This window comes from Pistacia vera, unplaced genomic scaffold (genome assembly GCF_008641045.1).
Source record: "Pistacia vera cultivar Batoury unplaced genomic scaffold, PisVer_v2 Contig160, whole genome shotgun sequence".
Lineage (NCBI taxonomy): Eukaryota > Viridiplantae > Streptophyta > Magnoliopsida > Sapindales > Anacardiaceae > Pistacia > Pistacia vera.
The window spans coordinates 20,013-92,101 of record NW_022195685.1 but is presented as its reverse complement, the minus strand read 5'-3'; the positions used below and the strand labels follow the sequence as shown (position 1 = coordinate 92,101).

The window sequence follows — 72,089 nt, the reverse complement described above, 5'->3', positions numbered from 1 at the left end:
GCCCACTGCAAGGGTATTCCTGGATATGAGGATCCACGTTATCCTCGGCTGGGTCAGGCTGTGGCTTGATCTTGCTAATCGAAATTGCTTGTTCAGGGATGCCAATTAGAGTTCCTTTTCCCTTGCACACCATCTGCACTGCCCTTACATAGCAGTCGCAAGATACGCGTTGAGATCCGCTTACTTCCCCTATCCCCGTCAGGGTGGGGAACTTCATCTTTAGATGGCAGATTGAGGTCACTACTTTGAAGCTTCGTAGTAGAGGTCATCCCAAGATGTCATTGAAAGCAGATGGACAGTCCACTACTAGGAACTTAGTCATTTTGGTCATTTCATCGGTATCACCCAATGTGATCGGGAGCGAGATCATCCCCTTGGGAATCAGATGATCCTCGGTGAAACCATACAGAGGGTGGAGGTAGGCTTCAGATCAGCCTTATCCAGTTTCATCCTTTCGAAAGCTCACTGAAATAAGATGTTCAAGGCGCTTCCATTGTCCACCAACATTTTGTGGACCTCACACTGCCCTATTTCGGGCGTGATGACGAGAGCATCGTCATGGGGATGATGCAATTATACCGCGTCTTTCTCAGAGAAGGTGATTTCCTCTTCTCTGTGAACCTTCGCTAGTCGTGGTGTCATGCTCATCACACCTATGGGGTCATGATGGGCTACATGAGCATACCTTTCATGGGCACCTTGTGAATTCCCTACGAGATGTGGTCCCCCAAAGATGATCCCTACACTGTATAAACATTTGCGACCACGACGCTTCTTTCCTGGTTCCTCTTGATTTTTCTCCCGAACAAGAGCAGAGTCATCGACGTATTCTTTGAAGTGCCCTTGCTTAATGAGGTCCTCAATTGCTTGCTTGAGGGCCCAACACTCATTGGTGTGGTGCCCATTATCCCGATGATAGCGATAGTACTTTTTATTATTTCTAACTGAAGAGGGATTTTTCATGGGCTCGGGCTCTCCAAGCAAATCGGCCTCCTCTGACTTATCCAAAATAGCCGATACTGAGGCATTCAGAAGGGTGTATTGACTCTTGTCATGATCGCGACAAGGAACTAGGGCGTAGGATTTCTTGGGCTTGTATCACTGCTTCTTTCCTTTTCACTGATCGTCATTAGCCCATCTACGATCAGCCCTTCTGTTCTCCCCCCAGTCGGGAGCACCGCCCGAAGGACCGGGGTCATGGCGGTTAAGTGCAGCCACAGAGTTTTCAATACGGAGGTACTTTTCCGTAACGTTATAGAAGCGGGTGAGGCAAACATCGTCCTCAGATTACAGCTCCTTCCACAAGTCTGTTTGTGGGCGAACTCCCACAATAATGAGAGTCTGAACAAACTCTTCGAGAGTGTAAGCTACTTTGTAGAGCTCTATGTGGAAACTGTCAATATAAGATTTGAGGGGCCCATCCCTCTCTTACCTTATGTTGCTCAGGTAGCTTAGCGGCATTGAGAACTTCATGTTCGCCTTGAAGTGTCTCAAAAATGTCGAGCTCATTTGAGGCCACGAGCTGACTGATCCTGTTGGAAGCAACCTAAACCATCGTTTAGCATGGGAGGTAAAGGTTACCGCCAAGCAACAGCATTTTGCCAAGTCGGAAACTTGATGGAGTTCCATTAGGTCGTTGAACTCATAAAGATGATCCTGCGGATCGGAATTCCCATCAAATGCTTGCATATCAGGCATTCTGAATCTTGACGAGAGGGGAGCAGCTAACACTGCCACAGAAAAGAGAAACACCTCTGCGACCTTCTCTTGCTCATTTCGCTAACCCTTAAGCTGATCCAGAGCTCGCTGTAACTCTTCAATCGAAGGCAGCGGAGCTAACTGGGGATCACTTTCCATAACGTGGGTTCGACCCTCACGAACCGCAAGTCGGATTCCTCCTCGCCTCAGTCGACAATTTCGGCCAATCTTAACACATACTGGCTGGAGTCGTGTGATGGCGTTGAGTGATTTGGGGAATCTTCCAGACCTCCGCGGTGGTGTGAACCGACCTGCAGACGGTGGGAATCCCCTACACGACGACAATCAAAGCCATCATTTTGATGATAATGAGAATCTCCCCACCTTGCACTTTTGTGGGAGTGCTCATGCGACGTGGTATGGGATAGCTCAGGCCACGACATGTTACCGAGTCGCGACACCACAGGTATTCTATTCGGGGTACAATCGGTGTTCGCTAGTCCCTCGAAACCTTTGGGTCTGCTATGTGCCACTTGTTTTCCCTTTCTTTGATGCGCTACAGTACGCGCGATATGGGCTTTTGCCCTTTTCTATGCTCTCACATGACCTGCAGGTGTTTTCGGTGGTGGCACCGTCTCATTTAATTCGGGTGGCACGACCCAATCCAATCGGTCTAGCCTTTGGCTGACCGTTTGAAAAGTATTGTTGAACCTCTCCAAGTAACTCATGACGTCTAGATCAAGCCGTGAGCTTGAAGGGATATCCCCCAAGATATTTTGCTAAGCTGGGGGCACTTCGGGAGAAGTGTCCTCCTGTACCTTGGGGATCTCTTCATTGCCATAATTGGTTCGCTCAGATTCAAAACTGCAAGCCATTTGCTATAGTGGGACTGATTAGTCAAAGATTCTCCTGATGAAGAACAGGTACTAAATCAGGCCCTCCTTCTAGTGCCAAACTGTTGATGCTTGATTTTGACACCAACTATTCACACGTGAGAAATGCTAAGCAGGCTTAGAAGTCACAGGTGATTATGGAAGTATTTAATTTGGTAAGGGTGAAGAACAATGTTTAAAGTGGTTCGGATGCTTAAAAGCGAATCCTACATCCACTGATATTGTATTAATGAAAGTAAGGTCAGGTCGCATTCAGCGAGCTGAGTTACAGCTTAGAGAATACAAGAGAGGGAGAGAGAGTATGTTATTCCAAAGTGAAATTAGTCAATCCAGCGAATGGGAGAGAAGGCCTCTATTTATAGTGGGATGAATCAAGGTAATGATTACTAAATCTGCAAGTGGGGTGGATATCGTGCAAATCCTTCTCTGCGTCCCATTGCTCACCTGCCTGAGTGATTTCCTCCACTTGTGCAGGGATCGGACACGTGGGTGGTTTCCAGCCATTCGCCAACCTGGCGTTCACCCACTGCAGTGGCAGGAGCATGCCACTCACATCATCACGCGACGTGGCCACATCTAAGCGGTCGTGGAACCTTTTTAAGTTCTGACCACCCCATGCTGACAAGACTCTGTGTTAGCCCTACCTTTTCAGGCATAATAGGAGGCAACGATTACTTTAGGTATAACATGCAATACTCCAATTCCACTAAATCTGAAAGAGTAGCATTCATGATGACGATGGTAGCCAACTGTTCAAAGTGATTACAATTATTCTCTTGACAAATCATATTGAATTTTTTTTTTTTTTTTTTCAAAAGATTAATGTGAAATTGATGTTGTATATATATATGTAGGAAATGTATGCACTAGGAGGAAGGAAATTTGCGATTCAAAATGTTGGATCATTAGGTTGCTTGCCATCCACAAAAGCAAATTGAATGGTACTTGTGTTGAAAATTTCTTGACACACCCAAAACTACACAACAGAGCTCTAGCTAATGGACTTAACAAGATGGCGAAGGCATTACCTGGATTTAAATAGATCATGAAATACTACTACACTCTCAGTGACAGAATAAATAACGCCACAAAATAAGGTAAGTTACTGTTAAACTTACACATGCGTAACTATATAACAATGAAAACTATTACGTTTACAAATCAATCTTACAACATTCTCTTACAATCCTAACGTGGCAACAGATTGGTATTGTCACGTTAGCTCCCACTACACCCAAGGCACCGAGGCACTACTAGAAATGAACGGTCGTTCCTTCATAAGGAGCGATTATTCTTTATGAATGATCATACTTTCATAAATCATAAGGAACAACCGTTCCGTAAGCAAGGAATGGCCGTTCCTTATAGAGGAACGAATATTCCTTCCATGAGGAATGGTCATTCCTTCAATAAGGAATGGCTATTCCTTATGAAGGAACGGCTGATCATTTTATGTCTTGGGTATGGTGGAGTTGATGTGACAATACCAAGTCAACCGCCACATCGGGATTATAAAAGAAGTTTGTGAGAATAAGTTGTGGGGATAGTATTACTCTATAACAATATATGTGATGAATTTATTGTATTTCTAATCCTTTGTGTTTATGTTTCGAAGGTTTCAAGGAAGGGAAAGTGGCATGTTGCGGTAGTGGGTTATATAATGGACGAAATTGTGGAGTGGGTTCATACAATTAATGCAAGAATCGAAGTGAGTATACGTTCTTTGATGGTGGCTATACGACTCAGAACACAAATCGGCAACTAGCAGAGCTATTATGGAGTGGAGAACCAACTGTTACTGGACCTTATAATTTGAAGCAACTATTTAAGTTTCCTTGATATTACTTTATTATATAGTATGTAACCATCTGGATTCGATTATTTTATTATTATGTATCCATCTTGATAGTGATAGATAGTGAATAAACTATCATCTCTTTTCGTTTGTTTTATCTTTCACAATAGATGTATGTAAAGGTGGAAAAGTAACCTGCGGCGGGTTACATTATTTGGCTGGTCGGGCCTAACCCGCCTGCCAACAAAGGAGGGCCGGGTTAGCCCCAGCAATTTGGGGGAGATGGCTGGCCCAGCCCGGCCCGCCAACCCTAACCCGCCGAGTTAGGCGCGGTCCGGGCCGGGTTAGCCTGATTTTTTTTTTTTTTTAATTTAACTTTTCAAATAAATAATTATAAATATAATTGTTTTTAGTTAAATTTTCAAATATCAATAATTCAATTCAATTCAATTTTTTTTTTTTTTTTTGTTAACATTTCAAATATTAATTCAATTTTAATACAATAAAATTGTAGTATAAGAAAAATTAGACTTATTCATTTATCAAAAAATAAAATAAGAAATTACAACAATTATTGCCTCGTTAAAAACCTCACCAAGAAAAACCCAATGGGAGAAAAACTTGGTAAAGAAAAAAGAGTGCAATAATTGACAATTAATTTACAAATTACATTTTACATAAACAACTAATTGGGGATGGTTTACTAGGATATCCCTCATCTGGATCATCTATATTACAAAATTGAAATGATTCACTAAAGTATTGTCGATAACCTCGTATTGATCTTGATGGCGCGATCGTTCCCAATCTCGAAGACATGTGGGACTTCAAATCATTTTGGAGACAAGTTTAGTCCTCCTTTCATTTAAAATCCTTCCACTTGCACTAAATGTTTGTTCGGATGAGACGGTTGAGACAGGAACAGCGAAAACATCCAAGGCAATTCTTGATAATACCGGAAAAATACATTTTCTGGCTCTCCAATACTCTAAGATATCAAAGTGACCTGTTGAAAATATTCGAGGGTTGCCAAATATTGTTGAAGTTCATTACTCTGCGACTCCATGGAGAACAGCATATAGTTGTTGTTGTGGTGGTGGTGGTGGTGCTTCTGAAGAGGCTGTACTTCGGATTCGGGTCCTCTTCGGCCTATTCAGTGCATTCCAAGAGTATAAGTCTTCATTGTGTTGTTTCTTCTGCTACAGCTTCTCTGGATATTCGCCTCTTGTGACTGCGGGTTCCCATACCTGTTTTCATATTGGAAATATACTTCGAAAAGACTATTTTTTACCTCTCCTTTGATTGACATATGATTCGGATGTAAATTTTCACTTAAATTGTCAAACCATTTTCTAAACGTGCTAATTTAATTCTAGGATCAATATAGCACCTAAACATAAAGAAAGGAATGTTTCCAATATTTCAAAAAAAAATTCCATTGCATTTATTGGTGCATGTAAAATTTCATTGTCTGTTTTTTGTAAATAACTCAGAAATTTTTATAATTGCATGTATTACCAAGGGACTAGTAGGATACACACCAGAAAGTTGTAAAGTGGATTGGTAAAAACATTTGAGAAAATAATGAAATACTTTAACTATCTTCCAATCATTTTCTACCAAATGATGAGGACCTCTTATTATTTGCTACAAAATAATTAATTATATTAGCATAAGGTAAACATGAATCAAGCATTAAATAAGTACTATTCCATCTAACAGGCATATCTAATGCAAAAGTTCTAGGAGACATATTTGATTTTATACAAGCTTCTTGAATTCAGCATTTCTTTTATTACTACCAGTAATCCAAGCTAAAGATTCCCTAATTCTATCAATATTTTGTTTAATTGTTTTCATACCACTTTTCACAATTAATTAATAACATGACATGCACAACGTTGGTGAAAAAACTTCAAATTGTTATATAAAGATAATTATTTTGAAAAAAATTTATAACTTTACTATTAGAACTTGCATTATCTAAAGTTAAACTTATCACTTTATCAATAATATCATAATCTTCTAAAACTTCACAATTTTATTATAGATTTCTAACCACTATGATCACATCCATTAATCTAAATCCTAATAAAGATTTATTTAATTTAATTCATTATCAAAATATGACTAGTCACACAAATATAATCTTGTTTAGCTCTACCACTCCAAATATCGGCAGTTAAAGCTACACTAATATGACAAGTATGAAATTTATTTTTTAATTCTAATTTCTTTTTTTAAACAATTTTATTAAATCATTTCTAGTTGCAGTTTTAAAATAACTTTTAAATCCTGGAAAAATGAATTTGAACAATCTTTCAAAATATTTATCTTCTGCCATATTAATAGGTTATCAGATGCAGCAATATATAAAGTTAATTGTTCCCTATATATATCAGAATTTAATGCCAAGTAGTACCCATATTAGTTATTTGAGTTTGATTGCTTTCTCTATTTCCATGTTGATTAATATGTTTATTAGCATGCCTTTTAAAGTACTAGTACCATTACCTGAATCAGTTTTATAAACATTTGCACAATATTTGCATCTTGCTTTCTTGACTTGAACGCCATTTTCTGTCTCGTAAAACTTGTCGAAATACGCCCAAACGTCTGATGTGTGTCTGTTTTCGCTTTCGACGGCAGTTGATGATCCCGCCTCAGCTTGAAATGAAGTTGGACGAGGACGACGATTACGAGGACGACTCTAGAACCACCGGAGCTGTTGGAATCGACGGCATATTTTGCGGTGTATCGGATTCTGAGACTGGATTGACAGCGGGACTATTTGAATCTCCTGCATTATAGTAAAATCAGCGGGACTAGGACTAGGATAATAGTTTTCTTCATCTTGAAATTGATGGGAGAGAAATATCTATCCATTGTAGACTTGTAGTTGAAAAAAAAATTGATGTAGAAGAAATAATTAAAGAAAGAGAATTGGAATATGGAAATTGGAAATTTGGAATTTGGAAAGTTGGAAATATGAATTGAAAATTGCAAAAAACTAATAAAAATTAAAATAAGAGCAAATTGATAACAAAAAGATTAAGAGAATAAATGAATAATTGAGAGAATAGAGATTAGAAGATATGAGAAATGAGAGAATTTGAGTTGTGAGAAAATATGAGAGTTTAGGGCCAATTTATAGAAAAAATGGGAAAAGAAAATGACGAAAAAGACCCCTCTAATCGCTATAAAACGGCTATATTTCAAGGGTAAAAGGGTAATTGAAAAAAATTTACATTTTTTTTAATTTTTTTTGGCCAACCCGGCGGTTGCAACCCACTGGGTTGCGGTCCTCTTGCAAAGAGGACAAAATAGCAACCCGCGGGCCGTCGAGTTGCCATTTTGCAACCCGGCCCGCCCGAGGGTTTGCGCGGGTTTAAGACGGGCCGGGTTGAACCCTCTCATTACGGGCCGGGTTAGGGTTGACCTGCCTAACCCGGCCCATTTTTTCCACCTCTAGATGATGTAGACTTTAATATTTTGAGTGAATGACATTTTCCCACCCAAATTTGCCTTCATTACTTTTCCCACCCATCATTAAATTCAAACGTTATTTAACAGCAAAAGGGCATTTTTGTCATTTCGGACAATATATATTATAAGGTTAGTATACTTACACTCCTAATTACAAACACATAACTATTACCTTCACCAACTTGGGAATTAGTCATTGAAACCATATCTTCAATTTCTATAATTACAAAACAATATTTCATGAAAATTGTATATATAAAAATATAATTTCCAAAAAAAAAAACTGAAAAATTGTAAGAAAAACCGAAAATAAAAAATTAAGAAAATTGAAAAAAAAAAAAAAAAAAGTTGTTCAAAATCGCACCTAGCGATTCTTCCAATGTAGGCCAGCTTTTTTTAGTTTTTTTTCAATTTTTATTTTAATAACTGATTTATTTTAAATTCTCTTTTAAATTTATTAACCCTAATTAATATAAACTAAACTAGGGGTGAAAAACACATTTAATAAAGTGTGGGTTGGAAATTGTTATTCACTCTCGTTAAAAATTATAAAGTCACATAATAATGGTATCTATTGATGGAGATTGACAATGGGTGGAAATTGTTTTTTTAAAAGTTTGTGGTAGAAATATGTAATTTCGGCGAACCTGGGTGGCCTTGTCATCACTATTTTACCTAACTTTATAATTAGACCATGAATATGACTTCATAGGTAGATGAAATGTAATCTCGGGCTTTGAAGATACAATGTTTAGGTGCCAATTGATTGATTGATTTATAAAAGTAAATCAAACTACAGGTGATAAACATCAAATTCTCTCACGTTAATTGCTGTAGAAAATGGAGTAAACAACATTTTCTCACCCAAGGTTTGCCTTAATAAACTTTTTCACCTAAAAAGTTTCAAAATATCACATTCTCACCAAAAGTTTATATTCCTATCAATACCCAAAACCGATTCCAACGGTAAAATTCTCTCTATAGCCACCATTTGAACCTCCGATCTCTTCCTACAAAAGCCCTCTTACTCCAGCACCTAATTTCTCATCCATTGCTTGCCACCTCAAAGTTAGGGTATTCTTTCTTAGCTGATTTTCGAATGATTCTGATGACAAATTTTAATCGGTCACCACCATTCAATTTACTGGCCTCAACTCTACAAAACCTTTCTTATCTTGGCACTCTGGTATCTCGTCGAATGTCAACTAAGAAAGTTAAGTATATTTTGAATATTAACAAAATATAAACTTTGGGTCAGAAAGTAGTATTTTGAAACTTTTTGGGTGGTAAAATTATTGACGCAAACCTTGGATGGGAAAAAGTTGTTTACTCATAGAAAATTAAATGCGTTGTGGACCATGTTCAATCAGAAGACAAAACACCACTGTAAATTCAATATAAATTCACAAATATTATATATGATGTCTCCACACTACTTTCCACACACATAAACCACAAACCTTGACAGTGCGCGTGTTCCACATAGTAGGCACTGAAAAAGAACAAGAGAAGGCAACATTATCGAAAGTGTTCAAAACTCCATGGCAGGACAAGCATCAACTTTCTTTGTGCCATAGTCTTGTATGCAATCGCTCTCGGTTCATTTGGGTGCTATGCAGCTCAGTCGAAGAAACTACTGTTTTGTTTGGAGACTCACTCTTCGATCCAGGCAACAACCAGTACATCAAAAATTCAGCGAAACCCGTATCAACATGTATCCTTATGGAATGACATGAACAACAAATCCACTGGCAGATTTTCAGATGGCCTTATAGTTCCTGATTACATCGGTAAGATCTTTGTCAGTTTATTTCTTTACTAGTTAAACTTAATTTATAGAGTTAAAGATGTTGATGAGTTTTTTCACTCCTTGAATTTTCAGCCCATTTGCAAACCTTTCAGTGGTCCTCCATACCTGCAACCAGGAGCAGATTTAACCAATGGAGCTAACTTTGCCTCTGCCGCAGGTGGTGTTCTAGACGTCAATATGGAGTGGTATGCTCTTTATAAAGTAGGAAACTGTTGTTTCTTTTGAATTTTTGAACACCTTTCAAGATAAGGTTCTGATGGCTAATTAATTGAAGTGGGTTCGGTTTTTGTTTTCTTTCTCGTGGTTTCTCTTTTGTGTATCAAATCTAAACGAAAGTGGGTGACGATTTTGAATCTCTTAATGGCGTTAATTTCCATAAACTGTCAGCAACAAACTTAAGAGATGTCATATCATCAATAATGTCACCTTCAATTAAATTCCCGTACTCCATTTCTGCATATTTAAATTAAAAACTCATACTGATATGTCCTAGAGCGCTAAGAGCGGTACAGTTGTAAATTTACAAGTATTAGTTAGGGTGTCCTTGCCAACAAACGAGCCGAACCGCTTGCAAACGAGCTCAAGTAGCTTGTGTTGTGTCGAGCGGAGTTTGAGCATAATATACTTTACTCGAGCAGTTCGAGAGTTTACTCGAGCTCAACATTTTATAAATATTTTAATTTTTATATAACATTTATATATATAATAAAAATATTAATAATTAAAATCGAGTCGAGCTTCAACTATTCCATCGAATCGAGCTCGAGTTTCTCAATATTCAGTTTGGTTCAACTCGATTGCAGCCTTAGCTGTCATGCTATATTTTTTTTTTTTTTTTTTTTTTAATAATACATCTTATTTTCCATTGTTTCAGCTGAATCTTAAACAACAGTTGGCCTATTTCAAGAACGTGGCAAATTTAATGTCACAGAAAGTAGGTGCTAAAGAAGCCACAAAGATTTTACTAGTTCTGTGTACTTATTTTTCTCTTTCGGAGGCAACGATTACTTTCGGTATGACTCCAGCAACGCTGATGCCACTCATTCTGAAAGAGTAGTATACATGCGCATGGTGGTAGCCAATTTAACAAATGGCTTCAAGGTAACATATATTCTGACGCCATTTTAGGTCTATTCCGATGAGTTCTTTGCGTCGGGGAAGGCTGTATTTCCCACAGTATATGTTGTACTGAAACTTGTTGTATTGATTTGCAGGAAATATATAATATGGGAGGAAGGAAATTTGCGATCCAGAGTGTTGGACCGTTAGGTTGCTTGCCCGTTATAAAAGCAGTGCACACTGATACAAATGGCTCTTGTGTTGAAAATTTCCTAACGCATGCAAATCAAAACAACAAAGCTTTATCTAATCAGCTCAGCAAGATGGCCAAAGAATTATCTGGATTCAAATATTCGATCATGGACTACTTCTTTAATCTCCTTTACCGAATTAATAACCCTACAAAATATGGTAATATTAAGTTATATGCAGTCAAAAAAAATTATATATGTTTATGTCTACTGTCTAGTTTGAACTTAATGTAACTTCAATTTTCTGTGCTTGATTATGTTTTTGAAGGGTTCAAGGAAGGGAAAATTGCATGTTGTGGCAGTGGACCATATAATGGACTGAACTGTGGAGGAGGTTCATACAAGTTATGCAGTAATCCAAGTGACTATCTGTTCTTTGATGGCGGCCATACATCTCAGAAGGCAAATCTTCAGATTGCAGAGCTAATATGGAGTGGAGTACCAAATGTTACTGGACCTTATAATGTTAAGCAACTATTTGAGCTTCCTTGATAAGATTATTTAGTGAATAAATTATCATATTTTAATATGTTTTCTTTTAAATAATGTATTTTTTGGAGCAATAGATAATGTAGACTTATTTTCAATAATCTTTTGTTTACAATTGAATCATATAAAAAGTTGATGAATTTGTCTTTTGCTTTTTGTATTTAACTACCAAAAAGTTTGAAAACTACCGTTACCCACTTTCCGTGAAGATATTTAATAAAACCCATTAACTCACGTGATACAGTAACTGTAAAATTAAAAATACCCTTGACTATTTGAATCTGAAAATAACTAAGGCTATTTAGGTAATTTCAAAATCTAAAATAATTTAAAAAAAAATTCATCCGTTTTCTCCCAAATTGCATCTTCTCTTCTTTCCATCCCTCTTTCCTTCTCTTTGTCCATGCCGTCATGCCGGCAGCCGACGACCAAGCTTTCTCTCTTCTCTTCCTTTTCTTTTCTCTCTTCAACATCACTTGCTTATGTCTACACTACCAAAAGAAATAAATCAGTTCATAACAGAATCACATTCACATACAAACCTGTAATTTGCCCGTTCATCAAGCATCCGCTTGCGCTCAGCCTCCTCCCTCGATATCTCCAACATTCTAGCCCTCAAGTCCTTCCTTTGTCTCCTCACAATGTTCCTTAGCCTCTCAACTTCCTTGGCCGCTAACTCTCTCTCATTCAGAGCTGCTTCTCTACTCTCGTTGGTGTTCCCACTCTCTCTGTCCACCGGAACCTTCTCCTTCCTCTACTTTTTCCCTCCTCTCTCCCCAAATTCACCGAATTGCCACTCTCACCACCACTACCACTACCGTGGACCGTTATGTTCTTCCTCATATTCTCCACAGTTTTCTCCTATTTCACTCTCTTAATCAAAAAACTCCAAATCGGTATCATGTTACCACGGAAAATAATGCGAATGGCATCCACAGACCGTGCATTTGATTTGCTCGTCGAATGTCGGTCCAAGTGGCCTTCTGAAGCCACTCTACTATGGCCTCTGGTTGAACCGTCGACGAGCTCTGAATTCTGGAGACAAACAAACAAACAAACAAACAAGGTAGATAAATTTGATGCCTGTACTTTCAAATTCGAATCCCTAATTTGTAAATCTGAATGAGTGAATGCACACCTATGCTTACACACACACGTACGTATGGGTGGACAAAAAGAAGATGATGAAATTGAAAGCCTAAATTGAGAGGCAGACAAAGCAGATCTGACAGAATGGCCGGCGAAGGAAGAAAGAAGAAGAAGAACGCTACGAAAACGTATTGATGATTCGAAAATACAAGTTCAAAAAAGACACAGGTCCCGCTCTCTTGCTGTTTTATTAAGGAACTACTCTATTAATTAAGTAATAGAAGAGAGAAAGGAGATGGAAAGCAAAAAGAGAAGAGAAGAGAGAAAGCTTGGCCGTCGGCTGCGCCGATGCCGGCAGCCGACGGCATGAACGAAGAGAAGGAAGAGGGATGCAAAGAAGAGAAGATGCAATTTGGTGGAAAAAAATTAAAAATTATTTTCGATTTTAAAATTACCTAAATATTCTTAGTTATTTTGAGGTTCAAGTGGTCGAGAGTATTTTTTTCTCTTTAGGGTTAGTGGGTAATTATCGTTTTCAAATTTTTTGGGTGGTAAAGTGTCATAGGGCAAACTTTGGGAAGAAATATGTGGCTCCGCCTGTTTCGGCGTTAATTAAATTGATTAATTAATAAATGTTTAAGAATCACAGTGAAACAGGCTTCCAAAGTTTGTGGATCATCACTTGTATATATTTATAGCAATAAATCTAACTATAAGTAGTAAAAAAGCACATAATTCTCTTACATTAAAATTAAGAAGACACCTATTAAGAAAATTAATCATAAAGATAAAAGCAATCTAATTAAAGTATTTTCTTACACCAATCTAATAGACACTTATAATCCTATAAATCTTAAACCTTTTCTTTTCATGGATTTCTATATTTATGAGAGACGTTTAAAACCTCTCAATATTTTTAAAGGATCAAGTTACTGTAACACAAATTTTTTATACAAATTTATAACCATTGATTCATAATAATTCAATGGCTTAGTAATTGCTTAGCTGGTTTGAAAAATAATTAATTCTAACTTCTCATCAAAATCTATTAGATTACATTGAATCAAAGGTTATGAATTTGTGTCAAAAATTTGTGTTATAATAGTCTAACCTATTTTTAAAAGCATTTTTTAATAAAAAAATATTTGAACGTATATTATTTTAAAAGTAGTAACAATACCAAATGAGCTCCAATCTAAATGATTAAATTTTTGGTCTTTTGGGTACCCTCATGTTAATTATAGACATGCATGCACTCATATATTCTTATCCATTAAACTTTTCGAAGGTCCCAATCGGTCAAATATTAACATGTATCACATTAACACGCTTTCAATTAAATGAATGAGGATGACATTTTCTGTACCCCCAGGCCCCAACAGCCCTTCATCCTACTTTTCAACGTGTTTTCACATACATGCATGATTGACGAGCGAATCCAAAGTTACAAAAATTGATGAGATGACATGAGGGCCTGTTCTTCAGTTTTGCCTATTGATGATAGCCTTGTGCAATATGGGGAAATAAAGTATCAAGTATTCAAACTTGGACATGTAGATGAGAGGCGGTTGAGGATATCCTGTTTATATACGTTAAACCAATGTTTTAAAACCCGTCGGTCAAAGGTAAGTCAGCATGTAAAAAAGTTTAAAATCTAGTAAAAACACACTTAAAATTCTATAAGTTCCTATAGGTTTGAAATCTTGCAAAAAAACCCTCAAATGCAAATCGGCAATCAAAACCAGGCCAAAATGACCTGTTTCCAATGTCGACAACACTCCCCATCACCACGAAAACATTTCCTTAGCCTCCTAGCCAAACCATCTCACCCCACCCACTCGTCTCGCCAATCGCCAACAACATGTGGTTGCCACCTCACTATTTTTGCGATTTCTAGTCGTTTCACTCATCGGAAATTGCCTTCATCACCATCTTTAGACTCATTTGCCATTCCTCTTCAAAACTCCAACATCCTAGCCACCAATTGCTCGTCGATTGCATCCTCAATTGCTAGCAAGGGCCATGCATTTTTGCAATTTTTTATAATTTCACCCACCGAAAACCACCTCTATCGCCACCTTTAGACTCATCGGCTGTATTATTCAAAACCCATCCCAGCCACCAATTGTTGGTCGGTGGTCGGCCGGATCGGGTCGGGTTTTAAAACCTTGCGTTAAACTTCAATTAATGTTGATCTTATTTCATAGTTCAAGCTCTTGGGTTGAATAGTTTATCAACATGACATACATTATACTCAAATCGATTCTCTTATTTATCAGTCACTTCAGTAGGAAAAAAAGTGGTACTAACATTCCTCGGTAGCAGGGTGGGGTGTAGGGACTCTGGGGTGTATTACTAGAGGTCTTAAGTTTGATTCTGCTTGATTGCTATAAGGGTAGCCACTAAAAGGTTTATCCGTTGTTAACTTCAAAGCTCGGGGGATTAATCGAGATGTGCAAAAAACTGACCCAGACACCCCTAGTCACCAAAAAAAAAAAAAAAAAAAAAAAAATGTGGTACTAAACTAGATTAGATTGGATAAAAAATAATACTTATATACGTATTCTCTACTTAGGACCATATGCAAGATTGATGATATTTTGTCATGAAAGTCGATGTTTTATCAAAGATAGTGGATAATGTTAAAGAAAGTTAGGTTATAACAACAGTTGAATTCAAGCAATAAATTCGTAGACATATATAGGACCTACCACCCACGAGAAAATTCAGTTTAACCTTGTGAAGACATTCAATGCATGAATCAATCCCTCTTGAAGCATATTTTGTTTGGATTCGCAATGAAATACATCATGTTATAGAACTTGATTCAATGAATCAATACCATAGATTGACTATTCTTTGTACTAATTGTATTCTCGACTCAAATTTATAGTCCGTTCGTTTTCTATCTATCTCATACTTTGTCATTGTAAGATATGAGATATCTATTCACAAAGTGAATTTTATTTAATATATTACAAGTGTTAGAAGTTTAATTTGTCCCATATTATCAAATTAATAGACTGTTGTGATACATATATATGTATATATATAGTTAAACTCTTTCCTCCTTTAAACTAGCTTTTGTTTTGCCACTGTTTTGACTTGAAAGCTGGACCACTCTTCTCCATTCACGTAAGCTAATGCAAAATCAATTTTATTTGTTCTTTGCAAAAAGATGCACATCGACACAAAAGAAAACTAACCAAGAAAACGAGTTAAAAATCTCTAAAGACATATTGATGATTGTTATTTCTTTGTTTTTAATATAAAAATTTCAATCTATAGTGGTGAAGAAAGTTAAATCTATAATGGTGAAGAAAGTTAAGTTATAAAAACCCTAAGCTGACAATCGAGATTTGCTCCCTTTCTGAGTTCTGAGTTTAAACTTTGGGGTCACCTATTACAATAATATTGTGGATTACTTGGTCATTTGGGTTTGTAGTGTATTCAATAAATCTGAGAGATTAGTTGAGGTGTACATAAATTAACCCAAACATTATAGTTACCCAAAAAAAAAAAAAAAAAAAAGTTAGGTTGTAACATGTTATAGGACCACCACATGGAAAATAAGTGTTATTAATGAATAATAATACCTATATAGTCCAAAAACATTAATTGTGATTAATTGTCTGAATCTGTGAAAATGAAGCAGTGGTCCTATATTAAATATGTCGATTCACCTCTCCCTTGCAAAGCATATTTTTGTTTGGTTTCTAAAACCAATACGTGTCTAAGATCACCTTATACTGCTTCATTCAATGATCGTATGAAAAACGAGCCAAAATTCTCTACAACAGAAAATTCATGAAGAATGGTGATAATGGAAGACAGTTAGTTAGGTTACAACAGAAATTCAAATTCAACTGATAAATTTGTTGACCACTGCAAGGAAATTCTTGGATGTTTATGCAAAAGATGAACCAGTGGTCCACAATCAAGCAAATGTGAATTCAGGGATTTTTTCTTATTATTAATAAATAGTAGATACATATGATCTCATTTTAGTAATTATTTAAATGAATTTATTTTTTGTGCTACAAGATCGTGCAATGGAAAATATACATTCGAGATTAATGATGTAAGAATAAAGTTACATCGCATAAAAAAATGCGATATTTACGTGGTTCGATATAACTCGTTTACATCCACGAATGAGAGAAATCCTTTATGGTCAATACATAATTAATAGAGTTCAACCCAGTGCTTAGAGCGGAAACAATCTTACAATCCTAGTTTCTAAGACACTTTACATGTTTAACAACTTTACATCCTATATCTGTACTCTCATATTCTCTGGTAACCTTGAATTGATTCCCACTCCTATATTTATAGGTAGTATAGGAGACATTTTATTTCTAATAGGATTAACATTTCAATTTCTAATATGACCCTCATAATTCTATTTCTATTTGTAATCGTATTCTTTATTAAATAATTTTCCTAAAGACATACAACATTTTTAGAACAAATAGGAAAACGAGTCATAATATCCGAACATGTTATTCATCCACCAACGGTATGTATACAAAGTAGTCACCTACCATATTTGTGACTTACACGGTCCATTGGGCTTGTAGGGTGTTCAATAAAATCTCAGGATTAGTTAAGGTGCACGTAAGTTAACCTGGACACCTCAATTATCAAATAATAATAATAATAATAATAATAATAATAATAAAAGTTTGCTAGGTTATAACAAAAATTCAAATTGAATTGATAAATTTGTACAAGTATATAGGACCACCAATCAAAATACATATAATCCAGAGACAATATTAACTCTAATTCTGATAAAATTTGAGGTGGATCTGACTCCTCACCCAATAAGACTTTATTGAATAGGAGGATTACTCCCTCTTATAAACCAGTAAGCTTGAACGTGCCTAGTCGGTGTGGGACTCGAACACTCCACCTCATGGTCAGGCCCATATGTTGGGTCATTCTTGTTACTGGAGATAGTTGTCGGCTCTAACTTCTCATCCGCTGGTCAAGCACTCAGTTCAACTGAATTTGGACTCTGATACCATGATATAATTTGAGGTGGAAGTTTATGCAAAAGACGAACCAGTGGTCTACCATCAAGCAAATGTCAATTCAGAGAAAAAAAAAAAAATTCTTATTATTCATAATAGATACATGTGATCTCGTTTTGGTTGTACTTATTTAAATGAATTTAATTTTGTTGTTCATCTACCAATGGTATGTATATATAGAGGATAACGTATATATAATCGGAAAAGCACATGAAAATGAGGACTCTTTTTGCAATTTATATGAAACTTATAAATCAAATTCATAAAATAGAGACATCTTGAGAAAATAAAAATGGTCTTACTTGACTATTTACATGTGTAATCCTTTCTGGCACCATAAAACCCTAGCTAGCAACCAAATGTAGAAATTAAACCACGTGATAATGGTGCAGAGATTTCTCTCTCATGGTCCATAGACTGTCGGCAACAAATTTAGGAGATGTCTTAATCATCAATAGTGTCAACTTCAACTAAGTTCCCTACTATAGGGTCCATTTTCACCATTAAATTATTTTTTCTAATACATCTTTATTTTCCGTTGGTTTCAGCTGAATCTTAACAACAGTTGGCCTATTTCAAGACCGTGCAAAATTAATACAAAGAAAGTAGGGCGCAAGAAGCCACAAGATTTTAGGTAGTTCTGTACTTATTCAGCCTCGGAGGCAACGATACTTTCGGTATGACCTCAGCAACGCTGATGCCACTCATTCTGAAAGGTAGTATATGCGCTGGTGGTAGCCAATTTAACAAATGGCTTCAAGGTAAACATATATTCTGACGCCATTTAGGTCTATTCCGATGAGTTCTTTGCGTCGGGGAAGGTGTATTTCCCACAATATGTTGTACTGAAACTTGTGATTGATTTTGCAGGAAATATATAATATGGGAGGAAGGAAATTTGCGATCCAGAGTGTTGGACCGTTAGGTTGCTTGCCCGTTATAAAAGCAGTGCACACCGATACAAATGGCTCTTGTGTTGAAAATTTCTTAACGCATGCAAATCAAAAACAAAGCTTTATTAATCAGCTCAGCAGATGGCCAAAGAATTATCTGGATTCATATTCGATCATGGACTACTTCTTTAATCTCTTTACCGAATTAATAACCCTACAAAATAGGTAATAAAGTTATATGCAGTCAAAAAAAATATATTTTATGTCTACTGTCTAGTTTGAACTTAATGAACTTCAATTTTCTGTGCTTGATTATGTTTTGAAGGGTTCAAGGAAGGGAAAATTGCATGTTGTGGCAGTGGACCATATAATGGACTGAACTGTGGAGGAGGTTCATACAAGTTATGCAGTATCCAAGTGACTATCTGTTCTTTGATGGCGGCCATACATCTCAGAAGGCAAATCTCAGATTGCAGAGCTAATATGAGTGGGAGTACCAAATGTAACTGGACCTTTAATGTTAGCAACTATTTGAGCTTCTTGATAGATATTTAGTGAATAAATTATCATATTTAAAGTTTTCTTTAAATAATGTATTTTTTGGAGCAATGATAATGTAGACTTATTTTCAATAACTTTTTGTTTACAATTGAATCATATAACAGAAAAATTATAAAAGTTGATGAATTTGTCTTTTGTTTTTTGTATTTAACTACCAAAAAGTTTGAAAATACCGTTACCCACTTTCGTGAAGATATTTAATAAAACCCATTAACTCACTGATACAGTAACTGTAAAATTAAAAATAACTTGACTATTTGAATCTGAAAATAACTAAGGCTATTTAGGTAATTTCAAAATCTAAAATAATTTAAAAAAAAATTCATCCGTTTTCTCCCAAATTGCATCTTCTTTCTTTCCATCCCTCTTTCCTTCTCTTTGTCCATGCCGTCATGCCGGCAGCGCACGACCAAGCTTTCTCTCTTTTCCTTTTCTTTTCTCTCTTCAACATCACTTGCTTATGTCTACACTACCAAAAGAAATAAATCAGTTAATACACAATCAATTCACATGCAAACCGTAATTTGCGTTCATCAAGCATCCGCTTGCGCTCAGCCTCCTCCTCGATATCTCCAAATTCTAGCCCTCAAGTCCTTCTTTGTCTCCTCACAAGTTCCTTAGCCTCTCAAATTCCTTGGCCGCTAACTCTCTCTCATTCAGAGCTGCTTCTCTACTCTCGTTGGTGTTCCCCCTCTCTCTGTCCACCGGAACCTTCTCCTTCCTCTACTTCCCTCCTCTCTCCCCAAATTACCCGAATTGCCACTCCAACACCACTCACTACCGTGGACCGTTATGTTCTTCCTCATATTCTACAGTTTCTCCTATTTCACTCTCTAATCAAAAAACTCCAAATCGGTTCATGTTACCACGGAAAATAATCGAATGGATCACAGACCGTGCATTTGATTTGTCGTCGAACTGTACGGTCCAAGTGGCCTTCTGAAGCCACTCTACTATGGCCTCTGTGTTGAACCGTCGACGAGCTCGACGAGCTCTGAATTCTGAGCAACAAACAAGGTAGATAAATTTGATGCTTGTACTTTCAAATTCGAATCCCTAATTTGTAAATCTGAATGAGTGAATGCACACCTATGCTTACACACACACGTACGTATGGGTGGACAAAAAGAAGATGATGAAATTGAAAGCCTAAATTGAGAGCAGACAAAGCAGATCTGACAGAATGGCCGGCGAAGAGAAGAAGAAGAAGAAGAACGCTACGAAAACGTATTGATGATTCGAAAATACAAGTTCAAAAAAGACACAGGTCCCGCTCTCTTGCTGTTTTATTAAGGACTACTCTATTAATTAAGTAATAGAAGAGAGAAAGGAGATGGAAAGCAAAAGAAGAGAAGAGAGAAAGCTTGGCCGTCGGCTGCGCCGATGCCGGCAGCCGACGGCATGACGAAGAGAAGGAAGAGGGATGCAAAGAAGAGAAGATGCAATTTGGTGGAAAAAAATTAAAAATTATTTTCGATTTTAAAATTACCTAATATTCTTAGTTATTTGAGGTTCAAGTGGTCGAGAGTATTTTTTCTCTTTAGGGTTAGTGGGTAATTATCGTTTCAAATTTTTGGGTGGTAAAGTGTCATAGGGCAAACTTGGGAAGAAATATGTGGTCCGCCTGTTCGGCGTTAATAATTGATTAATTAATAAATGTAAGAATCACAGTGAAACAGGCTTCCAAAGTTGTGGGATCCACTTGTATATATTATAGCATAAATCTAACTATAAGTGTAAAAAAGACATAATTCTCTCACATTAAATTAGAGGACACCTATTAAGAAAATTAATCATAAAGATAAAAGCAATCTAATAAAGTATTTTCTTACACCAATCTAATAGACACTATAATCCTATAAATCTTAAACCTTTTCTTTTCATGGATTTTATATTTATGAGAGACGTTTAAAACCTCTCAATATTTTTAAAGGATCAAGTTACTGTAACACAAATTTTATACAAATTTATAACCATTGATTCATAATAATTCAATGGCTTAGTAATTGCTTAGCGGTTTGAAAAATAATTAATTCTAACTTCTCATCAAAATCTATTAGATTACATTGAATCAAAGGTTATGAATTTGTGTCAAAAATTTGTGGTATAATAGTCTAACCTATTTTAAAAGCATTTTTTAATAAAAAATATTTGACGTATATTATTTTAAAAGTAAACAATACCAAATGAGCTCCAATCTAAATGATTAAATTTTGGTCTTTTGGGTACCCGCATGTTAATTATAGCATGCATGACTCATATATTACTCCATTAAACTTTTCGAAGGTCCCAATCGGTCAAATATTAACATGTATCACATTAACACGCTTTCAATTAAATGAATGAGAGTGACATTTTCTGTACCCCCAGGCCCCAACAGCCCTTCATCCTACTTTTCAACGTGTTTCACTAAATGCATGATTGACGAGCGAATCCAAAGTTACAAAATTGATGATGACATGAGGGCCTGTTCTTCAGTTTTGCCATTGATGATAGCCTTGTGCAATATGGGGAAATAAAGTATCAAGTATTCAAACTTGGACATGTAGATGAGAGGCGGTTGAGGATATCCTGTTATATACGTAAACCAAGTTTTAAAACCCGTCGGTCAACTGGTAATGTCAGCATGTAAAAAAGTTTAAAATCTAGTAAAAACACACTTAAAATTCTATAAGTTCCTATAGGTTTGAAATCTGCAAAAAAAACCCTCAAATGCAAATCGGCAATCAACAACCCAGGCCAAAATGACCTGTTTCCAATGTCGACAACACTCCCCATCACCACGAAAACACTTTCCTTAGCCTCCTAGCCAAAACCCATCTCACCCACCCACTCGTCTCGCCAATCGCACACACAGTTGTGGTTGCACCACTATTTTTGGATTTCTAGTCGTTTCACTCATCGGAAATTGCCTTCATCACCATCTTTAGACTCATTTGCCATTCCTCTTCAAAACTCCAACATCCTAGCCACCAATTGCTCGTCGATTGTATCCTCAAGCTAGCAAGGCGCCATGCATTTTGCAATTTTTATAATTACCCCACCGAAAACCACCTCTATCGCCACCTTAGACTCACGGCCTGTATTATTCAAAACCCCATCCCAGCCACCAATTGTTGGTCGGTGGTCGGCCGGATCGGGTCGGGTTTTAAAACCTTGCGTTAAACTTCATATTAATGTTGTCTCTATTTCATAGTTCAAGCTCTGGGTGAATAGTTTAACATGACAACATTATACTCAAATCGATTCTCTTAATTTATCAGTCACCCTTCAGTAGGAAAAAATGTGGTACTAACCTTCCCGGTAGCAGGGTGGGGTGATAGGGATCTGGGGTGTGTAATCAAGAGGTCTTAAGTTTGATTCTGCTTGATGCTTATAAGGGTAGCCACTAAAAGGTTTATCCGGTTGTTAACTTCAAAGCTCGGGGATTAATCGGATGTGCAAAACTGACCAGACACCCCTAGTCACCCAAAAAAAAAAAAAAAAAAAAAAAATGTGGTACTAAACTAGATAGATTGGAATGATTGGATAAAAAATAATACTATATACGTATTCTCTACTTAGGACCATATGCAAGATTGATGATATTGTCATGAAAGTCGATGTTTTATCAAAGATAGTGGATAATGTTAAGAAAGTTAGGTATAAACAACAGTTGAATTCAAGCAATAAATTCGTAGACATATATAGGACCTACCACCCACGAGAAAATTCAGTTTAACCTTGTGAAGACATTCAAGCATGAATCAATCCCTCTGAAGCATATTTTGTTTGGATTCGAATGAATACAATGTTATAGAACTTGATTAATGAATCAATACCATAGATTGACTATTCTTGTACTAATTGTTCTCGACTCAAATTTATAGTCCGTTCGTTTTCTATCTATCTCATAATTTGTCATTGTAAAGACATGAATCTTACTTAATTATATATTATAGGGCCAGTGTTACTGACACCGCTAAATTACAAACACATAACTATTACCTTCACCAATTTGGAAATTAACTATTTAATCCTTTATCTTCAATTTCTATAATTACAAAACAATATTTCATTAAAATTTTATACAATTTATAAAATTATATAACAATATAATTTCCAAAAAAAGAAAAAAAATAAAAATTGTAAGAAAAATAAAAAATTAAGAAAATTTGAAAAACTGGAAAAAAAAAAAAATTTGGTAGGAATCGCACTTGGCCAAGTATGATCCAGGCCAACTTATTTTAATTTTCATTTTTTTCAAATTTTTCAAATTTTTTTATTTTAGTAACTGACTTTATTTAATTTTTTTTTTAAAAAATAAAACCTAAAATTAATATAAACCAAACTAGGGGTGAAAAATATATTTAATAAAGTTTGGGTGGAAAAATGTTATTCATTCTCATAAAAAATTATAAAGTCAAATAGTAAATGGTATTATAATCTTTTCGTAGATTTACCCCTGTCAGGTAACAAAATCCATAGTCAGAGATTGACGATGGGTGGGAAATTGTTTTTTTTTTTTTTTTTCCCCAAAGTTTATGGGTGGAAAAGTAATTACAGCAAACCTTGGGTGGGAAATGTTATTCACTTTAATTTTTTCTATATATAATGGGACGATGAATATGACTTCATTGGTAGAAGAAATGTCGTCTCGGGCTTTGAAGATACGATGTTTAGGTGTTAATTAATTGATTGAATTATAAAAGTTAATCAAAGTATAAGTGATAAACATCGCATAATTCTCTCACAGCTCATTGCTGTAGAAAATATAATACAAGTACCCCATCCCCATGTCGAAAATTGAAAGAGCATCTTTGCAGAATGCGTGTGGACCAATGTTCAAAAGACAAAACACCATGTGAAATTGAATATAAATTCATAAAAAGATGATAAATATTATATATTATGTCTCGCACACTTCTTTCCACACATGTTAACCACTATACTTCACGATGTGTTCCTTTATAAATAGGCAGTGAGAGAAAGCAACAATATTGCAAAACTCCATGGCAAGGACAAGCATTAACCTTCTTTGTGCTATAATCTTGTGTGCAATCGCTCTCAGTTCAGTTGGGTGCTATGCAGCTCAGTCGAAGAAACTATTGTTTGTGTTTGGAGACTCACTCTTCGATCCAGGCAACAACCAGTACCTCAATAGTTCAGCGAAACCCGCATCAACATGGTATCCTTATGGAATTGACATGAACAACAAATCCACTGGCAGATTTTCAGATGGCCTTATAGTTCCTGATTACATCGGTAAGATCTTTGTCTGTTTGTCAATTTATTTCTTTCGCTAGTTAAACTATTAATTTGTTAAGTTAAAGATGTTGATGAATGTATTTCACTCCTTGAATTTTCAGCCCAATTTGCAAACCTTTCAGTGGTTCCTCCATACCTGCAACCAGGAGCAGATTTAACAAATGGAGCTAACTTTGCTTCTGCCGCAGGTGGTGTTCTAGACGTCAATAATGGAGTGGTATGTTTTTTATTTCTCCTTTTTTAGAGAAAAATATCAACAAAGTAAGTTAGAAACTGTTGTTTTCTTTTGAATTTTTTAGCCACCTTTCCAGCTAAGTTTCTGAGGTTATTCATTGAAGGGCTCAGGTTTTATTTCTCTCTCATGGTTCCATAGACTGTCGGCAACAAATTTAGGAGATGTTCTAATCATCAATAGTGTCAACTTCAATAAGTTCCCGTACTATAGGGTCCATTTCTACACCATTTTAATATATTTTTTTCATAATACATCTTATATATTTTCCGTGGTTTCAGCTGATCTTAAACAACAGTTGCCTATTTCAAGACGGTGCAAAATTAATATCAAAGAAAGTAGGTGCGCAAGAAGCCCAAAGATTTTAGGTAGTTCTGTGTACTTATTCAGCCGCGGAGGCAACGATTACTTTCGGTATGACTCCAGCACGCTGATCCACTCATTCTGAAAGAGTAGTATACATGCGCATGGTGGTAGCCATACAAATGGCTTCAGGTAACATATATTCTGACGCCATTTTAGGTCTATTCCGATGAGTTCTTTGCGTCGGGGAAGGCTGTATTTCCCACAGTATATGTTGTACTGAAACTTGTTGTATTGATTTGCAGGAAATATATAATATGGGAGGAAGGAAATTTGCGATCCAGAGTGTTGGACCGTTAGGTTGCTTCCCGTTATAAAAGCAGTGCACACCGATACAAATGGCTCTTGTGTTGAAAATTTCTTAACGCAGCAAATCAAACAACAAAGCTTTATCTAATCAGCTCAGCAAGATGGCCAAAGAATTATCTGGATTCAAATATTCGATCATGGACTACTTCTTAATCTCCTTTACCGAATTAATAACCCTACAAAATATGGTAATATTAAGTTATATGCAGTCAAAAAAATTATATATGTTTATGTCTACTGTCTAGTTTGAACTTAATGCACTTCAATTTTCTGTGCTTGATTATGTTTTGAAGGGTTCAAGGAAGGGAAAATTGCATGTTGTGGCAGTGGACATATATGGACTGAACTGTGGAGGAGGTTCATACAAGTTATGCAGTATCCAGTACTATCTGTTTCTTGATGGCGGCCATACATCTCAGAAGGCAAATCTTCAGATTGCAGAGCTAATATGAGTGAGTACCAAATGTAACTGGACCTTATAATGTAAGCAACTATTTGAGCTTCCTTGATAAGATTATTTAGTGAATAAATTATCATATTTAATATGTTTTCTTTTAAATAATGTATTTTTTGGAGCAATAATAATGTAGACTTATTTTCAATATCTTTTGTTTACAATTGAATCATATAACAGACAAAATTATAAAAGTTGATGAATTTGTCTTTTGTTTTTTGTATTTAACTACCAAAAAGTTTGAAAACTACCGTTACCCACTTTCCGTGAAGATATTAATAAAACCCATTAACTCACTGATACAGTAACTGTAAAATTAAAAATACCCTTGACTATTTGAATCTGAAAATAACTAAGCTATTTAGGTATTTCAAATCTAAAATAATTTAAAAAAAAATTCATCCGTTTTCTCCCAATTGCATCTTCTCTTCTTTCCATCCCTCTTTCCTTCTCTTTGTCCATGCCGTCATGCCGGCAGCCGACGACCAAGCTTTCTCTCTTCTTCCTTTTCTTCTCTCTCTCAACATCACTTGCTTATGTCTACACTACCAAAAGAATAATCAGTTCATAACACAATCACATTCACATGCAAACCTGTAATTTGCCCTTCATCAAGCATCCGCTTGCGCTCAGCCTCCTCCCTCGATATCTCCAACTTCTAGCCCTCAAGTCCTCCTTTTCTCCTCACAATGTTCCTTAGCCTCTCAACTTCCTTGGCCGCTAACTCTCTCTCATTCAGAGCTGCTTCTCTACTCTCGTTGGTGTTTCCCACTCTCTCTGTCCACCGGAACCTTCTCCTTCCTCTACTTTTTCCTCCTCTCCCCCAAATTCACCGAATTGCCACTCTCACCACCACTACCACTCCGTGGACCGTTATGTTCTTCCTCAATCTCCACAGTTTTTCCTATTTCACTCTCTTAATCAAAAAACTCCAAATCGGTATCATGTTACCACGGAAAATAATGCGAATGGCATCCCAGACCGTGCATTTGATTTGCTCGTCGAACTGTACGGTCCATGTGCCTTCTGAAGCCACTCTACTATGGCCTCTGGTTGAACCTTCGACGAGCTCGAGAGCTCTGAATTCTGGAGACAAACAACAAGGTAGATAAATTTGATGCTTGTACTTTCAAATTCGAATCCCTAATTTGTAAATCTGAATGAGTGAATGCACACCTATGCTTACCACACACCGTACGTATGGGTGGACAAAAAAAGATGTGAAATTGAAAGCCTAAATTGAGAGGCAGACAAAGCAGATCTGACGAATGGCCGCGAAGAAGAAGAAGAAGAAAAACGCTACGAAAACGTATTGATGATTCGAAAATACAAGTTCAAAAAAGACACAGGTCCCGCTCTCTTGCTGTTTATTAAGGAACTACTCTATTAATTAAGTAATAGAAGAGAGAGAAGGAGATGGAAAGCAAAAAGAGAAGAGAAGAGAGAAAGCTTGGCCGTCGGCTGCGCCGATGCCGGCAGCCGACGCATACGGAAAGGAAGAGGGATGCAAAGAGAGAAGATGCAATTTGGTGGAAAAAAATTAAAAATTATTTTCGATTTTAAAATTACCTAATATTCTTAGTTATTTGAGGTTCAAGTGGTCGAGAGTATTTTTTTCTCTTTAGGTTAGTGGGTAATTATCGTTTTCAAATTTTTTGGGTGGTAAAGTGTCAAGGGCAAACTTTGGAAGAAATATGTGGCTCCGCCGTTTCGGCGTTAATTAAATTGATTATTAATAAATGTTTAAGAATCACAGTGAAACAGGCTTCCAAAGTTTGTGGATCATCATTGTTATATTTATAGCAATAAATCTAACTATAAGTTTAAAAAGCACATAATTCTCTCACATTAAATTAGAAGACACCTATTAAGAAATTAATCATAAGAGATAAAGCAATCTAATTAAAGTATTTTCTTACACCAATCAATAGACACTTATAATCCTATAAATCTTAAACCTTTTCTTTTCATGGTTTCTATATTTATGAGAGACGTTTAAAACCTCTCAATATTTTTAAAGGATCAAGTTACTGTAACACAAATTTTTTATACAAATTTATAACCATTGATTCATAATAATTCAATGGCTATTAATTGCTTAGCGGTTTGAAAAATAATTAATTCTAACTTCTCATCAAAATCTATAGATTACATTGAATCAAAGGTTATGAATTTGTGTCAAAAATTGTGTTATAATTCTAACCTATTTTTAAAAGCATTTTTTATAAAAAAAAATATTTGAACGTATATTATTTAAAAGTATTACACATACCAATGAGCTCCAATCTAAATGATTAAATTTTGGTCTTTTGGGTACCCGCATGTTATTTAGACATGCATGCACTCATATATTCTTATCCATTAAACTTTTCGAAGGTCCCAATCGGTCAAATATTAACATGTCACATTAACACGCTTTCAATTAATGAATGAGGATGACATTCTGTACCCCCGCCCCAACAGCCCTTCATCCCTTTTCACACGTGTTTCACATACATTGTTGACAGCGAATCCAAATTCACAAATTGTGAGATGACATGAGGGCCTGTTCTTCAGTTTTGCCTATTGATGTAGCCTTGTGCATATGGGGAAATAAAGTATCAAGTATTCAAACTTGGACATTGTAGATGAGAGGCGGTTGAGGATATCCTGTTTATATACGTTAAACCATGTTTTAAAACCCGTCGGTCAAACTGGTAATGTCAGCATGTAAAAAAGTTTAAAATCTAGTAAAAACACACTTAAAATTCTATAAGTTCCTATGGTTTGAAATCTTGCAAAAAAACCCTCAAATGCAATCGGCAATCAACACCCAGGCCAAATGACCTGTTCCAATGTCGACAACACTCCCCATCACCACGAAAACACTTTCCTTAGCCTCCTAGCCAAACCCATCTCACCCCACCCCCACTCTCGCTCGCCAATCGCCAACAACAGTTTGTGTTTGCCACCTCACTATTTTTGCGATTTCTAGTCGTTTCACTCATCGGAAATTGCCTTCATCACCATCTTTAGACTCATTTGCCATTCCTCTTCAAAACTCCCAACATCCTAGCCCCAATTGCTCTCGATTGTCATCCTCAATTGCTAGCAAGGCGCCATGCATTTTGCAATTTTTTATAATTTCACCCACCGAAAACCACCTCTATCGCCACCTTAGACTCATCGCCTGTATTATTCAAAACCCCACCCCAGCCACCATTGTTGGTCGTGGTCGCCGGTCGGGTCGGGTTTTAAAACCTTGCGTTAAACTTCATATTATGTTTGATCCTTATTTCATAGTTCAAGCTCTGGGTTGAATAGTTTATCAACATGACTACATTATACTCAAATCGATTCTCTTATTTCAAGTCACCCTTCGTAGGAAAAAATGTGGTACTAACCATTCCCGGTAGCAGGTGGGGTGAGGGGACTCTGGGGTGTATTACTCAGAGGTCTTATTTTGATTCTGCTTGATTGCTTATAAGGGTCCCACTAAAAGGTTTTACCGTTGTTAACTTCAAACTCGGGGTTTCGGATGTGCAAAACTGACCCAGACACCCCTAGTCACCAAAAAAAAAAAAAAAAAAAAAAAAAAATGTGGTACTAAACTAGTTAATTGGATATGATTGGATAAAAAATAATACTTATATACGTATCTCTACTTAGGACCATATGCAAGATTGATGATATTTTGTCATGAAAGTCGATGTTTTATCAAAGATATGGATAATGTTAAAGAAAGTTAGGTTTAACAACAGTTGAATTCAAGCAATAAATTCGTAGACTATATAGACCTACCACCCACGAGAAAATTCAGTTTAACCTTGTGAAACTTCAATGCATGAATCAATCCCTCTTGACATATTTTGTTTGGATTCGCAATGAAATACATCATGTTATAGAACTTGATTCAATGAATCATACCATAGATTGACTATTCTTTGTACTATTTGTATTCTCGACTCAATATAGTCCGTTCGTTTCTATCTATCTCATAATTTGTCATTGTAAGACATGAGATATCTATTCACAAAGTGAATTTTATTTATATATTCAGTGTTAGAAGTTAAATTTGTCCCATATTGTCAATTAATAGACTGTTGTGATACTATATATGTATATATATAGTTAAACTCTTTCCTCCTTTAAACTAGCTTTGTTTTGCCACTGTTTTGACTTGAAAGCTGGACCACTCTTCTCCATTCACGTAAGCTAATGCAAAATCAATTTTATTTGTTCTTGCAAAAGATGCACATCGACACAAAAGAAACTAACCGAAAACGAGTTAAAAATCTCTAAAGACATATATGATTGTTATTTCTTTGTTTTTAATATAAAATTCAATCTTAGTGGTGAAGAAAGTTAAATCTATAATGGTGAAGAATTAAGTTATAAAAACCCTAAGCTGACAATCGAGATTTGCTCCCTTTCTGAGTTCTGAGTTTAAACTTTGGGGTCACCTATTACAATAATATTGTGGATTACTTGGTCATTTGGGTTTGTAGTGTATTCAATAAATCTGAGAGATTAGTTGATTGTACATAAATTAACCCAAACATTATAGTTACCCAAAAAAAAAAAAAAAAAAAAAGTTAGGTTGTAACATGTTATGGACCACCACATGGAATAAGTGTTATTAATGAATAATAATCCCTATGTCCAAAAACATTAATTGTGATTAATTGTCTAATCTGTGAAAATGAAGCAGTGGTCCTATATAAATATGTCGATTCACCTCTCCCTTGCAAAGCATATTTTTGTTTGGTTTCTAAAACCAATACGTGTAAGATCACCTTATACTGCTTCATTCAATGATCGTATGAAAAACGAGCCAAAATTCTCTACAACAGAAAATTCATAAGAATGGTGATAATGGAGACAGTTAGTTAGGTTCAACAGAAATTCAATTCAACTGTAAATTTGTTGACCACCGCAAGGAAATTCTTGGATGTTTATGCAAAAGATGAACCAGTGGTCCACAATCAAGCAAATGTGAATTCAGGGATTTTTTCTTATTATTAATAATAGTAGATACATATGATCTAATTTTAGTAATTATTTAAATGAATTTATTTTTTGTGCTACAAGATCGTGCAATGGAAAATATACATTCGGATTAATGTGTAAGAATAAAGTCATATCGCATAAAGAGATGCGATATTTACGTGGTTCGATATAACTCGTTTACATCCACGAATGAGAGAAATCCTATGGTCAATACATAATTAATAGAGTTCAACCCAGTGCTTAGAGCGGAAACAATCTTACAATCCTAGTTTCTAAGACACTTTACATGTTTAACAACTTTACATCCTATATCTTGTACTCTCATATTCTCTGGTAACCTTGAATTGATTCCCACTCCTATATTTATAGTGTAGAGAGACATTATTTCTAATAGGATTACACTTCAATTTCGAATATGACCCTCATATTCTATTTCTATTTGTAATCGTATTCTTTATTAATAATTTTCCTAAAGACATACACATTTTTAGAACAATAGAAAACAGTCATAATATCCGAACATGTTATTCATCCACCAACGGTATGTATACAAAGTAGTCACCTACCATTTTGTGACTTACACGGTCCATTGGGCTTGTAGGGTGTTCAATAAAATCTCGGATTAGTTAAGGTCACGTAAGTTAACCTGGACACCTCATTATCAAATAATAATAATAATAATAATAATAATAAAATAAAAGTTTGCTAGGTTTAACAAAATTCAAATTGAATTGATAAATTTGTACAAGTATATAGGACCACCAATCAAAATACATATAATCCAGAGACAATTTAACTCTAATTCTGATAAAATTTGAGGTGGATCTGACTCCTCACCCAATAGACTTTATTGAATAGGAGATTACTCCCTCTTATAAACCGTAAGCTTGAACGTGCCTAGTCGGTGTGGACTCGAACACTCCACCTCATGGTCAGGCCCATATGTTGGGTCATTCTGTTTACTGGAGATAGTTGTCGGCTCTAACTTCTCATCCGCTGGTCAAGCACAGTTCAACTGATTTGGACTCTGATACCATGATATAATTTGAGGTGGAAGTTTATGCAAAGACGAACCAGTGGTCTACCATCAAGCAAATGTCAATTCAGAGAAAAAAAAAAATTCTTATATTCATAATAGATACATGTGATCTCGTTTTGGTTGTACTTATTTAAATGAATTTAATTTTGTTGTTCATCTACCAATGGTATGTTTATAGAGGATAACGTATATATAATCGAAAAGCACATGAAATGAGGACTCTTTTTGCAATTTATTGAACTTATAAATCAAATTCATAAATAGAGACATCTTGAGAAATAAAAATGGTCTTACTTGACTATTTACATGTGTAATCCTTTCTGGCACCATAAACCCTAGCTAGCACAAATGTAGAAAATTAACCACGTGATATGGTGCAAGATTTTTTTTTTTTTTTTTTTTTTTTTTTTTTTTTTTTTTTTTTTTTTTAAGAAAAAAGATCTAACAGCAATACCACTATAATATGGCAAGGAAGGCTCAAAGCAAAGAAAACAACTACAGTGTGTAATTGTGATTTGTGTATTGATTGCAAGTCGAAGCAAGTTTGTTCTCTACTTATTGTTACTTTTATGTAACCCTTTCTAGCGCGACGGAATGTATGATATAAAAATCATAAGCTCTTGTTTGTCTTTGGAGATTCACTCTTTGCACAGGCAACAATCCGTATCTTCCCGCAAATGAAGGTGGGTTTCCTACGGGGACTCTTTGGCCCTACGGGATGACCTTCTTGAAAAGCCCACTGGAAGAATCTCTGATGGCCGTCTACTCCCCGACTCATTGGTATGTACCTAAAGCTAGCTACCTGGTTCTGGAATAAATAATATTCTCAGAATTACTTTGGGAAGACATTAATGTAATAATAATATTCTAAAATATGAACTTGGTTACTGCTGCGCAACTAATGCAAATTGAGACTACCAGTACCATACCTGGAGAAGGAGGTGTATTTATTGATGGAATCAACTTTGCTTCAGCCGGGGCAGGTGTTCTTGGCGAGAGTGAGACGGCGGTAATCTTCTTCTTCTTCCTCAGTGTGTTTCATGTCAGCACATATATATTATATATAAAGTTTTTTGTACATGTTTCAGATTAACCTTGGAGTACAATTCAATATTTCAAGACCTTCGTACAACATTGGAACAGATATTAGGCCACAGGAAACCAAAGTCTTTTGCACAGATCTGTGTTCTTGTTCACATAGGAGCAACGACTACATGAGGTTAAAACATGAACAGAGATCCTACTCTTTCCGGCAGGTTGAACTTGTAGGGCAGGTGATGGGAATTATACAGCTGCACTCGAAGTAAGATATTTCCAACCCTTATATATTAACTTATGTACATATAATTATATATATTTGCGATTTTTGTAGGAATTTAATGCCTAAGTAAGGAAAATTGGGTTCCAGAATGTTGGACCTTTGGGTTGCATGCCAAATGTCAGACAAAGAACCAATAACGTAGAGGTTGATTGTGTAGATAGATTCATGAGCCAGGCAACATTGCACAACAGTTTCCTAGCTACTGTCCTGGAGCAATTTGAGCTTAAACACCCTGGTTTCAAATATGCATTATTTGATTACTACAATGCTCTTCGTGACAGAACTCTTCATCCCACAGAGCATGGTAATTATCAATGCATCAATCAACCATTGTTTTTTATTGTACGTGTTTAATTAATTGGCAAGATTATTATTAAATTGATTATGGTTTTTTGTTGATCTTCCTTCAGGCTTCAAGGTAGGAAATGTTGCATGCTGTGGCAGTGGAGTACTGAATGGAGAAAATTGCAGTAGTACTCAGGAACATTTCAATTTATGCGAAGATGTGAATGAGTATGTTTATTTTGATGGGGGTCATCATACTGATAGAGCTAACTTTCAACTAGCACAGCTGATGTGGAGAGGACCAAAACATGTCACAGGACCTTGTTACAATGTCGAGATGTTGTTTAATCTCTAAATATATGTAGGCTCGGAGAGATCCAATTAAATAAAGGGGATGCATGCATGTAATATGTCATGTTCCCAGAAAAATAAGGTGATTGGGATTTCTTGTCCGTAGCCATAGGTCTAAGACTCGTGTGACAAAAGTTCTCTTGGGATATCTGATCTTGAGATTGTTGTTAATTTCTAGTTTTCATTTCAGTAATTTCAAAAAAAATCTTTGACAACATTTTAAATTTTCATTTTTAATCATTTCCTGTCACATCAGTTTGTATACAAATCTTTGTAAGATTTGTTTGCACATCAAACATTATTGTAATATATTAAGGACCAATATGATAAGTCAACAATTACATTGATGACGATAGACGATGGTACGTTTAATGTTCGTATCTCATAGACCACATAAAATGCTCATATACTCACAATGTTAACTTGACACAAATTAATTCTTGGATGAGTATATAAAGACAGAAGTACGAGAATTGTGTGTCAAAAGCATACAATATCTTATCCAAAACTTGTGGTGCCGATTGAACATTAATTATTTTTCTTAAATAATTTACTTGAATGGCTCAAGAATGAGACAATCTAGATTAATATGAAACCAAAAAAACAGTAAACACACACAAACCACAAACAGTAAAGAGAAAGAAGAAATATGTGTGATTTACCTTGGTTCACCCAATTAATAGGCTACGTGATATTGTTTCACCTTTCTCGTTTACAATGACTACTATTTACCCTATGATTTTCAATCACACTTATACTAAGAGAAAAAAATGTTTATATACTAAGTTTAAAATATTAAACCTAATAGTACAAGAATTCATATTCCTAAGCCCAAACCCAATAATGAAATAATAACTTAGAGAAATCGTTCAACAACTCTTCATGAAAAAAGCCCAAACTGCCTACAAGCCTAACGACGTTGCCTCTTATTGTTGAATTCCCATCTTAATATTGAAGATGAGGATAGATATATATTTCTCATCAGCCAAACACAATTAGAGAAGAAATCAGTTATTTAAAAGTTTTAAGTGGCCTTTGAACCATAACATAAAGATGATTCTTCAAGTAATTTACAAAATAACCCAAATTCTACTTGTTTGTAAGAAACAAAAAACTTAACACATCAAACAGTGCCCACCACTGGTTAAGTGGCATGGCCCCCAAGCCCACATTCAGTATCCATAAGTCAAACTTTGCTTCTTATATTCACACTCTCCACTCACCATTTTAAAAGCAATTGCCATGTGACCACCACCACCACCACCAAATATTGATTAATGGTTCCTACTTGCAAACTACAACAGGATTCAATGGCAAGTCTGAGATTCCTTTGTTATCGGATACTCTTATTTGTCTTCTTAATCCAATTAGTTGCCATGCTCAGTCAAAGCCTGGAGCTGCAACACGTAAAGCCTTGTTTGTGTTTGGAGACTCCTTGTTTGATCCTGGCAACAACCAGTATCTAAATGTCAGCAGAAAAGGAATTGCAACAACCTTTCCTTATGGAGAAACCTACTTCAAACGCCCCACTGGAAGACTTTCTGATGGCCGCACAGTGCCTGATTTGATTGGTACAACACATTAATAATGTTAGCTAGTCAATTGCTTCAATTGCTTGATGTATCAATGAATTACTTCGAGTGAATTTTGATAGTTTATACTTCATTAAATTGTTGCAGCCCAGTTTGCCAATTTGCCTATACTTGCACCATACCTGCAACCGGGTGCTCATCAATTCACTGATGGGGCAAACTTTGCTTCTGCTGGAGCTGGAGTTCTCGATGAAACTCATCCTGGAACGGTATGCATCTTTGTTTTCTGTATTTTGTATAAAATTAAGTAATATATATAACCTGAACAGAAATTTAACCTATTTGTGTCTCTTTTTTGCAGATACGTCTGAGGTTGCAGCTAAGCTATTTTAAGGATGTGGCGAAATCCCTGAAGCAGAAACTAGGTGAAGCAGAAGCCAATAGGGTGTTGAGGAATGCGGTTTATTTGTTTAGCATTGGAGGCAATGATTACTTCAGCTTTTCTCAGACAAACCCCAGAGCTTCTCAGTCCACCAAGGGTCAATATGTTAAAACAGTCATTGGAAACTTAACATCCGTGCTCAAAGTAAGTCATTTGTCAGAGTTTTAAACTTAATTTTGTAATATTTAGATGATAACTAAGAGTTCATGTTGTAAATTTGTCTGCAGGAGATATATAATATAGGAGGGAGGAAAATTGCATTTCAAAATGCAGGGCCATTGGGTTGCCTACCAGGAATGAAATCTTTTGATCCTAAGCTTGGAAGTGCTTGCTCTGAGGAGCCCTCATCACTAGCAAGACTACACAACAGATATCTAGCTGTTGTCCTTAAGAAGATGTCAACCCAGTTCCCAGGATTCAAATATGCAATATTTGATTACTACAGTGCACTTGGTGACAGAGTTGCTAACCCTTCAAAATATGGTACGTTATGGCCTCAACTTTCATTAAAATGTAATTAATTTTTACATAATCTGTGTTGTAATTTGTTTTCGGGGTTTTATGTTGTGAAGGATTCAAATGTGGGAACACAATAAATGGGACTCAATCCTTTGAGTTATGCAGTAATCCTGGAGAATATGTTTGGTTTGATGGTGGACATACTACAGAAAGAGCTAACACTCAACTAGCTCAGCTGCTTTGGAATGGAGCACCACCAGTCACAGGGCCTCACAATATGAAACAACTTTTTAACCTTTGATTATTAGACTATCTTGTATGCTTATTCAGATTATGCAGTCTGATTAGTTTCAATAAAATTCTTCAGTAACTTGCTCTGGAATCAATCAAATTTCCCTGACAAAACTTTGCCATCTATTATGCTAGCATATTACTAACATGCCTTGTGACTTGTCTTTATCCAAGTCGTTTTCACCAAGTCTGAAGTCAACCTATGAAACTTCAAAGGCACATGAATAAATGTGAACATCCTGACAATGCTGTGAAACGTTTTTATAGATTTCTGATAGAGTTGTCTCCAAGAACAATTAATTCTTCCAAATAACTATAAAATGTAATAATTTTATTAAAACAATGAGAATGTGTACTACATAACTACATAATATCAATGGAATGTGCTGCAGTGCTCTAAGAATAAAATAAGCAGCTGCTCTAATCTGAATACATGTATAAGATAATACAGTGATCAGAGACTGAATAGCTGTTTCATATTTGAAGGCCTCGTGACCAGTGGTGCTCCATTCCAGCACAGCTGAGATAGCCGGGTATTAGTATTTTCTGTAGTATGTCCACCATCAAACCACACATATTCTTTAGGATCACTGCACACCTCAAAAGACTGTGTCCCATTTATTGTTTTCCCACAATTCATTCCTCTGCAAGTCCCACTGCCACAGCAGGCGGCCTTCCCCTCTTTGAATCCTTCACAAAATAAAGCATAGCCAACAAATTACAACACAGATCACGATTAAGGAATATAAGAGGAAGTAAAAATTAATTACATGGCTGATGAAAGTAGAGGTCATAATAACTTACCATATTTTGAAGGGTAAGCAAATCTGTCACCAATTGCATTGTAGCAATCAAAGATGGAATATTTGAATCCTGGCAACTGGGTTGATAGCTTAAGAATACAGCCAGATATCTGTTGTGTAGTCTTGCAAGTGATGAGGGTGCTTCTGAACAAGCACTTCCAAATGTTGGATCAAGTGATTTCATCATTGGTAGGCAACCCAATTTCCCTGCATTTTGGAATGCGATTTTCCTTCCTCCCACATGATATATCTCCTGCAGTGGAATTAACAAAATAAAATTAGAACATGAACTCTTGGTTATCCTCTGATTAGAACAAAATTAAGTTTAAAACTGTGACAAATGTTACTGACTGTGAGCACAGATGTTAAGTTGCCATTAACTGATTTAACATATTGACCCTTGGAGGACTGAGAAGCTTTGCGGTTCATAGAGGAAAAGCTGAAGTAATCATTCCCTCCAATGCTAAACAGATAAACAGCATTCCCCAACACCTTCTTGGCCTCTTTATCACCCTTAAAGTAGCTAAGCTGCAATTTCAGATGTATCTGCAAAACAAAAGAACAACAATCAAACTACTAATTCCCACTATTAAGCCTAACTTTCCACCATGGAAAAACAAAAGGCTTATACTATTCCAGGATGAGTTGCATCGAGAACACTGGCTCCAGCAGAAGCAAAGTTAGTCCCATCAGTGAATTGATGAGTCCCCGGTTGCATGTATGGTGGGAGTATAGGCAAATTGGCAACCTGGGCTGCAACAAATTAGTGAAGTACAGAGTGTGATCAAAATTTGTTCACAGTTGCATATACTTTAAGTAATTTAAACAATTGACTAGCTGACATTATTAATGTGTTATCTCTTTATGTCAGTCATATATTTAGTCAGTGTTGCTTCCAGAGATTTGACCAGCTGTCAAAATTTCTTTCATCTCTTTTGAGTCAATTTTTTCCCTTTTACTCGCTCATACAAAAACTGCTTGACAACCTCTCCTCTCCATTGTCTTCTTCGCAGCTTCCAACTCTCTTTCACCGTAAGTTCTTTTTTTGCTTTTATTTTATTTTATTTACAAGTTTTTTTAATGCGAACTGCCAAATATAGTTTAGTGGATTTTTATTCGAAAATTTAGGGTACGCTCACAAAGTGTTTGACAGTTTAGCCCAACTGGATGTGAAAACTTTTAGTGCGCTGCTTGCGGCTTATGCGCGACAAGGGTGCATGCATGTGGCGAAAAAAGCTCTTTAATGAGATGGGTCGTTTACGAGTGGAACCCAATGTGTCGTCTTGGAATGGTATTATTGCAGGGTTTAATCATAGTGGACATTTGAAGAGGCTGTTCTTTTTGTTTGAAAGGATGCATTTTGAAGGATTTGCGCTTGAAGGATTTAAACAAAAAATTGAATATAATTCTCATTTTATGATAAAAATATTGCATGTTCTATTTTAGGAGTTGTATTTGTCCCACGTTGCTAATTCAATAGACTGTTACGATGTATATATAAAGATGGCAATGTGGCCCAATTTTGCAGGGACCTGTCCTGTATGGGGCAGGAATTCCCCATAATCGACAAGGACGAATTTATTCCCCATTCCCGTGGGCAGTGCAAGGCAACAATATAATTTTAGCTAGGCTACCATACTTGGACAATATCAAATATCCCAAATCTTCTAAATATGGCGTGTACAGTCATTCACATGTAAACAGAGTTTGAAATTGGAAGATTAAATTCCTATATTTTGATGTGGGTTATGATTTAATCTTGTTTATGTATGAGGTATCGATTAATTAGTTGTTGTTTTAAGTCGGGTTTGACAAATTTTGGTTAGTTATAGAATTAATTTTGAATGGGTTAAAGAATTGATGAAACATTAAATTGTAGAGATTTGGGGATTTGGTTTAATTTTGATACATATGTTAATTGCTTGATATTTAGAGTTAGATTTGATGAGTTTTTATGGGTTTATAAGTTGAATTTTATTGGATTAATATAAATTGTTTGAAAAGTCTAAGTTATAAGATTTAAGGCTTCGGTTTATAGTTGATATTTTGACCCCACTATCTAAAAATCCTGGCCACGTCCTTGCATGAGAGCCTGTTCTTGATTTTTGCCTATTGATAGCCTTGTGCGATATGGGGAATAAAGTATCAAGTATTCAAACTTGGACAGTTAGATAAGAGGTTTTGGAGGATCTCCTGTTTGTATATGTTAAACTTCATATTAATGTGTGATCCTTATTTCATAGTTCAAGCTCTTGGGTTGAACAATACATGTTATACTCAAACCGATTTTCTTAATTTATCAGGTCACCATCAGCAGGAAAAAATGTGGTACTAACTAGTTTAGATAGGATTAGATTGGATATGATTGGATAAAAAATAGTACTTATATACATATTGTCTACTTCGGACCATATTCAAGATTGATGATATTTTGTCATGAAAGTTGATTTTTTTTTTTTTTTTTTTTTTTGGTGACCGGGGGTGTGTGGACCAATTTGTGCATACCTCGACTAATCCCCCGGGGCCTAGAAGTTAACGACCAGGTAAACCTTCCAGTGGCCACCCCTATTACCGAAGTGAATCAAACTCAAGACCTCTTGAGTAATACATCTCAGAGTCTTTATCGCCCCACCTAGCCACCCAAGGGTGGTGAAAGTCAAATGTTAATGAGAGAGATTGATGATTAGTCTATTTCAATTTTAATTTATCAAAGATAGAGGATAATGTTAAAGAAAGTTAGGTTATGACAACAGTTGAATTCAACCAATAAATTCATAGACATATGTAGGACAACCCTTGTGAAGACATTCAATGCATGAATCAAGTCTTTTTAATTTGAAATTCTTAAAAAAGGAAACAGAGTTCCAACATCAAAGTAAAGAGATGTCAAAATTATCACTCCCTCTTGAAGCATATTTTGTTTGGATTCACAGTTGTTAGTGAAGAAGTAAAAATGGTTCTCCCAAGTTTAGTTTAAGGGAAGATGTTAGTAAAGGGGTAAAAGTGTCATTGGCCAATACTGTTAGTAGTTACATTTCTATTAAGAATACTGTTAGTAGTTACATTTCTGTTAAGCATTCAGTTAGAGTATAAAGATTAGTTAGAGTACTGTTTCACTTATGTAAACACTATAAAAGTGTACAGTAACACATTTTTGTATAACTTGAAAAAGCAATTAAATCAGTAAAGAATTCAGCTCTCTTTTCTCTCTCTCTCTCTCTTGTTTTCTTCTCCTGTTTCAGTCTCCTGTTAGAGCTTTACTCAAAACATCACTTGGTATCAGAGCCATTGATTAGCGTCAAAAATGGTTGATCTGAAACACTTCTCCTCCAATTCAGCTAATTCAGCTCACAAAGTACCCACTGGTTCAGTCGATTGCATGAATTCGTCATCATGGCCTATTCAGCTCTTCCGGTAATTTCCCCTAAACTGACTAGGGATAACTACAGATTTTGGAAATCCCAGATTCTATTCGCAGTTGAATCTCACGACTTAGAAGAACACCTTACTGGATTAGTATCATGCCCAACTCCATTTGTCAAGATTCAAGCTGAAAACTCGGAAGGGGCTGTAGAGAAAAGAATCAATCCAAAGTACAATCAGTGGAAGGAGACCGACAAACTACTTGTAAGCTGGCTTCTTAGCTCAATTTCTGAATCCATGTTCAATGTAGTCTCGAAATGTCAGTTTTCTGCTGATATGTGGACAACCCTAGAAAAACAATTTCTTACTGAGTCTAGAACCAAAACCTTGCACATCAAGAATTTGCTGCAAAATACTAAGAAAGACAATCTAAATATGCATGAATATTTCATCAAAATGAAAGGATTTGCTGAGATGTTGTCTGGTAGTGGAATTATTGTGACTGATGAGGAACTTTTGAATTATATACTTGAAGGATTAACCTCTGAATATGATCCTGCTATAGTGAATATAACCACCAGATTAGAGTCCCGTTTAGATCCTTTAACAATCCAGGAAGCACAAATCAGCCTGCAGAAATATGAACTTAGGTTAGAAAAAGCAAATCTAGCCCTGAATTCTATCATCGACACTGAGTTTAGTGGGGGGTCAGTGCATCTTGCAAATTTCTCTACAAATGAAACTGATAAGAAATATCAGAATGACCTACCCTCTAAGTTTAGTTTTGGACAAACCAACTCTGAGCAATGATCTGGTTTTGGACCTGGTTTTGGACAGTCTCAAATTCTTAGTCTAGCCTTTCATCATGGGTTCACACCTCATCCATACATCCCTATACAATCCATTCATAACTCTAATCACCCTGTCAACCCATTAACTTTCAACCCATCCTACTCTCCACAATATGGGGGTGGTCGTGATAGAGGTAGGGGATTTGGAAGAAACAGGCTGGTATGTTAGGTTTGTAGAAAAAATGGTCACTTAACATTAAACTGCTATCACCGGTTTGATGCCAATTTCACTGGAGCTAATAATGTCTCAGGCAGAAATCAGTTTTCTCAGCACTATGTCAGATCACCAGAAAGCTTTCAGCCCCCATTCTACACTCCAAATGGCCCTTATCACTCCTCCAGTTCACATCGGCCTATGCATTCCCAACTTGACTTCACAAATAGTTCCAGTGCTAATTCTATTGGATTCCCAAATAGTTCTCAGTCAGTTCCAGTGCAGCCTCAATCACCTATGAACAATCCTCACAATCAAGCACTTCTGCCTCAAACACATGCCACTCCTGGTCCTAATCCAACTACACATTACACTGCCACTCCAGCCATAGTTCAGGATGTCTCATGGTACATGGATTCTGGAGCAACAAACCATGTAACCTCTGATGTTTCTCAACTCACATTGAACTCAAATTACACTGGCAATGAGCAGCTTCAGGTTGGAAATGGTAAGCTTCTTCCTATCTATCACACTGTTTTTACTTCATTTTCATGTCCATCTAGATCTCTTCATTTGAAAAATGTGTTATGTGTGCCTTCTATTACCAAAAACTTATTAAGTATTTCAAAATTCACAAAAGATAATAATGTCATTGTTGAATTTTTTGCTGATCACTGTGTGGTAAAGGACAAGCACTCCAAAGTTATTCTTCTTTAAGGAAAGCTTAAAGCTGGCCTATACCAACTACAAACTTCAACCAGTACATCCTCTTCAAACTTAAATCTGTCTTCTAGTCAACCTATTTCTTCCACTTCAGCCTTCAACACACTAGCCAAGACTTCAAGCCCATTGCATCTGGAGCAATCTTCCTCATCTGTAGACTCATAGTCGTGTCAAAACAGTGTTGCTAGTTCTTTGTATGATGTCAAACAACCTACTGATACAGCTCTTGTTAATGCTAGTTCAGTTGCTAAATGTTGTTAGTTCTTTTTATGATGGCAAACACTCTACTGATTCAGCTTTTGTTAAGACTAGTTCAGTCTCTGTTAATACTGGTTCAGATATATCTAGTCAGACCAATCTTGTATCTGCTTGTAATGATGCTGCTAATACTAATAAAGACAACATTTTTCAATCTCAATCTTTTCCAGTAGAAAAAACTAGTTGCATGTTGTGGCATAAACGATTAGGGCACCCTAATGCTACTGTCCTTAATAAAGTCATGAATTCTTTAAACATTAATAGTTCAGTTCAAGGTTCTTTAGAATTTTGCACAGCCTGTCAGTTTGGAAAACTACATCAGTCTACATTTCCTAGATCAATTTCTAGAGCTTCTCAACCTTTAGAATTAGTCCATTCAGACCTTTGGGGACCAGCACCCATCTCATCTCCTGAAGGTTTTAAATATTATATCCAATTTCTAGATGATTACAGCAGGTTCACCTGGATTTTTCCCCTAAAAACTAAATCTGAAACAAATCTGATTTTTCAGCAATTTTATAAACTTGTAGAGAGACAGTTTAATAAGCCTCTGAAAAGTGTCCAAACAGATTAGGGGGGTGAGTTTAGAAGTCTAACATCTTATTTTGCCACTCATGGTATCGTTGTAAGGCATCCTTGTCCATATACACATCAACAAAATGGAAGAGTTGAGCGAAAACATAGGCAAATAGTTGAGCAAGGGTTAACCTTATTAGCTCAAGCCAGCATGCCTCTAAAGTACTGGTGGCATGCTTTTCAAACAGCAACTTATCTCACAAACAGATGAGCCACCCCTATCCTGTCCAATTCCTACCCTTTTCAAATACTGTTTAGATAGACTCCAGATTATTTAGTCATCAAAGTGTTTGGTTGTGCAGTCTACCCATTCATTCGACCCTATAACTCTCATAAATTTGCATTTCATACGACTCAATGCACCTTTATTGGTTTTAGTATGCATCACAAGGGATACAAGTGTATGGACTCAAATGGAAAGATTTATGTCCATTCTAGTGCTAAATTTGATGAGTCTACATTTCTTTTTAATCACAATGTCTCTTCTTCATCATCAAATAGTCCTTCTTTGGCAATACCACCAGGTCCTTCTTCTATTTTTTCTAATTCTTTTCTTATTCCCACTGCCTTGCCTACATGTGATCAGCAATATTCAACTGTGTCCACCTCCTGCCCTCTGTCAGGCAATACCAAGGTTGTACCTCCTCTGTCCTCTCCTATTGCTACACAGTCTACTCACTCCTTACCTTATTTTGATCAAAATCATAGTTCACCTATAAATACTCAGTCTTCTGTTTCTAATCCAAGCCTTACTAAGTCTACCTCACAATCTGATCAGCCTCCACACAGCTCACCTTTCTTAGACACCTCTCCTAAAAATGTTCATTTGACAGTTGATCTGCCTTTTGACTCTCAGTCTTTATATTCACAGCCCTTTCATCCATCTCACTTAGCTAACACATTGAAGGGTATAAATCTCATAGTAGAACTTCCTTTTAACTCCCAACCTTGCAACATTCACCCTATGCTCACTAGGTCTAAGGCCAAACTTCACAGTTCCATGTTAGCCTCCTCCACAGTCTCCTCTTCTACTCCTGATTCATCTGAACCTACTAGTGTCTATGAAGCTCTCAGTCATCCTTCCTGGAAAGCTACCATGCAAAGTGAGTTTGATGCTTTGCAATCTAATAATACTTGGGAACTTGTCCCTACTGAACCTACCATGAATATAGTAGGCTGTAAGTGGGTTTTTCAGGTCAAACAGAATTCAAATGGTTCTATCCAAAGATATAAAGCAAGGTTAGTTGCTAAAGGTTTCCAACAAACCTCTAGAGTAGATTATCTTGAAACCTTCAGCCCGGTTATTAAATCAGCTACAATTCGAGTTGTGTTGAGCCTTGCTATCACCTATGATTGGGATATTCAGCAGTTGGATATTAATAATGCCTTTTTAAATGGTGAGTTAAGTGAGACAGTCTACATGACCCAACCTACAGGGTTTGTTGATGCTCAAAAACCTCTGCATGTATGCAAGTTAGTTAAAGCTTTATATGGGTTAAAACAGGCCCCTATAGCCTAGTTTGAAAAACTGAAAACTACATTTCTTCAATGGGGTTTTGTAGCTTCCATAGTTGATTCAAGCCTGCTTGTTTATAGACTAAATGATCAGACATTGTATGTTGTGGTTTATGTGGATGACATATTAATAACAGGAAGTGATCCTGAGTTGGTTGAAACTATGGTTCATAAATTGAAAGTTGAGTTTGCATTGAAAACTCTAGGATCTCTTAATTATTTTCTGGGTTTTGAAGTCCATAGAACAGCCTCCAGCATTCATATGAGTCAAGCAAAATATGCTCGCGATCTTTTAGTCAAAACAGGAATGATGGACTACAATCATTGTTCCACTCCTATGGCAATAGGCAACAAACTTACTCTTGAAGATAGTGAATGTTTTGACAAACCAGGCTTGTATAGAAGTACAACCGAGACCCTGCAATACTTGACATTATCTCGACATGACATTGCTTATTCAGTAAATAAGCTAAGTCAGTTTCTTAAGGCTCCTACTCAACTTCACTGGCAGGCCTGCAAGAGACTCCTTAGATACATCAAAGGGACTATGGACTTTGGTATTACATTTCAAAAAATTGGCAGATTTCACTTAGACTGCTTTACCGATGCTGACTGGGCAAGTTTTATCCAAGACAGAAGGTCTACAAGTGGCTACTGTTTATTTCTTGGTTCAAATCTGCTTCAGTGGAGTTCAAGGAAACAAAGAGTTATAGCTCTATCCTCCACAGAAGCTGAATATCGTGCCCTTGCACAAGGAGCCACAAAAATAGCCTGGTTTAGAAGTCTTTTCTCTGAAATGGGACTGACTCTTCACACTACACCTATAATTTGGTGTGACAATTAGAGTGCTGGATCCTTAGCCTCTAATCCAGTTTTTCATGCAAGAACCAAACACATAGAATTGGATGCTCATTATGTTCAAGAACAAGTTGCAGCCAACCATATCAAAGTCCAATATGTACCCACTGATTATCAAAAAGCTGACATATTCACCAAAGCATTATCAACCACCAAGTTTGAGGCTCTTCGGGACAAAGTGACAGTTATTGGTTATTCCAGTAATACAACTGCTAAATCTGCCAATGATAATGCTGCTGCTGCTGATAATACAGTTGTTGTTGATATAGCTGACTAAGTTTTTAGTACTTGAAAATACAGAGAAAATAATGTCTCAATTGTAGCACTACATGGGGTTGAAGTCTAATTGGAGTTGTGCGTATGTCTACTCCTATGATCTGACTGCACTGCTCTAAACATAATGAGAAGATTCTGAGATTTCTGATAGTTTGTGATCTGACCGAAGGTGTTTGAAGTTGTTTAAGGTGAATGACTGCTCATTAGTATAGTACTGCATACAAGTAGATTTGTGATCTGAACTGAAATTGTATGTTTGAAGATGTATGTTTGCTTATCAGTGTAGTTCTCAGTGTAGTACTGCATGAAGAATCTCAGTTGTATGGTAGATTTGTGATCTGAACTGAAGTTGTATGTTTGCTTATCAGTGTAGTTCTCAGTATAGTACTACGTGCAGTTCTCAATGTAGTAATGCATGAAGAATTTCAGTTGCTGTATCAGCTTGCTTGGTTGAAGTAGGCTGTTTTGGTTACCTGAATCAGTTTAGGTGTTTCAGTTGGTTGATTGTTTTGCAGTGGCTGACTGATTTGGTGATTATTTGAACTGGTAACTATTTAAAGTAGGCTGTTTTGGTTACCTGGATCAGTCCATGTTTGAAGTGACTGTTTGGTTCCTTATTTTTGCTAAAAGCACAAAGAATGGAAAAAAGAGGAAAACATAAGATTGATTCAACTAATGTCTGAGTTTTCTGACAGTTCGGTTCAGTAGGATTTTGAGCAGAACTGATCCATGATTCCCAGGTTCAGTTCAAGGGAAGATGTCAGTAAAGGAGAAAAAGTGTATGGACTCAAATGGTTCAAGATTCCCAGGTTCAGTTCAAGGGAAGATGTTAGTGAAGAAGTAAAAATGGTTCTCCCATGTTTAGTTCAAGGGAAGATGTTAGTAAAGGGGTAAAAGTGTCATTGGCCAATACTGTTAATATTTACATTTCTGTTAAGAATACTGTTAGTAGTTACATTTCTGTTAAGCATTCAGTTAGAGTATAAAGATTAGTTAGAGTACTGTTTCACTTATTTAAACACTATAAAAGTGTACAGTAACGCATTTTTGTATAACTTGAAAAAGCAATTAAATCAGTAAAGAATTCAGCTCTCTTTTCTCTCTCTCTCTCTCTTTCTTTTTCTTCTCCTGTTTCAGTCTCTTGTTAGAGCTTTACTCAAAACATCACATGAAATACATCATGGTATAGAACTTGATTCAATGAATCAACACCATAGATTAACTATTCTTTGTACAAATTGTATTCTCCACTCAAATTTATAGTCCATTCGTTTTCTATCTCATTTCTAATTCTCTGATACTTTTTCATTGTAAGGCATGAGACATCTATTCACAAATTGAATTTGATTCCATAATATAAATATATTGCAAGTGTTAGAAGTTGAATTTGTCCCACATTGTCAAATTAGTAGACTGGTATGGTGTATGTTGATACAAGATTTGCACCAACTAGAGTAATCCGATTGATCTTGATGGAATCAAAACTGATGTGTGCGTGATTACGGGTAACCAGCAAAGTAGTGATTGAAAACGTCAATGAAAATAGCATAAAGAATTTTTAAAGTGGTTTAGTGAGTTACACTCTTGAGCCTGCGTCCACTGTTTTGTATTTGCTATGAGAGCTTACAATAATAATCTTAGAACAATTTGCTAACCCCTTCTCCATTGTAAGTGGTTGGGCAGTCTACCACTAATAATTCTGCCATCACCGTCCTGATCTTAGGTTCTTCCCCCAAGGTCACAGGCAGGTCAATTATTCCCTTATGGATTAGGCTATCCCTAGTGAATCCATAAAGCAACGATGGACATGCCCTTAGATCTCGCTCTATGAACCTCATTTCTCAGAAGGCTCCCAAGAAAATGATATTTGTTGCACTGCCATTATCGACCATTACCTACGTACTCGGGCATTGCTGATCTTTGCTGCGATCAGGATCGTATCATGATTGTGACAAGGAGATTCTTCACACTCATCCGCAGTGAATCCTATCACCTCGCTCTCTTATCTAAGCCACTTTGGCGGCTTATGTTCACAACTCATTTCTCAGGAGACCGAGTATGTGTTGGCCTCCCACGCATATTGCTTGCAAGAGCGCCTTGAGCTCCCTGCAATGTCTAGACCCCTGTAGATCATGCCTACCAGAACATCATTGTTGGCGTTGGTTGAGGCTTGCTGAATCTGGTTATTCTGCTCGCTTGTACTTTCGCAAGTTGACACTTCCTTAACAAATTCTTTTAGGTGGCCCTTTCGGATTAGATCTTCGATGGCGTCCTTTAAAGCCCGATAGTTGTTGGTGTTGTGCCCTATGTCCTAGTGGTACCATCAATATTATATAGTATGTAGCCATCTGGATTCGATTATTTTATTATTAGGTATCCATCTTGATAGTGATCGATAGTGAATAAAGTATAATCTCTTTTCGTTAGTTTTATCTTTCACAATAGATGTATGCAGACTTTAACATTTTGAGTGAATACATTTTCCCACCCAAAGTTTGCCTTCATTACTTTTCTCACCCATCATTAAATTCAAACGTTATTTTAACAGCAAAAGGACTTTTTTGTCGTTTTGCACAATATATATCAGAAGGTTAGTACACCCCTAAATTACAAACATATAACTATTACCTTCACCAACTTGGAAATTAGTCATTTAAACCCATATCTTCAATTTCTATAATTACTAAACTATATTTCATTAAAATTGTATATATAAAAATATAATTTCAAAAAAAAAAAAAAAGGAAAAATTGTAAGAAAAATCAGAAAATAAAAAATTAAGAAAATTGGAAAACAAAAAAAAAAAAGGTTGGTCGAAATCGCAGCTAGCGATTCTGGCCAAGTGCAGGCCAACTTTTTTTTAGTTTTTTTTCAATTTTTTATTTTAATAACTGATTTTATTTTTAAATTCTTTTTTAAATTTATTAACCCTAAAATTAATATAAACTAAACTAGGGGTGAAAAATATATTTAATAAAGTGTGGGTTGGAAATTGTAATTCAATCTCGTTAAAAATTATAAAGTCACGTAATAAATGGTATCTATTGATGGAGGTTGACGATGGGTGAGAAAATGTTTTTTTCAAGGTTTATGGGTGGAAAAATGCAATTACGGGGAAAAATGTAATTACGGGCGAACCTAGGTGGCAATTTCATTCAGTATTTTACCTAATTTTTTCTATATATAATTAGACCGTGAATGTGACTTCATTGGTAGATGAAATGTCATCTCGTGCTTTGAAGATAAAATGTTTAGGTGTTAATTGATTGATTGATTTATAAAAGTAAATCAAACTATGAGTGATAAACATCACATAATTCTCTCACGGTAATTGCGGTAGAAAATGGGCTAAAGGACATTTTCTGACACAAGGTTTGCCTTAATGAACTTTTTCACCCAAAAAGTTTTAAAATACTATATTCTCACCTAAAGTTTATATTTCGTTAATACCCAAAACAGATTCCAACACTAAAAACTCTCTCCATCGCCACCCTTTGAACCTTCGATCTCTTCTCTACAAAACTCATCTTATTCCGACACCTAATTTCTTGTCTATTGCTGTCACCGCGAAGCTAGGATATCATGTTCTTTGTTGATTTTCAAATGATTTTGGTGACAAATATTCAATCGGTCACTACTATTCAATCTACTGGCCTCCACTCTATAAAATTTTTCTTATCTTGGCTCCTGATAACTCGCCGAACATCAATCGAGAGAGGAGTGCTAGTCTTACAAAGAAGCCTACAAAGGAGGCATACAAAGTTAATCTCCACCCTTCATCTTCATCATTTCTCTCTCTCTCTCTTTCTCTTTTTCCGTTTTTCTTTTGTTTTTTCCTTCACTTTGTAAGCTTCTTTGTAGACTTCTTTGTAAGGATAGACTTATTGTTTGAGTATTGATAAAATATAAACTTTGGGTGAGAATGTAGTATTTTGAAATTTTTTGAGTGAGATTATTGATGCAAACCTTGGATGGGAAAAAGTTGTTTACTCATAGAAAATATAATAGAAGTAAAGTACCCATGTGGAAAATTGAAAGAGCATTTTGCATAATGCGTGTGGACCGATGTTCAGATCAGAAAACAAAACACCACGTGAAATTCAATATAAATTCATAAAACGACGATAAATATTATATAAGATGTCTCACACTTCTTTCCACACATGTAAACCACTAAACTTGACAGGGCGTGTATTCCATCATAAATAGGCAGTGAAAAAGAACAAAGAGAAGGCAACAATTGCGAAAGTGAAATATATTACGTTCGAAACTCCATGGCAAGGACAAGCATCAAGATTCTTTGTGCCATAGTCTTGTATGCAATCGCTATCAGTTCAATTGGGTGCTATGCAGCTCAGTCGAAGAAACTACTGTTTGTGTTTGGAGACTCACTCTTCGATCCAGGCAACAACCAGTACATCAAAAATTCAGCGAAACCCGTATCAACATCTTATCCTTATGGAATAGACATGAACAACAAATCCACTGGCAGATTTTCAGATGGCCTTATAGTTCCTGATTACATCGGTAAGATCTTTGTCAGTTTATTTCTTTACTAGTTAAACTTAATTTATAAAGTTAAAGATGTTGATGAATGTTGTTTCACTCATTGAATTTTCAGCCCAATTTGCAAACCTTTCAGTGGATCCTCCATACCTTCAACCAGGAGCAGATTTAACCAGCGGAGCTAACTTTGCCTCTGCCGCAGGTGGTGTTCTAGACGTCAATAATGGAGTGGTATGCTTCTTATTAAGTAGGAAACTGTTGTTTTCTTTTGAATTTTTGAGCTACCTTTCAAGATAAGGTTCTGACGATTAATCAATTGAAGTGGGCTCAGGTTTTTGTTTGCCTCCTCGTGGTTTCTCTTTTGTGTATCAAATCTAAACGAAAGTGGGTGACGATTTTGAATTCTCCTAATGGCTTCAATTTCCATAAACTGTCGGCAACAAACTTAAGAGATGTCATATCATCAATAATGTCACCTTCAATTAAATTCCTGTAGGTCCATTTCTGCATCATTTAAATTAAAAACTCATACTGATATGTCCTAGAGCGCTAAGAGCGGTACAGTTGTAAATTTACAAGTTTCATAGTTAGGGCTGTCATTGGCCAGCAAACGAGCCGAACCGCTTGCAAATGAGCTCAAGTATCTTGTGTGTCGTGTCGAGCGGAGTTCAAGCATTATAATACTTTACTCGAGTAGCTCGAGAGTTTACTCGAGCTCGACATATTATATAATATTTTAATTATAATTTTATATTAATATTTATATATATATATCTAAAAATAATTAATAACTAAAATCGAGTCGAGCTTCGACTATTCCAATCGAATCGAGCTCAAGTTTCTAAATATTCAGCTTGGCTCAACTCGATTGTAGCCCTAGTTGCCATGGTATATTGTGTTTTTTTTTTTTTTTTAAATAATACATCTTATTTTCCATTGGTTTCAGCTGAATCTTAAACAACAGTTGGCCTATTTCAAGAACGTGGCAAATTTAATGTCACAGAAAGTAGGTGCTAAAGAAGCCACAAAAATTTTAAGTAGTTCTGTGTATTTATTCAGCTTCGGAGGCAACGATTACTTTCGGTATGAGTCCAGCTACCCTAATGCCACTCAATCTCAAAGAGTAGCATACATGCGCATGGTGGTGGCCAATTTAACAAATGGCTTAAAGGTAACAATTTCTATTCTTGATATCATCTGTAAAACTTTAGGTATGACTTGCGTCGTAATACATCACGATTTAGTTCTATTCCAACGAGTTCTTTGCGCCAGGGAAGGCTTTATTTCCCACAGTATATTTAATTAATGTTGTAGTGAAACTTGTTGTATTGATTTGCAGGAAATATATAATATGGGAGGAAGGAAATTTGCGATCCAGAATGTTGGACCGTTAGGTTGCTTGCCGGTTATAAAAGCAGTGCACCCTAGTACAAATGGCTCTTGTGTTACCAATTTCTTAAAGGATGCAAGTCTACACAACAAAGCTCTATCTAATCAGCTTAGTAAGATGGCCAAAGAATTATCCGGGTTCAAATATTCGAACATGGACTACTTCTATAACCTCCTTTACCGAATTAATAACCCTACAAAATATGGTAAATTAAGTTATATGCGGTTAAAACTTTTACATATGTTTATGTCTAGTTTGAACTTTAATTTTCTGTTCTTGATTATGTTTTGAAGGGTTCACGGAAGGGAAAAATGCATGTTGTGGCAGTGGACTATATAATGGACTGAATTGTGGAGTAGGTTCATACAAGTTATGCAGTAATCCAAGTGACTATCTGTTCTTTGATGGCGGCCATACATCTCAGAAGGCAAATCGCCAGATTGCAGAGCTAATATGGAGTGGAGTACCAAATGTTACTGGACCTTATAATGTGAAGCAACTATTTGGGCTTCCTTGATTAGATTATGTAGTGAATTTGCTTTCTTTTAAATAATGCACTCTTTGGAGCTATAGATGATGTAGACTTATAAAAATTAATATATAAAATCAACGTACGTATGCCGAATAAATTATCATGTACTTTTTTGAGCAATAGATGTTAATTAATTAAATTGATTTGACTTCTTACTATTAGTTAATCAATTAATTAATTTTTAATAATCGCAGTTAAACAGGCTTCCAAAGTCTGTGGAACATCACTTGTTTTATATATTTGAAGCAATAAATCAAACAATAAGCAGTAAAAGGCACATAATTTTCTCACATTGAAATTAAGGGCCATTCGGGATTTGATTTTAATAGGCCGTTAAAGATTTTTTATTCCATAATTTTTTATCAAAATACCCTATTTAGAAAATAATTATAAATCACATCTCCTTTGTGATTAGATAGCAAGCTCTTTAACTTATAGGGTTAATTATACTTAAATATCTTTTTTTTAGTCTATAAGAGAGGTATCTACCATATTTGTATAATTATCTTGGTACTCATACTTTTCTCTTCATGGATTTCAATTTTTATGAGAGGCGTTTAAAACTCAGTATTTTTAAAGGGTCAAGCTATTGTAACACAAAAATTTTATATAAATATATTACATTGATTCATAATAACTCAATGACTTAAAAATTGCTTATATAATTAGCATGAAACATAAGTAAACTCTTAACTTCTCATCTAAATCTATAGTATTACATTGAATCAAAGGTTAAGAATTTGTGTTCAAATTTGTTTCAAAAATTTGTGTTATAATAGTCTAACCCATTTTTAAAAACATTTTTTAAATAAAAAATGATTTTAACATATATTATTTTAAAAGTTGTAACAATACCAAACGAGTTCTAAATGAATAAATTTTTTTTTTTTTTTTACGTACCCACGTGTTATAGACATGCATGCACTAAGATACTCTTATCTATTAAACTTCATCGAAGGCGCCAATAGTCAATATCAACATGTATCACATTGACAGGCATTCAATTAAATGAACACATTATCATTAAGTAAAATTCTTTACCCCCAACAGCCCTTCATTCTTCATCCTACTTTTCAACGTGCTTTTCCCAAACAAGTGGGTTCAATTCAACCCACTAAACTTTTTAAAAAAATAAAAAAGTCTTTATATTATAAGAAATTTACATTTTTGACCTTATTTAAATTCATATTAACTTCACAAAAATTTGTATTAACATTTTTTCACATTTTCTCTCTTCTTTCATTTCCTCTCATTTTCTATCATACTTTCTTCTTCCTTTAATTGGATTACTCAATAAAGGCTATTCCTTTGAACGTTACAAAGTAAGATAATGTTTATTTATTTATTTTTTTTTTTTTTTTTAGCTTTCTTAATTGATGAAAGATCATGATCAGTTATGGGTTTTTATTAAGTTTTGTGGCAAACTCATATTTATCAAACTTATAAATTGTATGTGTGCACATATGTTCTGCGTGCACGCTGATTGTCAGACTTGTTTCATTTAGAGTGTGTGTGCACAACAGTTTGTGCTCTCACTCTCACTTTAGATATTTGCAACCCGGCACGAGTTGCATGTTTAAAAAAGTGAAAAAGATATTATTTATCTTTGTCTCTCACTTTTTAGGACCTTTTACATGTGTCATAGCATCCTTAAGTGGTCCTACGAAATAAAGTTCTTTTCTCGATTTGTTTTGTGGTCCAAACTAAAAGAAGGAAAACTTTCCTTATATGGACAAACATTAGTCAGTCCCTTGTTGGCTAACTTGACACTATATTGTTGAGCAAGAAATCCTTCATTATATAATGCCCCTTGTTGTGTGTATGAATCTGACATTTTTGACATTTTGTTTCATTGTACTCTGGTTCTATTACAGTATTTTTCTCTCTTAAGGTTCAAGGTTCATTTCCATATTTTGTGCCAAAACTTCACCATACCAAACATGTTATTAATGGCTCTTGGAACGTGGTTCCTTTGCTGATGCTAGTGCGTGCTTCAGCACTTAAAGCTTGGTGGTTTACAAGCTATTCTTGAGTGGGTTCCTGGTGTGAAGAAGGTCCAAGGAGTTGCTACACGTTAAGGATTCACAGAGTGATGCTAAGTGTAAAGTTGAACAGGGAAATCCTTTTATTGTAACTAATTAGATCAGCTTTGAACTATATCTTGTAATATGTTTTTACCTTAGTGGATTGCTTCGATCTGGACAAGGTCACATGATGTAGGCTAAAAGTGAATTTAGCCGAACCATGTATATAGTTGTGTTCTTTATTTTTCGCACTTGTGTTTGATGTGTTTAACTTGGAAATGTTTAATCTACTTAATAATTGTTCCGCTGCACTTAAAATGGGTAACAACACTCTTATGTGAGTAAAATCTAACTCTCTCCCCAACAAGTGGTATCAGAGCATGTCCTGATAAGTTGCTTCAGTTGATCCTTACCCATTTTGATTATTTTTATGTGCATCTGAGTGGTCTGGTAGTTAGACGAAATCTAATCTATGATATGTTTTTATTTTAGATCTGTTGTGTGTCTGTGTGCACTTTTGTTTGTTGTGTTAGCATCTGTCTGATTATTTTTCATCATGGGTTTTTTTCACTAAAAGAGGATCTGCTCATAGACCACCTCTGTTAAAAGGACCTAACTATTATACATGGAGACCTAGGATGCGTGCTTTCCTTAAGTCTATAGATAAAAGAGTTTGGTCCACAGTTGTGAATGGTTGTGCAGCCCCGTTATTGTTGAAAATGAAGTGTCTACACCAAAACCTATAGCTAGTTAGACTGCTGATGAGATAACTTTGGCAAATGATAACTCTAAAGCTTTTCATGCTCTTTTTAATGCTGTGAATGTGAACCAAATGAAAGTCATAGCTAATTGTGATCTTGCTAAAGATGCTTGGGATAGGCTTCAAGTCAAGAATGAGGGAATTAGTACCATTAAAAGAAATAAACTTAGAAGACTTGTTACTGCTTTTGAAAATCTAAACATGGATGATGATGAGACTATAACTGACTTTTATGGTAGAGTTTGTGATATTTCTAATGAGTGTTTTGCTTTGGGAAGAACATATTCTAATGTTGAACTTGTTAGGAAAGTGTCTTGCTCTTTACCTTGAAGGTTTATGTCAAAGGTCACCACCATTGAAGAATGTCAAAATGTGGATGCTATGGATATTGATGAACTCATTGGCTCTTTTTAAACCTATGCACTGAATCTACAACGTTGGGAAAAACAGAAACTGAGCAAAGGTTTAGCTTTCAAACATAAGGTTAATTCTGATCCTTTTGATGAGTGTGATTTAAGTTCATTGGATGATGAAAATTGTGCTTTACTTACAAAGAATTTTACAAAAAATTTAAAGAAAAACATGAAAAAGCCTCATGATAGTGGTTATGGCTGAAAACCTTTTGTGAAAAAGTCTTATGACCATCAAACCCTTGGTACCTTTACAAGGAAGTTTTCAAAAGATAAAGAAAAGAAAAATAAAGGTATCAAGTGTTTTGAATGCGAGGGCTTTGGGCACATATAATTTGAGTGCGCTAACACACTGAAAAAGAAGAAAGGTAAAGTCATGGCTGCCACTTTGAGTGAGAGTGAGCATGAAAATGTTCTTGCTTTCACCGTGAACCAAGAAGATCGTAAGAGTGAGGTTTCAAATTACATTGTTGATACCTATGCTAAGCAACAAGAGGCATATGATAAGATGTATGACCAATGGCTAAAGGCTATGAAAAAGTTGCAATCTCTTGGTATTGAGAATGCTACTTTGTTGAAGCAAAAGAAAAAAAGCCTTGTCCAAAAAGATTGTTGTTCTTACTGCTAAAATAAATGAGGCTAAGGCTATCATTGATAAGTTAAATACATGTTCTCTTAAGCTTGATGAAGTGTTTGGTCAAGGAAAATCTTTCAGAGATCAATATGGTTTGTGTTTCAATCCTTGTGCTAGCACATCGAAAGCTGGTGCAAGTAAGTTCGTAAAGGCCACCGAGACTCCTACTGAAGGAATTGTTGTGAGACAGGCTATGAAGGTATCAAAATTCATTCCTATTTACCATTTTTGTAATAGGAAAGGTCATATCAGACCCAAATGCTTCAGGTTCATTGCTTATTTGAAGAAAGTTTTTAAAAACCATAGTTTTGTTGCTAATGTAAATCATAATGCTAACAATGGTTTTTCTTCCAAAAGAGTTTGGAAACCTAAGGCTGATGTGAACTGTCTTGTGTCATATACTTCTTTGCTTGCATTTCAAAATGATCATTGGTATCTAGACAGCGGTTGTTCAAGGCATATGATAGATAATAAATCTCTTTTGACTAAACTTGAATTGGTTGATAGTGGATATGTCACTTATGGAGATAGAAAGAAAGGTAAAATTATTGGCAAAGGGTCAATTGTGCTTCCTGTTTTTCCTATTTTGAAAGATATCTTATTTGTTGATGGTTTGAAAGCTAATTTGATTAGTATTAGTCAAATTCGTGACAAAGATTTTGTGGTTCGATTCTCAAAGGACAAATGTCAAATCTTGAATGGTAAAGGTGTTTCTCTACTTGAGGGAAAAAGATCAAATGATAATTTTTACTTGCTTTCTAACCGTGTGTCCTGTTTCAGTTCTAAAATAGATTCAACAAACTTGTGGCATGAGAAACTCGATCACATGAACTTCAAGGACTTGGTGAGACTGTAAAAAAAAAAAAAAAAAGGTAGTTAAAGGGCCACCAAAACTTGAACTTCCAAAAGGTAATGTGTGTGGTCCATGTCAACATGGTAAGCAAACCAGAATATCTCACAAAGCTTTATCAAATCTCAATATCTCATGTGTGTTGGAATTGCTTTATATGGATCTAATGGGTCTTATGCAAATTGAGAGTTTGAGAGGTAAGAGGTATGTGTTTGTTTGTGTTGATGATTTTTCAAGGTATGCTTGGGTTGATTTTTTGCGTGAGAAATCTGATTCATTCAATGCTTTTCAGAAATTGGCCAAAAGGTTGCTTGTTGAGAAGAGTTTTAAAGCTACAAAGATAGTGAAAATAAGGAGTGACCATGGAAAGGAATTTGAGAATGTTGGTTTTGCTAACTTTTGTGAATTGCAAGGAAAATTCCATGAATTTTCAGCACCAAAAACACCTCAACAAAATGGTGTTGTGGAAAGGAAAAATATAGTGCTTCAAGAAATGGCTAGGGTGATGCTTAGTGCCAAAAAACTTCCTACAAGACTTTGGACCAAAGCCATTAACACGACATGTCATATTTCCAACAAAGTTTACCTCAGAAATGGTACTATTCAAACTCCTTATGAGCTGTGGAAAGGTAAGAAACCTTATTTCTCTTATTTTCATGTGTTTGGATACAAATGCTACATTGTGAATAATAGAGAGAATTTAGGTAAGTTTGATTCTAGGAGTAATGAAGGAATTTTTATTGGATATTCACACAATAGTCGTGCATTCAAGATATGCAATATGTGTTATGAAAAAGTCTTAGAATCCATCAATGTTGTATTTAGTGTTGCAGAAGATTTTTCAGAATATTCTCAAGAATATGAAATTCAAGACATATCTATTCCTCGGGTTCCCACACAAGATGGTGTGAACACTTCTAAATCTCCTGAACCTAAACCTTCATTGAATGTGCTGTCACCTACTTCCGGTGCTATAGCAACAGGATCTACTCCATGCAAAGAATCATCTGCTAATCATCATTGCAAAATGAAGGGATAAAGCTAGTTATTGATCTTTCTGATGAAAGCATTCAAAGGAGAAACCAAAGAAGAAAAGATCCACCAACATGGGTTCAAAAAGCCTATCCACCTTCAACCGTGATTGGAGATCCAAATGAGGTAATGGTTACAAGGAGAAGACAAAATAAAATTAACCATCTTTGTTATTTGTCACTTGTAGAGTCAAAAAATGTCAAACAAGCTTTGGAAGACGAAAATTGGATTGAGACTATGCAAGAAGAACTAGAACAATTAGAAAGGAATGATGCGTGGACGCTTGTACCAAGACCAAAGGGAATAAACATTATAGGTACCAAATGGGTTTTCAAAAATAAAACTAATGAGTTTGGTAATGTTGTCGAGAACAAAGCTAGGCTTGTAGCTCAATGATATACTCAAGTTGAGGGAATCGACTTTAATGAAACTTTCATTTATGTTGCTCGACTTAAATCAATTTGCTCGCTGCTTTCTGTTGCCTGCTGCCTCAAGATCAAATTGTTTCAAATGGATGTCAAAAATGTCTTCTTGAATAGAATGCTCACCGAAGAAGTGTATGTTCAACAACCAATTGGCTTTCAAGAGTCCTACAAACCTGATCATGTTTTCAAATTAAAGAAAGCACTTTATGGTTTAAAACAAGCCCCACGGACCTGGTATGAAAGGTTGACAACTTTCCTTCTCAAGCATAACTATGAACAAGGTAATGCTGACAAAACCCTCTTTATCAAACGTGCTAACAATGAAATCATGTGTGCACAGATTTACGTTGATGATATTGTGTTTGGTTCTACATCTCATTCGCATGCACTAGAATTCATTAGCCTGATGAAAAATGAGTTTGAGATGAGTATGGTAGGGGAATTGAATATGTTTCTTGGACTTTAAATTAAACAAATGAATAATGGCATGTTTGTTTCTCAATCAAAGTATGCTACAAACACATTGAAAAGGTTTTGTTTTGAGAATGCAAAGCATGCTAGAACCCCAATGAGTGCTACTCTTAAGTTGTGTAAAGATGAACATGGTAAAAAGGTAGACAGTAAGTTGTACCGAAGCATGATTAGAAGTCTTCTTTACTTAACTGCAAGTCAACCTGATATTTGTTTTGGTGTTGTGTTTGTGCTAGGTTTCAAACTAACCCATCTGAGTTGCACTTGAATGTAGTAAAAAGAATCATGAAATATGTTTCAGGTAAGTGTGATTTTGGCCTTTGGTATTCATTTGACTCTAACAATTGTTTAGTTGGATATATTGATGCGGATTGGGCAGGAAGTTTGAATGATAGGAAGAGTATTTCGTGTGGATGTTTCTATCTTGGAAACAATCCTGTCACATGGTACAGCAAGAAGCAAAATGTAATCTCCCTATCCATTGTCGAGGCTGCATATATTGTCGTAGGGAGTTGTTGCACTCAAATTTTATGGTTAAAACAAATGTTGAATGATTATGGTGTTGATCAAGATTGTGTGACTATTTTTTGTGATAACACGAGTGTCACTAACATCTCTAAGAATCTCATCCAGCATTCTAGGACTAAGCACATTGACATAAGACATCATTTCATTAGAGAGTTAGTTGAAAAGAACATCATTGCGCTTGCTCATGTGAACACAAAATCCCAATTGGCTGATTTATATACAAAGGCACTTGACTATGATACTTTTGTTTTCTTGAGGAAGTCCATTGGACTACTTTTTTTCATTTTTGTTAATGAATAAAGCATGAACATGCTACTTTTATTTTTGTTTGTCAAAACTCTTTGATCTGTGCTAGCACTCTAATTTTCATTTATTTTCTCTCGTTTGTGTGTTAACTCTAGTATGTTGTGTCCACTAAGACTCTCCCTATAACATGACCTTATCTCATCATGAGTTGATTGTCCATTCTTGTCACCATTATGAAAAAGCTACCTTACATGAAGTGTAAATGTTATTTTGAGTAATTTTCTAATTTGTAGAGACCCATTAAGAGGACAATCTTCTTGTAAGTGTGAAAGCTACATTTTGGTTACGTTTATGAGAGTTATTTGCCCTTGAATCAAAATTAAAAAAAAAAAATTCTTATTTTTCTATGCTGAAAAAGAAAGTGCAAAACCTAGCAAGGCAAGAGAAAAGGGGGAGTTTCTCTTGCAAAATTTAAAATTGACCAATGTGTCAATTTTACCCCCTTGAGGACACTATCACACACTAAGTCAAGCTCTTGGAAATTTAACTCACTTGTGTGTGATTGAGGAAGTGTTGTTTTGATTGTATTATGTTGACAACTTCCTAGGAGTTATTTTGTCTTTCAAAAATTGAAAATTTAATCTATTAGGATGATTTGCACAAATTGACTGCCTTGATTCTCAAAAATTTCATATGAAGCATTTCATCATTTTCAATTTTATGTTGTTAAAAATTGTTCAATAAAGTCTAGTCTTTTGAAATTTTAAGATGTTCTTTTGGGATGTCATGTGCTCACATGATTGCATATGTACACTCATTTAGGATAGAGTTCTATTTTTGGTATGACTCTCTTTAGGGCATCAGAATAACCGCTTGCCATAAATGCAAACTCTTCACATTCCTAAACCCTAACAGCATCGACTGTTTTCTCTGTTCTTCATGATATTTTCTCTCAAAAAATTTCTTTTTGTGTGTGTGTTTTTCTCACATGGATTCAAGGAAGAAAGCAATTGAGAACCCAAAGAGAAAGGCCATAGAGGAATCGGTCAAGAAAGTATTTCAAGACCTGAAGAAATCCAACAAGAAAAAGGCAAGGAAAGAGAAAACCCCACCGGAGTTTGATTCAACGACACTAAAGGAGTCTTACAAGGAAGAAACCAGTCATTCATCCTCACCTATCTCTTCCCTTGTTTCTAGTGATAACCAGGACTCTATGCATTCACAGAAGGAGTTTGCCTCTGCCTTACCTGAGAAGTCACCTGAAAAATCCTCTTTGGTGTCGAACAATGCCTCAAACAACACTCTGATAGCCACTCTAAAATCGCACAAGGAAGCTTCTACAAAGGCTACGTCTTCAAAGCCTTTACTCCAATAGAGTTGACGAAGAAGAAAAGAAAAGCTGTTATGGAGGAACCGTCAATTGGTGAAATCTCTCCTTTTGTTTTACCTACAGCTAAGACTAAATTTAAAAGTCACATTATCAAAAAGACAATTATGAGTGAAGCCAATGTTAGGTTAGAAGATTTTGATGAATTCCATGCCATGATGAAGAAAAGGAAGTGGTTAAGAACTGTCACTACTCTGACTGCCCCTGTCCAAACTCTTATTCAAGAGTTTTTCACCAACTTTGGTTTGGACAACACTGAACCAAATTCAAATGTGCATAATGATCAAGTCTATGTTAGAGGACATTGGGGTCCTGTTTACTAGAAAATGTGGTTAGGGATGCTCTTGGTTTGAAGAAGAGCAAGAATAACTTTGATTTAAAGAGCTTAGACTTAGACAAAATTGTCACAATCATCACTGGTGGCTCTATTGCAAAATGGCCTAAGATTGGTGTTCTACAACCCCGTGTGCTCATACCACTTTACAAATTGTTGTTTAAGATATCTTTGACCAACTAATCACCTTCCATGCACAATTCAACTCTTCAACCAGAACGAGCACAACTACTCTATGGAATTGCTCAAAGGAAAAAGATTGATTTGGCTGAGTTGATTTTTACTAGTGTTAGGGTGGTAGCGCTATCCACTCATTCTCTGCAGATTCTGTTTTTTCCCTCCTTGATTTACAAGATCATTTCCACTTTCAAGCCCAAGTTTTATGAAGTGGAACTTGTTTTGAAGATAAAGACTATCACCAAGAAGTCTTTTAGACAGCCTACAAGGAATTTGCCCTCAACTTCCTCAATTGATCAAATAAGGACTAACACTTGGCAATCCAAGATTTTTGTTGCCATGCAAGACTTCGAAACTTCGATGGAGACTATCCTTTAGTATGTGAAGGAAATTCACACTTCCCTAAGTTCTTGGATGGACAAAATGGAAGCTGATTTGAAGAAGAAGAAACCTATTCTAATTGACCTTACAGATCAGAATGCGATGCCTTTGGCTACTCTAGTTGCTCCTATTGTCCCTCCTACTCCTGCAATGCCTGTTGAAGATGCTGCAGCTGTGACTCTAGAACAAGAATAGGCTACTCGTGAAATTAAAGATGAACAGGTAGCTCATGAGGAAGAAGAAAAAACTAGTGATAAGGAAGACCAAGAAGCATTTGATGAAGAAGAAAAAGCACCTAAAGATGCGGCTACTAAAGATGATTCTCATGTGCACACTAACGATGCCCCTCCAATCCAAGGTGAAGTTGTTGACACCTCTTCTGTTGTTATTCCAAATGTTCAAGTGGAGGACTCTCATGTCACCATCATTGCTCCTCCAAAGCATAAAACCAAGAGGAAAGCTAGTCGCTCTTCCCTACCCTCTCAAAAATCCTCAAGACTTATGAACAAAAGGAGGGAGTAGAAAGCATGGGGGAATTTAAATTTTTATTTGCTGAACTTTTGATTTTTTTTCTGTTATCTCTCCATGAGGTTGTTTGTTACTGTATTTGCTATTGTTTCTATTTTGTTTCTACATAACTTTTTAGTTATTTTACTTTATTTGTCTTATTTGTTTTATTTGCTAACCTTGTGCTCACCTTTTTTTTCTGTGTGTGTGTGTGTTTTTTTTTTTTTTTTTTTGTATGCTTGTTTTTGTAAATCTGTAGGTTTAATTGGTTGATTGAATCAGGTTTGCATATAATCTATTTGTGTTCTTTGTTCATAATTTTGACAAAAGGGGGGAATGTGGAAAACTTATATTTGTCAAACTTATAAATTGTATGTGTGCATATATGTTCTGTATGCACACTGATTGCCAGACCTAAGTCTTGGCTTGTTTTTTTTTTTAGAGTGTGTGTGCACAATAGTTTGTGTTCTCACTCTCACTTCAAATATTTGCAACCCTGCACTAGTTGCATGTCTGAAAAGGTGAAAAATATATTGTTTATCTTTGTCTCTCACTTTTTAGGATCTTTTTACATGTGTCATAGCATCCTTAAATGGTCCTAGGGAATAAAGTTCTTTTCCCGATTTGTTTTGTGGTCCAAACCAAAAGAAGGAAAACTTTCCTTATTTGGACAAACATTAGTCAGTCTCTTGTTGGCTGACTTGGCACTATATTGTTGAGCAAGAAATCATTCATTATATAACACCCTTCTTGCGTGTATGAATCTAAACTTTTGACATTTTTTTTCATTATACTCTAGTTCTCTTACAATATTTTTCTCTCTTAAGGGTTAAGGTTCATTTCCATATTTTGTGCCAAAACTTCACCATATCAAACACGTTATTGATGGCTCTTGGAACATGGTTCCTTTCTTGATGTTGGTGCTTGCTTCAACGCTTGAAGCTTGATGGTTTACAAGTTGTTCTCGTGTGTGTTCCCGACATGAAGAAGGTCCAAGGAGTTACTACACGTTAAGGATTCAGAGTGTGGTGCTAAGTGTAAAGTTGAACAAGGAGTTCTTTTTACTGTAACTTATATCACCTTTGAACTATATCTTGTAATGTGTTTTTAACTTAGTGGATTGCGTCGATCTGGACAAGGTCCCATGGATGTAGGCTAAAAGTGGATTTATCCTAACCATGTATATGGTTGTGTTCTTTATTTTTCGCACTTGTGTTTGATGTGTTTAACTTGGAAATGTTTAATCTACTTTGTAATTGTTCCAGTGCACTTAAAATGGGTAATCACACTCTAATGTGAGCTAAACCTCCAACTCTCTCTCCAACAAGTTCAATGAATGGGTTTGTAAGAATCTGGTACTAGAGTGGCAGGAAGAGGTAGCAAAGTTACCGAAGAGTACTGCCAAGAAGAATAAGAGAGGCAAGAGAAGCAACCTTAGTTGCTAAGTATGCCGAGAGAATACAAAGCAAGAAAAGAGAGTTGAGTAATTTCTGTATATATTATTTCATGTATAAAGTGTTACAATTTATACAATTGTAAATGTAACATGTAAGGAAAGCAAATAAAAGGAATAAATGCAAATCAATACATACAAGGCAACAATACAATTCTAGCTAGGCTACCATACTTAGACAATATCAAATATCCCAAATCTTCTAAATATGGCATGTATAGTCATTCACATGTCAACACTCCCCCTCAAGCTCGTTGTTTATAAATGTCATAAACTCCGAGCTTGCCCAATAAATATGAATGTTGCCTCTGACATAATGGCTTGGTGAATATGTCTACTAGCTGATCTATGGTTCAAATGTGTTCCATTTTGATTATGTCTTCCTGTATCTTGTCTCTGACAAAGTGGAAATCAATCTCTATATGCTTTGTTCTTTCATGGAAGACTGGATTGGCTGTGATGTCGTTAGCTGCCTTTTTGTCATAGTACAGTTTAATTGGTGTTTCCACTTGTGGGTTCAAATCCTTTAACAATCTTAGGATCCACGTGACCTCACATGTGGTTTTGACCATGGCTATGTATTTTGCTTCTGTTGATGAGAGTGATATGGTAGTTTGCTTCTTTGTTTTCCATGAGATATGAGACTCTCCAAGTTTAATATAGAAACCAGTGAGGGATCTTCTTGTCATTGGACATAAACTCCAATCTGAGTTGTAGTACGCAATGATGTTGAGATCTCCTTTCCTTGCTAAGAAGAATCCCAGCCTTAGACAACCCTTCAAATATTTAAGTACCTTCACTACTGCATTGATGTAGGATTGCTTTAGGGCATGCATGAACTAGCTAAGGATTTGAACTACATAGCTAATTTCTGGTCAAGTCATGGTAAGGTATATGAGCCTTCCAACAAGTCGTTAATAGCTGGAACTATTTTCTAATAATGGATCAATCTCAGGATTTTAGCTTTTCTCATCATATTCTAGTGTGAGAGCTTAACATTTTGTTCTACAAGAATGACGTTTGGCTTGCATGCAGCTAGCCTTGAATCTGCAATGAGTTCAAGCATATACTTCCATTGGCTGATGGATATTCCTTCCGAGGAATGAGCAATCTCGATACCTAGGAAAAACTTTGGTGCCCCTAGATCTTTAATGTGGAATGTACTGTGAAGATACTCTTTTAATTTTGTGATTGCTTTCTCATCATTTCCTATATTGACAATGTCATCAACATAGACTACTGAGGAAAGACTCGGCCTTTTGTCTGAAGAATAAGGCATAATCATGCTTGGATTGAGTGAATCCAATGGCTGTGAGAGCTTCTGTAAACTTTGCATTCCACTGCTGTGATGCTTGCTTCAACTCATATACAAATTCTTGCAACCTACATACAAGATTCTCCCTCTGATTGAGAAGACCCGGAGGAATATCCATATAAATTTCTTCATCAAGATCCCCATGGAGAAAGGTTTTATGAACGTCCATCAGGTGGAGTGACCCATCATGGGGAGGAGTAACGGAAAGAAATGGACAAACAGTGACATGTTTGGCTATAGGTGAGAAGGTTTCCTGATAGTCAAACTCTTCTCATTGAGTGTAGCCTTTTGCAACAAGGTGAGCTTTGTACCTTTCGATAGAACCATCAACACGACATTTGATTTTGTAGACCCACTTACAATCAATAGGATTACAGTGTGAGGGTTGTGAAATGAGGTCCTACGTGTGATTGTTGACCAAAGCATTTAATTCTACCTCCATGGCTTGATGCCAACAATCATGTTGAAGGACAACAGAAAAGGTGACTGCTTCCCGACCAATGGAAATATTGCTCATGTAGGATCTGTGGCTAGAGGATAATCTGTCAAAACTGACATAATTAGATATGGGATAAGTAATACCTTCAATGGTGGAACAAATGTAATCAGCCATCCATACAGGTGGTCAAGTAACTCTAGAGGACCATCATAGAGAAATAGTGTCTGGTGAAGGAGTGTGAGGGCCCAAATCTAGAGGTGGAGAAATATCTTGAGCGAGACCCGTGGTGGACAGATTCGTGGCATGGGGAGATTCCAGAGGTGAATCAGAAATTGTAGTCTTGATGCGAATCAGGAGTGAGAGCATGAACAGACTTTGGCTGAGCAATCGAAATGGGAACCACGGTGATGGGAGTGTTTGGCTGGTGATCCAATGTTGCATGCGCCGATGGAGGGGACGAAGTAGTACTATTTGAGAAGGGAAAAATTCCCTCATGGAAAACAACACTACTAACAAAGAACTTGTTAAGTTGGGGATCATAAAGACGATATGCTTTCTAGAGCATAGGCTACCTCATGAAAATACATTACCTGGCACAAGGAGCAAATTTGTCATGGGAGCCCACTATTGTGGAGTAACAAAAAACAACCAAAAACTCGTAAGTGAGTGTTATCTGGTATCTTTCCAAATAGTAATTCAAAAGGAGTTTTACTAATAACTTGTGTAAGCATGCGATTAATAAGATAAGTGGCAGTAATCACACATTTGCCCCAAAAGGTGGCAGGAATATGGGCTTAGTGTTTGAGGGCTCGGGCTACTTCTAAAAGGTGACGGTGTTTTCGTTCAACAATCCCATTTTGTTGAGGAGTATAAGTACAAGAATTCTCATGGAGAATTTCATAGGAAAGGAACAAGGAAGAACACTACTGGTTGAAAAATTCTAAAGCATTGTTAGTCCTAACCCTTTGAACCCGTGTGTTGAATTGTGTTTGGACCATAAAGAGAAAGTTGAGGATGTGAGAGAAGGTTTGGTCTTTGGATTACATTAGGAATATCCAAGTTCCTTATGAAAAATCATCAACTACTGTTAGGAAAAACTTGGATCCATCATGATTGGGAATAGAGCATAGGCCCCAGATATCAAGATGGATTAGGGCAAAAGGTTTTTTAGTGGAGGATGTGCTAATGGGAAAACTTGTTCTTTGTTGTTTGGCAATGGGACAAATTGGACAATTTGAGTGAGGTATAGATGCACTGTGACCTGATACAAAACAGAGAATTATTATTAATATTGGCATTACAATAATAGTCTTTATTTCTAGGAAAAAAAGAAAAAGAAAAAGGCTCCCAATAGCAGAGACCATGGTGGACCTTACCCAAGCCCATCTGTTTACCAGTCAAAGGAAACTGAATGGTATAGATATTAGGAAGAAATTGTAATGTGCAAATATTATCATTGCAAAATTTGGATACAAATATAAGATTAAAATTGAAAGTAGGGACAAAAAGGACATTTCTAAGAACTATGCTTTCAGTGAGTTTGACTACCCTTGTATGAGTTGCTGGAGCAATATTACCATTTGGTGTCCTAATAGATAATTGTGGGATGTTGTTTATGTGTGATTGGAAATATTTAAGGTCGCAAATTATGTGGTCACTAGCCCCTAAGTCAATAATCCATAAATCACGGGATATTGAATTATTGAAACAGAAAGATGTACCTGCATAACTAGTAGGAGCGTTGTTTGTTGGGAGTTGATTCAACATCTGGATGAGTTGAGTGATTTGTTTAGGCTTGATTAAGGGTGGTTGGTCTTCTAATCCCAATATGGTTGTGGCACTCATACTATTCGTGGTAGGATTGCCACTATTATCCTTAGGGTAACCATGTAATTTCCAACATCTGTCCCAATTGTGATTCCTCCTTTTACAATAGTCACGGTACATTTTTTTACCTAATTGGGACGATCCTGAGCCATTGGATCCATTCTGAAAGTTGCCAAGGTATGGGTCATTAGATGAGTTCCCAAAAAGTTGACCAGATTAACTATTGACTTGGTTGACTGCTTGCTAGCCGTTGGATGATTTGGAATGATCCTGGCCATTCATTCCTTTATATAAAACATTTTCTTTTTCTTTTTCATTTGAAAACCCTAGGCGCAGCCCCTCCCCTTTGGTTTCTCTATCAGCGACAAAGGCCACGGACTCACTAATTAATCGTGGTGATTCCATGGAGGCCAGCATTGAATCTCGTCCTAGACAGCCAGCTGATACACACGGCAGAGTGACAGTGGCAAGGTGGTGGCTAGCATTTGCATGCAAAAAGCCAGAAAGTTGTTCAATCCAAGGAGAAACTGGATCAACCAATCTTGTTCCTTGATCTGTTAGAACTACTACAAGGTTTACGGTGGTCCATGAAGAGGATCGATGACTAAATCAAGTCCATTCCATATAGCCGAGAGGCGGTTGTAGTATACCAGCATGGTCTGATTTTGCTCTTTGCCGGAGTGAGAAGATCTTGGCCAGATCTAACTAGCCATACATTTCCTCAATGTTTTAAAAATCGACCCGGGACAAAACTCCGCAAGATAGCTGGGTCCCGAGTCGACCGGTTTAACTGGTTGAACCAGTTGGTTCAATCGGTGACATCAGCATGATGACATCACAAAAACACTGTTCACAGAATATGTGTTTCCCAGATTTTGCTCCAAATCATAAATTCTAGTATAAAAACTCCTTAACAAAGCATTATCATACATCATTACATTAATAATACAACAAATTTCAAATCAAAATAACAAAATAAATGAAGAAAAATCAAAAATCACATAATAGTTGTTTCAACTTTCAAGTTTTCAACTTCCAAATCAACACTTCAACATTCTAACCAAAAATGATCTTCACCGAATGGTCTTCAATCCATCATTCTATCCTCAATTAAAATTCACAATTCATAATTCACACACTACCTGGTAGAGGATCGTCATCATTATTAACATCGGCGATATAATCTACAAAAAACTCTAGCAAAAAAGGAAAACCATAAGTTAAATTTTCCCATTTAAACTAATTGAATATAAACTAGATAATACCAAATTGAAATTGCTTAAAAAATTGTAAATATCCTTCTGAAGCATCTGCTGAGTCATAATAAGAAAGGTGATCACCAGATTCACCACCATCTATAGGAATAGCTCCTTCTCCATATAATGATTGTTCCAATTCTTCATAATTAAGCTCACCAACCTCCTCTTCCTCATCAACTATCCACCATTCAGTTTTATCAATACTCTCATAATCAATAGGATCATATGTAATTTTCTTGTAACAACTCCTGAAATAGAAGAATTAAATATTCAAATCATGACCAAGAAAGACATCAATAAAAATAAAAAAATGAAGAAGGCTTTATACCTATTTTGCAAACGCAAGTTATAATGAGTGAAAACCAAATCATTCAACCATAGATGCTCCAATCTGTTCCGCTTTTTAGTATGTATGCGTTCAAAAACACTCCAATTTCGCTCACATCCGGAAGAGGCCGAAGTTTGACTTAGAATTTTGATTGCAAACTTTTGCAAATTTGGAGCACTAAAGCCAAATGTCCTCCACCATTCATCTAATTGAGAATAAAATTATAAATTACATAAGAAATAAACACAATTTCATAACTTAAAAATTAAACTTAAAAAGTTAATAACTATTACATACCCGGCCGTGTAGTTTTGCAAGTTTGAAGAGCAAGCTCACGAGAAAATCTTTCTAGATGGTCTCTATATAATCTACTCTCCTCTAGTAACTTTGTCTTGCTCATTTTGAATGCACCTGCTTTATTGTCAATAGTGTCAAGAAAACCATACATGACCTCAGGTTTTTTGGAAAAAGTATCTTCGTCATATTTGAAAGCAGGATTCAAATAATATGCTGCTGCATGAATATTACGGCACAACATCCTATCCCAACGCATCTTAATAATTGTTGTATAAGGCTTGTACAAATTTTTCTTGTTCTTAAACAACTTCTTGATCCCCATCCTCGTTCTGTACATGCCATCATACACATATCCTATTGAAGGCCTCTTATCTAAGTCTACAATCCGGAGCATATGCATCAATGGACTCACAACTTTGGAAATTATACCGATGTCATCCCAGAACCGGTTATCTAGAACTATGGAAATAAAGGCTTTGCCTTTATTAGTTTTTGCATATCGAGACTCCACAAAAGTTCTATCTGTCACTGTAGATTGCAAGTCATGTTTGTGCTGATGTAGTCTTCTTAATTCAATGAAAGTAGTGGCAAAACGGGTTGCACCTGGGCGTATAATTTCTGTCCAACCCTATTCAAGTGATAGACAATAGATGTTAGTACTTAGTAAATTATTAAAAAGTGTACATATATAATATGTCTTGACAATGTAAATTATAAACATATGAAGTAAAAGTATATAACTTGTTTTTTCCTCAGCAAAGCTAGCACAAAGGAATGATTATACATAAACTTTGTAACCTCAGATGCATGTGTCAAAAGGTTGACTATATGACTCATCTCAGCTATGTCTCTCAACGTCAAATTAATGCAATGTGCTGCACAAGGAGACCAAGTAATACTGCTATATTTGTCAGTCAACAACTTTCCAGCCGCTTTATAATTTGCTCCATTGTCAGTGACAAGATGGACAATATTGTTTGGTCCAACCCATAAAGCTATTTCCTCAAACAAGCTACACAATGTTATAGCATCCTTTACAACATCTGAAGCATTCACTGATTTCACAAAACACACTCCTTTAGGACAGTATACTAGGAAATTAATCAACGACCTATGTGAATTATCTATCCAACCATCAGCCATTAAAGTACATCCAACATCCTCCCAAGTTTTCTTGTAACTATCAACAAGTAATTGCACTTCTTTCCTTGCATCTCTCAATAAATTTACATGCAAATCATGATAAGTTGGGATTTTATACCCAGGACCAATTGCAGCTATAGCATCCGCCATAGGTTGAAAATAAATTGAATTAATAACATTAGTTGGAATGCAAGAATCATAAAATAACCTTGCAACAGCCATGTCCGCTCTCCACTTAGCTTCTTTTCTGGCTAAAACACTCCTAATTGAGGGCTGAGACCTAGCCTTAGTCCTCATAGCAAAATAGTCACCTATCCCAATAGATTTTTTTCTCTTAGAGCTTGAAATTGAAGTTGGAGTTGGAGTTGGACATGGAGAAACCTCTTCACACTCTTGATCTTCATCTAACATATCACCCTCTTCTTGTTGTACACTAGCTCCATAAGGATTGACATTCTTACGAAGTTCAACTTTTTGTTTATTCTTGGCCCCAATTTCATTTAGTGCTTCTCCAATCTTGAATTTAACATCGAAAGGAACCTTAGGGCACTTTCCAACTTCTCCCTTTATACCCGCTAGATGTAATTTCACTCGATAAATTCCTCCACCTCTAATTATCTTGCCACAGTAACGACAAGTTAATATCTTCTTCCCATTTTCATCCACGCCCTCATTAACATCTGCCCATGCTATATCATTTCTTCCTCGAAAAGTTTGTGAAACATCCATGGAAGCAGATTGCTGACAAGACCCAGATGATGACATCTCAACCGACAGGCTGTAACATCAAAATATATATGTAGGCTAATGTAGTGAACTGACTGAACTAAAACAAACAAACTTACAACTTACAACAATTCAGAGAGCAACTAATCAATCATTTTTCACCACAAACACTTTGCAATCACTCATACTATCAATAGAAGAAACTGAATATCAATAGAAGAAACTAATGTTGCAAAGTGATGTATCATTTTACTTTACATTATCATATCAATAGTATATAAAATGACATATCACTTTACGATAGAAATGTCGGGATATTAGAAATTCTCTTGAAACGTGTAATTATTATTTATTTATAAGTTATTTTGTAGCATCTAAGTGTTAATGTTATAAATCCATCACTTGATGGTGGTAAAAACAGTTTCCAATATTATAGTCCATCAGCTAATAAATTCCATGACAATTTACTTATAAACTAAAGAATAAAACCATGTTCGGTGTATAAAAATTTTGTTATTATTTTGCGGAGATGAAATCTTTAGAAAATCAAGGGAGTTGGTGGGTCTTCTTAGGATATATATATATAAGAAAAATGGTAATTAGCTGAGACAGCTTTTGAATAATGCAATCCCAATAGGCACCACGTAATGCCTCATCCATTTCCCATATATGGTTTGTTGATGTGTGATTCTAACTTTTTGAGCTGGCAATTTAACTTTCTGTTTCTAATGCTATACTATAAGAAAATGAGACTACACAAATTTAAAGTATAAGATTTGGGGTTCAAATTATTAACATGTGTTCAACTTCACTTTACATCCGCATCACAAATGAAGTCAATCAACGGCCTAAAACTAAATGCTACAATCACAATATAAACAGATTACATCAAATTACCTCTAAAAGAGCTAAAAGAAAATTACAGATCACATAACAAGTCAATCAATGCTGAGACAA

General features: G+C 35.9%; 4 protein-coding genes and 1 pseudogene across 5 annotated transcripts in view; 4 read left to right on the top strand and 1 right to left on the bottom strand.

Moving 5' to 3' along the window:
- LOC116125196 overlaps positions 1 to 4,430 on the top strand; it is a 12,070-nt pseudogene extending 7,640 nt beyond the window's left edge.
- Positions 1 to 11,582, top strand: part of LOC116125197 (GDSL esterase/lipase 1-like) — a 19,120-nt gene extending 7,538 nt beyond the window's left edge. The window contains exons 2-4 of the mRNA XM_031410937.1: positions 10,673 to 10,783; positions 10,897 to 11,152; positions 11,261 to 11,582. Coding sequence (XP_031266797.1) covers positions 10,745 to 10,783; positions 10,897 to 11,152; positions 11,261 to 11,484 — 519 coding nt within the window. The 5' untranslated portion in view covers positions 10,673 to 10,744 and the 3' untranslated portion in view covers positions 11,485 to 11,582. The remainder of the gene's footprint in view (positions 1 to 10,672; positions 10,784 to 10,896; positions 11,153 to 11,260) is intronic.
- A 12,379-nt stretch (positions 11,583 to 23,961) lies between these two features.
- On the top strand, positions 23,962 to 52,286 carry LOC116125161 (GDSL esterase/lipase 1-like). 2 transcript variants are annotated; one of them, XM_031410886.1, is made up of 5 exons: positions 23,962 to 24,304; positions 24,409 to 24,524; positions 51,204 to 51,428; positions 51,597 to 51,852; positions 51,941 to 52,286. In XM_031410886.1, the coding sequence occupies exons 1-5, from the start codon at positions 24,052 to 24,054 to the stop codon at positions 52,162 to 52,164; spliced, it is 1,074 nt and encodes a 357-aa protein (XP_031266746.1). In that variant the 5' UTR covers positions 23,962 to 24,051; the 3' UTR covers positions 52,165 to 52,286. The 2 variants fall into 2 exon arrangements, with proteins under 2 accessions (XP_031266746.1, XP_031266747.1); XM_031410887.1 differs by lacking the exons at positions 23,962 to 24,304; positions 24,409 to 24,524 and adding exons at positions 49,909 to 50,278; positions 50,373 to 50,488.
- On the top strand, positions 33,136 to 33,890 carry LOC116125162 (GDSL esterase/lipase 1-like). Its single transcript, XM_031410888.1, has 2 exons — positions 33,136 to 33,318; positions 33,425 to 33,890. The coding sequence occupies exons 1-2, from the start codon at positions 33,180 to 33,182 to the stop codon at positions 33,652 to 33,654; spliced, it is 369 nt and encodes a 122-aa protein (XP_031266748.1). The 5' UTR covers positions 33,136 to 33,179; the 3' UTR covers positions 33,655 to 33,890.
- A 17,048-nt stretch (positions 52,287 to 69,334) lies between the features above and the next one.
- Positions 69,335 to 71,171, bottom strand: LOC116125076. Its single transcript, XM_031410807.1, has 3 exons — positions 70,062 to 71,171; positions 69,413 to 69,891; positions 69,335 to 69,377 (listed from the first exon to the last, which is right to left on the bottom strand). The coding sequence occupies exons 1-3, from the start codon at positions 71,169 to 71,171 to the stop codon at positions 69,335 to 69,337; spliced, it is 1,632 nt and encodes a 543-aa protein (XP_031266667.1).
- Between the last annotated feature and the right edge of the window lie 918 nt (positions 71,172 to 72,089).

Excerpts from the sequence above, each read along its gene's own strand:
- LOC116125162 (XM_031410888.1), top strand. The coding sequence starts at position 33,180 with ATGAGCCAGGCAACATTGCACAACAGTTTCCTAGCTACTGTCCTGGAG. Across the intron at positions 33,319-33,424 it reads TCTTCATCCCACAGAGCATG|GCTTCAAGGTAGGAAATGTT; the intron begins GTAATTATCAAT and ends ATCTTCCTTCAG.
- LOC116125161 (XM_031410886.1), top strand. The coding sequence starts at position 24,052 with ATGGCAAGGACAAGCATTAACCTTCTTTGTGCTATAATCTTGTGTGCA. Across the intron at positions 24,305-24,408 it reads TATAGTTCCTGATTACATCG|CCCAATTTGCAAACCTTTCA; the intron begins GTAAGATCTTTG and ends TTGAATTTTCAG. Across the intron at positions 51,853-51,940 it reads TAATAACCCTACAAAATATG|GGTTCACGGAAGGGAAAAAT; the intron begins GTAAATTAAGTT and ends TATGTTTTGAAG.
- LOC116125076 (XM_031410807.1), bottom strand. The coding sequence starts at position 71,171 with ATGTCATCATCTGGGTCTTGTCAGCAATCTGCTTCCATGGATGTTTCA. Across the intron at positions 69,892-70,061 it reads TTTTGACACATGCATCTGAG|GGTTGGACAGAAATTATACG; the intron begins GTTACAAAGTTT and ends TCACTTGAATAG. Across the intron at positions 69,378-69,412 it reads TCCAAAAAACCTGAGGTCAT|GTGCATTCAAAATGAGCAAG; the intron begins GTATGGTTTTCT and ends ACAATAAAGCAG.